Below are 71688 nucleotides of genomic sequence, written 5' to 3'. Positions count from 1 at the left end.
GAAATTCGTTGCACGTACGTTGGATCATGCAAAACACGTGTACAGCAAATGATATTTAGAGCTCGACATTTCGCGAGGAATAAGTGCCGGCGTCAAAAATTATTTCGCGGGCACAAATTTTTGCGATCGGAAGTGGTGTGCTATGCATTAATAACCATGGGGTGAATTCATTGCGGCACCAATTTTTAGCAATTCTTTTCTGATTACGAATCGCGAAAATGAAATCGTTTGGAGACGACTGGGCGGTGGAAGCTACGGGCTTGCTCGATCAATCAATCGCTGCTTTTTGTCGCGTCCAGCTCTCCGCATGCAATGGCGTCGGCGATGGAGGGGCACCGCACCGCGCGCTTCCAGACATTCTAGTTTACCAGTAAACAACACGGCAGAGGGAGGCCTTTGGGGAGGCAATCCTCCCCCATCCGCTTTGACCCCCACCCCCGCACCCGTCGTCTCCCAAAGAGTTCCGCCACTACTGATGAACCTTGAGCGAGTACAGTCTCTGCATCGGGGAAAAAAAAAAACAGCCTCGCATAACACCATTCGCGCACAATTAATAATACTGGTAAAAGCAAGCGATCTACAGACAATAACAAGCTTTCTGAACGCAGGAAATAAGGTAGCCCTAACGAACAAAGAAATAAACTTACTTCGATTCCCGTGCCATGATCTTGGCTGTTGAGCCGATTTGACGAAGTTCCACTTCTCACAGTCGCTTCCGTCTTTTTCGGACACGTTTGAAACTAAGGTAAACTCTACGCATCACGACTAATCGGGAAATTTAACTGTTATCCGGTCGTGAACGCAGGCATCCAAACGCACTCGGCCGATACGGCCGGCAAACCGTGCGAAACATAGGCTGTTGATTCGATGAGATTGTTTTCGTATCTTCAAAACGTTTCAAATAAAAGGATAAGCAAACCGCATTATAAAACTTATAAAAGAAACAGCAATAATAAATTATTGCAGACGTCATTATTGCCATAATATTATGAATAAGTCGTGAACACGTAGCAAAATATTAAATATGAAACTAAGTGTACAACGGTTCGAAACGAATTCAGCAGACATGTATCCTTCCCAAAAACTCACTTGGACAACCTTGCGACTTTAGCATAGTGTGCTAACGCGCCATCGTGCTAAGCGTGCGGACGTTGGTTCGAATCCCGGAAACACTCTTTGCTTATGTTTTTGTTTTTTGTATTAGTTTTTATTATTTTAAATATTTTTTTTACCTTTTGTATTAATTTTTATTACTTTAAATATTTTTTTTTTCTCGCCTACTTGTGTTAGTTTTTATTATTTCTAATATTTTTTTTTTCTCGCCATTTTGCATTAGTTTTTATTATTTGAAATATTTTTTTCTCACCTTCTTGTATTAGCTTTTATATTTTTAAATATTTTTTTCTCACCTTTCTGTATTAGATTTTATTATTTTAAATATTTTCTATGTTTTTGCAGTCGTCGGCACCGTTCTTAATGGGTAATAATCACGGAGAAGGTGAAAACAAAAAGTGCGAGCCTAAGTTTGAATTGTTGCAAAGCACAAACCGTGGCCCTCTTGTTTTGCCATGATAATTCATAACCGTAGGCAAACAGTACAAGTCCTTTCAAAGAAGAAAGAAATGTAATAATAATGAGCATATTGCGAGCAAAATGGGAAAATGTGTAAGTGGTAAAACTGCCACAGTAATGCAGCTGAAGTTTGTCTGAAAGCGGCCATCTTCACCCACTGTCGAATCATAAATACTGTCGTTTTAAGGCAGTAATATAGCTGAGCTCATAGCGCGCTACGTATTAAGCACATCTCTTAATATTCTGACTTCCGGAAAGTAGTTTTAATTTGTTCTCGTAGATCAGTGCTATCCCCCGCGTGCCGCCAGGTTTTATTTATACAGGTTGCGCTCCGCAGTTTTACTTTTTTTATTAGGCCTAGACACGTTTTTATTCCTGAGATTCAAGTGCAGCACGGATAATTAAACTAGCTTTCAGAAATGGCATCGTTCAACGTTGTAACAATTATTTTTCATAGCGTCAAGGGGTCACATTCACAAACCCGGCAGTGTGAACATCCACAATGCAGTGGTGTTTCTCGCTTTTTTGCGTTAAAAAAAAAAAAAAAAAAGTTTTTATATTCGCGTTCCTCTGGAACGGTATGTCGTATAACATAAGTTATCAAAGCGACAGATATCGTTTGGCTATGGGAACATTCGAAATATTTCTGTTAGATAATCGTAACTACCACAGAAAGCAGTTGATTCCTGTCTGAAATAGCATATTTTCGCACTCAATTTCGTAGCGTCATAAGCAATAAACACATCTCTTACTTTTCTAGTCTCTGGAAAGTAATGTTTATTATTGTTTTTGTAACTCAAAGCGCGTGCTCAATCATGCCACTTTTTTTTTTCTTCATTTTTAGGCTCCGCTATACCGTGTTTATTTTTTATCAGGGCCAAACACCTGCGTATACCACCGGACCTTAAGTATAGTACATCAAATTAAACTAGCTTCCTGAAAAAAGTAATGTTCGGCGTTGTAAAATTTATTTTTCGTGGCGTAGGCGGTCATATTCTCAAATCCTCTGCAGCTAATTTTCTTCACCGTATTGTTTTTTCTTGCGTTTTCGCGATAAAACACGTCAGCCTTGCCATGCTGGGATAAAATACCCTAGCGTCGGCAGTCATTTAGGAAGGATTGATCAACGCAAACATTTCCACTCGCTATCCATGAATTGCCACAGTTTGTCAGAATCTCAATGACTTGACTTCATAGTGAAAAAGGCGAAAAAAATAAAACGATGCCGGTCATTAAACGGATCTTCCATGACGGGGCTCGCCAGCTTGAACACCAAAGCGCCGATGCCGGCCAGTCACTGAACTTTTATGTAAATACTGGCCATCAAAGGATATATTAGCTTTCACTTCACAAAATAATTTTAATTTTTGTGATTGTTTTCTGTTCAGATAAATTCTGGACCACGGTTAATATGAAGCATACACCTAACGCCAATGTCAAACCTGTCACATTGTTTTTTCTTTCTGTGTTGTCTCAAAATCGTCACTATAGCGACGTTTCAGACTAAATGAATACCAGGTTTTCTTTTCCGCCAGCTCTGCATGACAGTCAATTTACCTCGTTTCTTCATACTGGCTACTGCATGTCAGGAACATTGGTGGTTTTGACATAGCCAAATTGGATGGACATCTGAGAGTTCTAACTTATTAGTTATTACACTGAAGGCGACACGTACTGACACTTGTAGCGATGTAGGAGTGTGATAGATTTAGAAACAGACTTTTTTTAATTTAAGCACGACTATTGATTCCAACCAAGTATCCTTAATCCTAAAGTTAGATTGAACGGAAATTGTATTACCAGATGCACCACTCGCTGAAAGTAACTCTGTCAAATTGCCACAATATTTCAAGATCCGTCCTCCAAACCATACCTGAGAAATTTTTTTTTTCGGCTGCTATTGGTTAAAACCAGTTACCGGTAAATACTTTACGGTTACGCTTACGGTTACGTTTCTTGTTTTTTTTTAAATTTCAAATAACAATTTTTTTCCTGTTACGGTTACTGAAAATTTTCGTTCCTAAATGGTTTTCGGTTTCGGTTACGGTTTATATCCCTGCTTTGCGTACCTATATTGATAAAAACCCCTGAAATTGCCTGCATGTGCACCATAATATAATGTTCAGCATGCAGGCATAAACAAGGAGACCGCAGGAAAGCTGTCAAAGATACTGAAATGACACTTTCCGATTGTGTGTACATCTAGCTGTGGCATCGAATTAGTTCTTGTTTTTGTTTGTTTTATGTGGAGAAAATTATATAAAAAAGGTTATTTGACAGTTATCAATCAATTATTTAAAAATAATTAAAAAATAACAAAACGTAGTTTAAGCATAATAATGAACAAGTATTGCAGAGTGCATAAAAATGCTAGAAGGAATCAGATGGCGATGACTTACACAAAAATCGCCGTGATGTCGCCTTTTTGGCGCCGCATATCAGCTGGCTGTCTTCTGCGGTCTGAGCTTTGATCGACGCAGCAGCCCGTACGTACGGTATCGGGATGGATTGTTTGCAACTTGATATTTCAACCATACGCTTGAAAGTCTTCGGCATCAGGCGGCTGATCCGATTTTCTTTGGAACAAGATATGGCAAAGTATGGTTTGTGCAAAGCGGATATTTTCAGTCTAGACTTTGTCCAATTTGTTTTTTAACCGAATTTGACAAGGAATGGTTTGTTCGAACCGCATATTTGTGTCTGGAATTCCTTCAATTGTACTTTAAACCGGACTCCAAAAATCACGGTTTGTTCGAACCAATTAGGAAAATCACGGTTTGTGTGAACCGGAATTTGACTGTCTGGAATTCCTCCAATTTGACTTTGAAGCGGATTGGGAAAATCACGGTTTGTGCGAACTGGAATCTGTCTGTCCGGAATTCCTCCAATTTGACTTTGAACCGGATTAGGAAATTCACGGTTAGAGCGAACCGGAATTTGCCTGTCCGGAATTCCTCCAATTGGACTTTGAACCGGATTAGGAAAATCACGGTATGAGCGAACCGGAATTCGCCTCTCCGGAATTCCTCCAATTTGACTTTGAACCGGATTTGGAAATTCACGGTTAGAGCGAACCGGAATTCGCCTGTCCGGAATTCCTCCAATTGGACTTTGAACCGGATTAGGAAAATCAAGGTATGAGCGAACCGGAATTCGCCTCTCCGGTGTGACTCCGGTTTGATCTTAGTCCGGATTTCACTTTCCGGACTGATTTCAAACCGTTATTTTTGCTAGGGATTATTTAAAAAATAACTAAAAAAATACCAAAACGTTGTTTAAGCATAATAATGAATAAGTATTGCAGAGTGCATAAAAATTCTAGATGAAATCAGATGGCAATGACTTGCACAAAAATCGCCGTGATGTCGCCTTTTTGGCACCGCATATCAGCTGGCTGTCTTCTGCGGTCTGAGCTTTGATCGACGCAGCAGCCCGTACGTACGGTATCGGGATGGATTAATTGCAACTTGATATTTCAACCATACGCTTGAAAGTCTTCGGCATCAGGCGGCTGATCCGATTTTCTTTGGAACAAGATATGGCAAAGTATGGTTTGTGCAAAGCAGATATTTTCAGTCTAGACTTTGTCCAATTTGTTTTTTAACCGAATTTGACAAAAAATGGTTTGTTCGAACCGCATATTGTGTGTCTGGAATTCCTTCAATTGTACTATGAACCGGACTCCAAAAATCACGGTTTGTTCGAACCAATTAGGAAAATCACGGTTTGTGTGAACCGGAATTTGACTGTCTGGAATTCCTTCAATTTGACTTTGAAGCGGATTGGGAAAATCACGGTTTGTGCGAACTGGAATCTGTCTGTCCGGAATTCCTCCAATTTGACTTTGAACCGGATTAGGAAATTCACGGTTAGAGCGAACCGGAATTTGCGTGTCCGGAATTCCTCCACTTTGACTTTGAACCGGATTAGGAAAATCACGGTATGAGCGAACCGGAATTCACCTCTCCGGAATTCCTCCAATTTGACTTTGAACCGGATATGAAAATTCACGGTTTGTGCGAACCGGAAGCCGCCTCTCCGGTGTGACTCCGGTTTGATCTTAGTCCGGATTTCACTTTCCGGACTGATTTCAAACCGTTATTTTTGCTAGGAGTGCTTACTGAGGCCTCTTCCCGACTGTTGAGAGTTGCTTTCAGTAAATGTTTGATGCAATTTACCAAGTGAAGCAGCATCAGTTAAAAATAAAGGCGAAAATTGAAGAGGAGCGGATACAACTCAGTTAAGTATTTATCTTTAAACTTGCCCCAGTGCATGCAATATATGTTAGATCATAAGTGTTAAGCTGTACAAAAAATACATACTTCAAATGTTGGCCTGTACATTCGAAAATTCTCTTTGAACTCAAGGTCCGTGTACAGGGGGACAACGTTGCAGACATAATCACGAATGCCTTGACTTGGTGGATCTGCTGGTTCTGGAACCCGAAGTTGTGGGTGTAATATACATAGGCATGATGTTAGTAATGGGGGATAGTGTTTTTAATATAATCAGGGCATGTCATAAACGCCAAGTGCTCAGGTCGCCAGAGCACAGCTGATCGACCGCAACCAAGCGACAATACGTCTCATCTTTATAGACCGTTCCATTAGGGTCATAGCAGAGGGGGTAAAAAATAAAAAAAATGCACTGCCCCTCTCACACCATATGTCGCCCGTTCCGCCCAGTGGGCTGTAGCTAACGTCCGGCCGGCGTGCAAGCTCCGTTTAAACTCGCGTCATTTTGGAACTTTCAAGCGCAGATGCGCAGATTTTGGTATGCCACTTATCGTGTAATATTATGCTAGATAAAAAGACTCACTGGGTCCAATAGCGCTGTTACCTGCGTGCAAATAAAAAAAAATAGGGAAAACTGTGTCAGATTGGCCGGTCTCTTTGACGAAAAGTAAATCCGGTTTGCTGTACCTTTTTTACTATACAAAAGTTCGTACTGGCGTAGGCCTTTAGCGACCATCAGTGGAAGTCTGAAATAATAAATAAAACGTATCAATGAAAAACTGTGAGTGCGCAGGCGAGCTGGTGGATGTTGATCATAATGTAGAAAACCCGAGACTGTGGTAAAAGCAAGGGAACGGAGTCGAAGAAGAAAGACAGGGGAATAGAACTTCTCAAAGCAAGGAAACGGAAACGTTCTTTCCGCCTGTCTTTCTTCTTCGACTCCGTTTCATTGCTTTTACCACAGTCTCGGGTTTTCTACATTATGAAATAAAACGTGCTCTCCTGGTGCAATACAAGCAGTAGTTGAGGGTAGTACTGCCGGATGACTCAACTGCTATTTAAGTAACGGAAAAAATATATGCTAGTTGATCATTTAGCAAAATAGAACAACAGAGAGCTATAGGCTGATTTTGGAGTAGCCACAACTATTCTAAGGACGCGAACCACTTCACAACGGCAGCCACGAGCGAGAGTTCGATGTTCGGTAGAGCCCGCCGATACAGCCCAAAGATGGAGAACGGCAACCTCCCGGTTTGTCGTCTGCTAGCGGAGTCGGCGGCGTGCCCTCTCTCTCGTTTTACCCCGCCGAACCCGCTGAACTTCCCGGATGTGTGGAGAGGGCGCTGCGGTCGAACAAAATGGTGCCGCCCAGAGAGCGCTAAATGGAATGGTCTATTAGCAGCGGTGCGTACTGGCCTCTGTTTACGTGTCATCTGCCTTCCTGTGGCTTCGCGACTTTACATCAATAAATATCGCCACTAAACCAACACGAACGCACGATCAGTAGTCTCTTGTGTACTCAAAATTGCCGTAGAAATTTTTAAATGCTTTAAAATTGCCCTACTATGACAATTGACTGTGCAACTGACATCACGAGATAGCTTCCTTCGGCGCTATTAGCAAGACGCCGCTAGACAACAGCCGACAAGCCGAAGGTAATCTCACGTCAGAGGGGAAAAGTTTGAAGGCGCGGTACACGATAAAAATCTAAAAGTCGAGTAATGATCGCTTACCAAAAGCGATTCGCGCGCCTTTCGCAAGTCTGCTGTCTGCGCGTATCATTCCACAGCGTAGCGGACGACAACAGCAAGCGCCGGAAATACGCGGGAAGAGGAAAGCTGCGGGGCGCTCCCTGAACGCTGCGGCCGTTTAGTAGTCACACTCCGAGTACGAAACTCGGAGCGTCGGAGTATAAGCGCATTCACACTGAGCAAAAAACGCGCGTTGCGGTCGACGTTGACGCCGACGTCGTAAAGTACGAAGCAGTCACCCAGGGCCACCCGACGGCGGCGTCTTCTCGGGGAATCTCACGTTTGTCGAGAAACACGGAATTTTTTTATTCGTCTGCTTCGCAAGATTGTCGTTGCATTGCCTTCGCGATTGCAGATGCGGTGGGAGACAACCGTCTTCACTGAATGGATAACGGTGATGATTATATGTACGTTTATACTCCGGTTATATGCAGCATTGGCGAAAGGCACGGACTCGAACGGGCAGCTTCAGAAGGTGCTCTTTTGCCGCGTTTTTGTGCCAACAAAGTACGGTGCTACGCTGGCGCGTCCCAGAGCCTTCGCGTCCGTACCTTTAGCACTGCACGCAGCTTGTGCGAGAGTGTTTTCGATAGAGAACTGTTGTATTACGTAGTGATGGGTGTACACAGAACTACACAACACACCACGAACTTCGGTGGCAGCTTTCGCGGCAGCTTCGCGCAAAGATGAAGAGTAGCTTCCCGGCGTCGTACAGGCACATAAAATACGGCTCACTGTCAGATGTTCCAATCGGCTTGCTTCTTTTCACGCTGAAATGCTTCCAGCCACGTTTGGCGAGTGCCCGAATCCCCCGAGCCCTCTGCATTTCGCCTTTATTGTGAGTCGAAAACAAAAACAGCGAAAACATTTCTTAACCGGAAAAGGGCGACACGTCACGTCCGGACGCTCGCTGATTGGCTCAAGCGCGCGCGTCGAGGGAGAAATTGGGTTCCGAGGCGTCGTCTCCCTGCGTCGTCCTCCTCGGCACGCGACTTTTTCAATACAAAAATAAGCGAAAAATTACCCCCACGACGCGGGTCTTTCTGCTGTGTGAATGCGCCGTAAAGGAGTGTCGACTTAACGCGCCCATTGTCGACGTCGGGAGCATGCACACACCACGTGGGATACAAAAAGCCACGTGGCCTTCCGCACGGACCGCGCAACCGCGCCGCACACGCGTCGTCTGCATCGCATCAGCTGCGCAGGAGGGCCCCCACTTCATTTCCGTTAAAACCGAAACACACAAAGAGGTAAGTTTTCGCCAAAGTATATTTTGTACGCAACTGTACTAAATGCAAGCTGGGGCCTGTAGCTGCCGTCATGTCTTATGCGGGGAGGCCAGTGCAATCACAAGCTTGTCAACGCTATGTTCTCGTGCACGCTGCACGCGCTTGCACGCCGGGAGAGCTGTTTTTCTAACCTGAACGGGCCTGAGGAAGGACTGTTGCAACGTAGTCAGCCTGTGTTGTGCTTCTGTTTTTTGTTCTAATAACTTGTGTGGTGCGACCGCTCGTTGTTCTGAATTTCGATTACGTAGTTCTAATAGCCTCCGTGTAAATGAACCCATGCAACTCCGATAGAAACGACTGCGTTGTTGCGTATGACTGCGACTGCCACTCTGTCAGGATACATCGAGTGTACGCATAGTGCATCCTGTGGACATTGCGCCACGAGAGAGATACCTCTCGAAAGCTTGCGATCGCGCAGTGAAAATGTGTTCATGGTTGCATGAGGAATCGCTCAACACGTACCTACGCCAAAGCGATGTGCTGGAGTAATATTTGATTGCATATATGTTGCCGACGTAAAATCGCGCTTGATGGGGTCATCGCTGTGCTTGCCTACGGGGTAGTCCAGATGTCGGGCGAGACGTAAATGAATTGCCAAAAATCGGATGCGCACGGTACGACACTGCAATTTATCACGCAGATTCATCTAAGTGACGGATGTAATTCCTCAGTCAAAAGTAACAAAGGGCAATACAAAAATTCCTATAAAGCGTCGTCGCGGGCCACTCGGACGTTTGATTTAGCAAAAAAAGTGCAAAGTCGTAGCGCGAAAGGTTAAGAAACCAAATTTTGCGGTCGATTTAGAGAGCCTGGCCTCTCCTTGAATTACCCTGTAGACGATATGGGGGGTGCAGCTATCTATATGTTACCTTAAGATCAGTTTTTTTTCCTATGCAAAATGTCAATTTGAAAACCATTCCACCATAACGCGGCATTTTCTCCTCATCAAGTTTCTACTTTTTGGCAATAAAAACTTTATTTAAATAGAGAAATAAATATCTAGCCGCATTCCTCATTAAATTTTAGTTCCGAAACATCCACAGCGAAGAATATACGTTCAGTGATTCATTGAAATGATATAGATTTTCTAAAACGAAAGCAGCTTCAAAAAAGTGAAACTGCGAAAAACCTGTTTAAGTTTCCACACCCCTACATTTGATTTTACTGGTGGTGGTGGCAACTATACTCTGTTTCATACTTACCGTGCTACGCTGTCAAAGCTACTGGCGCGAGCGCGTGGCCTTATCTATAGGTTTTGTTTGCGCGAGAACGCGTGCAAATGATCAACGAGATCAAGCACCACCCTCACGCTAGTAGCTTTGACAGCGTTGCACGGAAAGTATGAAACAGAGTATAAAAGGCACTAAGTGCATAGCGGTGCCTTCCGCTTTCACCCAATCTCCTGCACGGTTTTGCTGAGTGAGTCCGAGCTGACAATGCTTTTTTCCAGTGTCATTTTGTTGTCACCATGTGGACATTGATTGTGAAAGGGGTGAGGAATTCGGTATGCTTGCAATACACAAACCAACATCAGCAAGAGTGGGCGGGCCGAGCATCATCGAAATACAAAGCAGACAAACCCACGTGACTTTCCATAAACCAATGCTTGTTTTAGTCAGCTTCCCCGCTAAATTTAGCGGGGAAACATCCCATAATGCAACGTGCGCGGTTATGCCAACGGCGACGCTCAAGAGAACTGCACTATAAAAACAGCAACTTTATTTTGATTCAGTCAAGTTTAAATATTGACACTTGGTTCGCTCGACATACCGTTGCTCTACGCAACTAGCGGGAGCATTTGCCATCGTGGTGAGCACAGATTGAGCTGGCGGCCACAAGACCAGAAATCCCCAGGGCATGCGATATACAAAAAGTCCCTAATGAAATTAGACATTCTAGCTCCTTCATGCAACGCTGTGGCCGAGGCGGTACACGAGAATTCCCCTACTAAAAAGCTCACTTTTTTCATTAAAACGGCTTCACGCACAAAGACGCCCAGAATCATGTGGTGATAGAAGAACCAAGGCCAAAGTCCCTGCCACTGTCCTCGCTCCTCTGGTTCTTTGTTCATCCGCGAGAGCCGGGCTGAAGTTGAGAATGCGAAAAACGTGAAAAGGCGCAATTTCTTTATTTTTTTTGTATTAAACTTTGAACGACCGGACTTTGAGGAAGCTTTTAGGAATGGTAGGGAATTTTTGTGTTGTGATGTCAATACTTCCTACACGAACGTTTTAGGGAAAAAAATTATTTTCTAACCTGCACGGGCTCCTAACCAGGCACAAGCAGCCAGTGGGAGCTAGACAGTCATAGAATCGGCCAGAAAGGTTTGCTTCAATGCAATGTTTATTATTAGTTTTTTCCCCGACAGAGGGTTGCAAATTGCATTTGAGGTATTTTTGTTTTCAAATCAAAGTATGGGATAGCCGAGGGCAAATCGACTCATGCTCGCTAACGTAACTTTTTTTAAACATTCTCAAAAGAAACTGGGTTCCTGTCTGTATAGGGCTTATTATGTACAGCGCCTAGCATGACAAAGCACTAGTCATGCGCAGTGCGCCCGGTGCTATCTGATAAATACCGCCAACGTCCATTAAACTATGTTCTTGTTTCTCTGCACACGATCCTGTCGACTGCCTCTTTCTCATCAATGTTACATGGTGTCAGAAGTGGCCGGTGCGGGCCCAAGCGTAGTCGGACGACGCAGCGGCGACGATGGATCTGCTCAAAACGCCGGAGCCCTTGCAACTGTCGGGCAACCTGTTCGAAAACTGGAAGCACTTCAAGGAGGAGGTCGAGCTGTTCCTGAAGGCTACGACATCGAAAGAACGTCAAAGAAGTGAAGCTGCAAAAACTATGGTTTATTGTTGCAGCAGACTTCGAGCAGTATGCTCGAAGTCTGCACGTTGTGAGGATTAGAGACACTGCATGGTTGCAGAAAGCCAAGGGGATTGACACGGCCGCTCCCAGGTCTTACCGTGTGTTGACAGAAGATCACCGAATACTGAGACGTAACCAGCAGCACCTGCTACATGCCAGAGAGCACTATGCGGAAGCGAGTGACGACGATGACTGGAGTACGCCCGGTCCAGACGAGAGTGGCACCGAGCTTCCAGTCCAGACAGAGTCGACCCCGAGCAACGGGGCGACGTTGCAGGTCCAGGAAACTCCAATCGGCGGTGGAGCACCTACGGCCAACAGAAACCTGGCCACTGTTACAGACAGCCCTTAGCACCGCCATGCCAACAGCAACTTTCAGACGATGGCGGGTCAGGGTCACAAGCCAGGAAGTCGACTCGCACGGTGAAGCCTCCAGAGCGTCTCCATTATGACAGTAACTTCAATCAAGTGGCATGAACTTGTACTTTGTACTTTGTCTTTTGTTACCCGTGAAGAGATGTATCGGGCTTATCATGTACAACGCCTCGCATGACAAGGCACTAGTCATGTGCAGTGCGCCCGGCGCTATCTGATAAATACCTCCGACGTCCATAAAACTACGTTCTTGTTGCTCTGCACAGGATCCTGTCGACTGCCTCTGTATCATCACTGATACACTGTGGAGTTATCTGAAGCATGACTAAGACTCGGAAAGGTTGAGCAGATGACAGAGATTGGCATGTTGTTTTTGCAATTTTCTGAAGAGTTACTCACACCGGCAAATTCTGTCTTAATATTCCTGGAAAACAAAGTTCCTTTACAAGACACTTCACACAAGCTTCAAAGAGTTTTGCCTGGTGCCAAGCAATGGCTGCCGGTGCTGTCATCGTCTGGCTCCCAATACGCGATCCAGCCTACGAGTGACCATAACACACGTTACTAATTCAAGGCATTGTATTGAAATGCTTGTTTTTGGAAAACTGGGAAAGATGTACAATAGATGCATGCCCGAAGGCTGGAGCGTCCATAACAAATCTCATTGGTGTTTCCGACCCACAAACACCAATTTATTTGCGAGACCGAGCAGGCGAAAAGTCCTGCTCATTAGTCCCCTGCAGATCCCTATACTAAATAGGAGGCAAAGGGGTTTCTGCATTATTTGCTTGGGACTTCAAATGACAGTTTTTTTTTCTGGTTACTTTTTTTTACCCAGTTTTGTTCCGTCCTTTTTTGCGCTTCTCAGGTACCCCTCGGACACAGTCTCCCGGAGACTTCGTAAATCTGCAGGACTTTCACGCATCTGCCCTTCCGCAGTTGCGGAACTTCATGCCAGATTCGTTCAACTGTTTGCCAGTCAATAAACCTACCATGGCAACTAGGTGTTACATCTCCTCTCCTCCACTACCCCTCCCCCCATAAACATTTTAACCTAAAACACGCCAGATTCAAAGATTACATTTTCACTGTGGTTGAAGCATTCGGGTTGATCACAAAACCGAGTCACCGGTTCGTTTAGTTCGGGTCACCGGAGTATACGTTGCCTTGAGGCATTTTGCATTTGCCGTAGATGAGTTTACGGCACAATGGTAGTTTAGCCGCATGCCAGGGTACATAAATCGTCGCACGAATTGCGAGCTAAAAACATACCTTTTTTGTAAGCCTCGTGAGAGGCCGGCAGGGGAGTAAGTAAAGCACAGACATGCACTTTTCTGAACCAATCGCATTCATTCAAAACACACCAATGCAGACCAACGAAATCTGGTTCAGGACATTTATTGAACAGGACAGATACTGGCTTAAAAATAATACTTTGTTCGACGCTTATGTACAGGGCTTAAAATGGAGTCAGTTTGTTAAAAAAAAGGATGTGACAATTAGATAAATATACCTCCCTTTCATACACCTTAAAAATGTCTCTTTGGATGATGCATGCGAATCATATCTGCACTGTACATGAGTATGTCAGAGACCGACCATGGGAATTAAAAACTGAATGGGAGGGGCAAGTAAAGGCTGCGAGATGCGAACTGCAGACAAGGCCACCAGGATCAATCTCAAGCGAGCCAAAGAACATGCGCCATGCTGCCCTAAGATGTTGCAGGTCTCCCGGTTAGAAAAACTGCAACGCGTTGCACAAGTCTTAACCCTCTCGTTATTGGGCCTGGCAGCCAAGTCAACAGTTTCGCCTATAGTGCGTCAAAGGAAGAGACAAAACACAGAAATATTGGCCCCCCGCCCCCCTTGCCCCACATAAAAAATGGGTTTCATTAAAATGCTTGCAACAGCAGTGGCAACATTCATTCTTTTCACAATGGCACAAGACATGAAATTGCACAGTTCGACCATCGGTGTACGTTAATGTCCCACATGCAATTAAAAAACTTCTTCAGGTTGAGCGGCAGTGGCGGTGACACGGAGCCGTCCGCTAGAAAGGCAGCGTGCACGCAGGCTTCAGATTTGCGACGCTGTGAAACCTGGTGTGGAGGAAAAACAAAAGGCGGTTTGTGAGCGACTAGAACCCTAGCAGCACACTTTGTTCTGCAATTCCTTAGGACATCCAAGGGACGTTCACTGAACTAGGCGCCGAAGTCACAAACCTCACCCCAATTGAGGTGCACCTCCACTTCCTCGAGGAAGGCGCGAGGGCCGGCGCCGGCCAATCGGGAGGACGAATAGGCGACCTAGGCTGCTTATTCGCCCTTGAGATTGGCCAGCGCCGGCCCTCTCGCTTTCCTCGAGGAAGTGAAGGGGCACCTAGATTGGAGCAAGGTTCGTGCATTCGGCGGTAAGCGTGCTAGTACTCGGGAAGGCAGGCAGCACCAAAACGGTGTAGGCCTGAGCAAGGCTCCATATTTTTAAGGCAGAATCTGTTTATACTCCGTTTTAGAACAGCTCCAACTCTCGACTGTTCCTCGTAGTTTGAAGTTATATAAAGTGTATAGACCCATTATTAAAACAAAAATGAAAGATTACTCTCGGATGGGTATAGAACAAGGAACAAACCATTCCCAGCCAGATACAACACCGACTGAGTTACACAGAGCGGGTGAACAGGCCGGCTGAATGCGCTGGCACGCTGGCGCCATCGATGAGGCAGCTCCAGAACCGCAATTCACTAGAGCGAAGGTTGTGGTATTTGCAACGTCAAATGGATGTTACCACCAATGGGAGATGGTCGTTCGTGACACCTCCAAAAGTTTTTCGAGCCAGAAAAGAAAAAATGATGCACTAATAAAAATAATGAAAATGTATGGAGACGGCAGGCATTCCGCGTCTACTCAAAGGACGGCACTGGCGTGTTCACGTGTCGCAACAGATCCCGAGAGCTGTCACTCGGCCATAAGCAGTGCAAGCCAACCTTAACAGCTTGTTTATAAAGCCATATTTACACCAGCTCAGCTACGCTGACAAAGACCAGACAAAGAATGTGTCCAGCTAGCATACACAAACTGTGCAGTTGTTCTAGCCCAGGAGAAGTCGTGAAGTCGAGAACATGAACGCGGGCAAACCGCTAAGCTGTACGGACCACCTGCGGACTACATTCAGCGAATCTTGAAGTCCAAACGGGCGCCTCATCGTTTGAACTGTCGTCTGCTCTTTCAAACGTTCATTGCTTGTTGTCGTCTGCTGCATAAACAGGCCCTGCCTGACCGAACACTCAAATGACATGCACATGCATTTTTTAAGCAGGAATGGCAATGTGCAACCAGAAGCTGCAATTTACCAAAAAGAAAGAAGAGGCACCTGCATTCCTGGTCACTGCCAAGCCATCCACACAATCAGGCACCTTGGAAGCTAGAGTAGACTCATTAATTCAAGCTCCAGGAAGCCCCGAATTCCTCTCGAATTATCAGAAATTCATTTAAATACGATGAAAGATAACATTACGATTTGGTGTACGAATGGCTAGACATACAATGCAAATATTTTACGATTTTCTTCACATGGGCCTATAATCATAAGCAGGTATGCCATGCATAAAACATTGCTGAAACATGCAACACAAGTTATTTCACTACTCAAAAATGTTTATCGTGGACTGTTTAGACAGCACGTGACACCTTAAAACAAAATTAAGTTTGTTCATCCAGCAAAAAAAGGTGTCTGTTGTGGACTGTCAGGCAGGGGACGCACGAGCGATAAAAACAGGCGCTGCGCTGCACTGCAATTTACATGGCAACTTGCGTGGACGCCGCACCTACGGCATGCCGCCTGTCACAGCGTCCGTGCAAGTTGCTATTGAAACTGCTGCACTTTCATTGCTCATGTGTCCCCTGCTTTAGCCCCATTGAGCGTGCTTCTTACCGAGCACCAGAGCATTGCGGAAAAGCAACACCCGCGGATACAAGCCTCGCAGGTGTTGCTTCTCCGCATGGCACCGATGCTTGGAAAAAAGCACACTCAACGGGGGCAGCCAGACAAAAAAAAAATACTGAATTGAACGAAAATGCTGTTAGAATTAAACGGCTTATGAAATTTGATTAAAAAATTACATTAAACACAATGGGACAACCCAATTTTTTAAGTTTCGTTCAGATTAACCAGAAGTATGGCATATCCGAGGTTGAACTGCTGCGAGCGTACTGTATGTCACTGCACTCTCTCCAAGTGTCCACACTAATGGCGAATTCGGGTGGTCAATCGCCGGCAAGACCGAGCCAGTGGTACCGGCAACCACAAACGTGCCGGCGTTACATCACGTGACCCTCAGCAACCGAACATGGAACGCTAGACGGTGGCAGTTTACTTCGCCGCTGGACCGCAAGACACCGCTAGCGAGGCTGCTGCTGCCGCGTCACCCGTGTCCCAATGGCATGGACTGGCTCGAGTATTGGCTGGTCAAGTGACTTCACATCACAGACAGGGACAAGAAGTTGACGTGAACACTGGCGCAACTCGGGGCCAGTATTTACGTCAACTTTTTGTGCCCGTCTATTTTTTGGCGCTTGTCTACGATCACGAACCAACTAACTCAAATTGCCACATAGACTTCGGATCAGTATTGTTCTTTTGCTCAGTTTTTCTCGCTGACCCCTCCCATTTTGGAGGTGATGACACCGGACACAGTCTGACGCCCGCTCGCCTGGCCGTTCGGAGCTCAGTCTTTTCCGCCTGAGCTCCAAAAATTTTTCCGTCTGAGCGCCGGAAATTTTTCGGTGCTCGCCGGAGAACCACCACACGAATGGTGCGCGCCAGCCAGAAACTGACGACGCGAGCACCATACCTGCCAACCTATGGACTTCAAATTCGTAAAACTCCCGCAGTCGCGGAGGGGGGAGGAGTCTTAAGAGGCAGGCACTTATCGCTGGTGTTTATGCGAAGCGATGTGCAGCTTAATGTCAGCCTTGCCACCGTGCGAAACGCTTACATCACACGTGCACGCGTGACAGAATGCAAACTTCTCTCCCTTCTTGGACGGCACAAAGCACGGGAATTCCAACACGTAGGATTTCAGGAACACCTGAAAGTACCTCTTTCGAGGTTTGGAGTTCGCTATTGCGCTGCAAAGCCGCCGCGACTAGGGAAATGCTATGAATATACGTGCAACAATGACACCGCTCTGCTTGCCACACTGGCCAAAACAGCGAGGCACAACACGTCAAACCAACGTGCGCCGCCAAACATATGAACAAAGGCTTTCGGCTTTGGATTGGTTTTGGATCCGTGGCCACTGGATAGACAAATAGTAAAAACCACGACGCTGCCGTGGATGGTACCTATCGCCCTCTTGTGGCGGTGCAATATACCACCAGCAGAAATTTTACAAAAAAAAAATTAAAAAAATTATTAAAGTTTTGTAAAATTTGAAGCAAGATTTGTAAAATTGTAAAATTAGTCTCAATTCATAAATTTCTCAAAAAATTCGGAAGAATTGGCAGGTAGGAAACACTATTGCCAGTTTTCTGGCAAAATAAATTGCCGACAATTGACCACACGAATTTGACATAAATAAAAGTATGGCAATGCATGGCACTATCACCATACAGCTGCTGCGAAAAGCCAAAGGAACGATAGAGTTATTGAAGAATGTGGCATTTGGTTATCTCGCATCAGGGGGGCTAGCAGAGTGCAGCGGTTTTAAGTTTGCTTGAACACTGAGTAATATGCCTCTTCACTGCCACAAATACCATAAAAGGGTTCCCCTAAATAAAATTTTAAAAAACTTTCAGCCTTTCCACTCTGGTGAAGAAGGAAGACCAGCAAAGCTGTACTATGGTGGGACGACCTCGAGACCTCTTGGACGTCCTCAAGGACAACTTCTCAGACGACCTCATGGGCGACCTCAAGGATGACACCTAGAGAAATTTAGCCTTTCCACTCTGGCGAAAACCAGAGTGGAAAGGCAGGAAAGGTTGCCGCCATTGCTCATAGATGACGGTAGCTGGGGAAGCTAGTCCTTAACAGCACCCTGTAAAACTACAAGGGACTTGGGAGTTCCCAAACGAAGTAGAACCGCATCGTTTTGAACGCAATGATACTGCCAATGATTATACTGCATGACAGCAACAATGCAATCTCCGATGTGCTCACCAATGTCTTCCCATTTTTGCAAAGGATGTTTGACACCATGCCCGAAGTACCGTCAATCATGGCTGCTTTCTCGAAACAAGCCGCCAGACAAGGCCAAGATATCAAGTTTTAAATCGATGTTCCCCACATGGTCATTTTTGTCACAGGAGTCTTGACAATGAAATTCGAGGGCTCACAAGGGAGCACAGAACAAAAAGGCATGCAGTGTAGTCAACTCACTTGGAGGACTTGAACTTCTCCTGGATGGCCTGCTCTGCTTTTGTGCCAGCATTGCAGAAGCTGCTGTACAGGCTGTGGACGCACTCCTTGAAGTCCTCCACGTTATAGCCAAAGTAAAGGACCAGGTCCGAGGACTGCACGGAATCAGGAGGAAAGTCATACGGATTGCGGAAGTTAAAGGGGCACCCCAGTGTTTTCTTCATAGTCACCGATTTGCCTCAAAATTGACTCAACTGTGAGCTTGTGTTAACCGTAGGCATCTTATTCTTCCATCCCCTCTGCCGCCCCCGCTCCGTTCCTTCCTTCCAAATTGCTCCCCGCAACCCGAGTTCTCTAGAGCCAACGAGCCCTCGCCGTTCAAACCCACCGTCCATTCTTCTCGCCCTCACTTCTACCCATCGCCCAAATGTAAACACCAGCCAAGTCGACTCTGCTCGCAAGCCCCGGCAGCAGACTTCTTCGCCGCAGCTGTAACCTTACCCCTTACTTCATAAACTAGCCTCGCCCTCGCCCGCTGCCATCGCCTCAAGGTACTCCAAGCCCACGTTCTTCTCTTCCCATGTGCTTCCCGCTCGTTCCACGGACTCAGACAAACCTTTCTTTTCCGTATTAAACAGTTATCTTAATCTTTAAACTTGTTCTTTCTTCCTGGGGCATATTACCGCCCCCACACAACAAACACTCCCGAATTAACCAAATTGTTTGGCCAAAATATTTCCGCCAATTTATTAAATTTACAATGTTTGTCCTCCGTTTTCTTTTTGAGACTGAAAGTTTCTACTGGCAACAATGAAAAAGAGACGACAGCGGCAGGTAGGGGTTCATTTTTGGAATGTAGAATAGGTTCCCACTGATTGCAAGCAGTTTCATGGCATCAGATAAATATTCTGGAAGCTCGATCAACCACCCATGCTGCAGCATGAAACAAATGCTTGGCATACTGTACTGCATTTACACGATCGTAGGTCGAGTCGTAGAAACAAAGCATTCCACAGCCGACAAAAATGAATCAACTGCGACATCAAGAACACTTTTGCTCGAGTTCAGTCGGTTGAACGAGTAGCATTGCTCCATTTCGTACGCTTATTTTAAAATTTTTCCTCTTTATTTTAATTGCACGGAAAAGTAATATTTATTTCCATTCGCAAACCAGCCTTAATGTTTCGCAGTGAGCGGACACGCCTGAATCACAAGGGTTACGGCACTTAACGCAAGAGCCTCTTCGGAACGACCCTGGAACAGCCTCACTCCCCTGCTCTTCGCAAAATGCACGGTCGCACATCGTTTGATCGAAAGTCGAGGTCATGCAAGCTTGCTGGGGTGCGAAATAAATTTTTTGCTATCGACACTTGTGATCCAGGCAGCTTCGGTTTTCGGTGTTCATTTACGGCCCATACTTCATCCGAAAGGGACCGAAAACAGCGCTGCTGGACGCAAGTTCGACCCGTTAAAGCGGGCGGTGCTCCAGCAGCGCCTGCAACGGCAGAGGGGTTTAATCGGGACGACAAACTAAGAAGCTTCCGAGGGCCAAAGTCTGGACAGGTCCGGATACTTTCCGGAATTAGAGGTCAAGCTTGCAATGTACGTCGCAGAAGTGCGCGATCGATCGTTGCCCGTGACGGGCGACGCGATCACAGAGGAAGCGCGGAAGATGCCGTCATTTGCTAAGAGCGAGAGTTTGTAGGACGACATCGACGAATCATAGTGTTTAGTAGCGGAAAAAGAGTGAGAAGGACAGGGAGCAGCTTCAGTTGTTCCGCCTCCAGCTTTGATAGCTCTCCGGCATCTCGTGTAACTCGCACCTGTGTGAGCGGCCAAAGCACGGGAGAATGCATCGAATGCATGCTGGAGGTCGAGGTTTGCCATAGAATGTGCCTCTAAAGTATCATCTTTCTTTTTTGCTGCTGTGGAATTTTTTCAGGGGGACGGGGGGTCACATACAATTGTGTGAATACGGTATTTAGACTACCTGCTCGTCTGTAATGTGACACTGAAAAGTACAGGTATACTCGAATGTTGTGTTTGACATCACATTCATTTGCCCATTTCAAAATAACTATTTTGACTTTTGCGATACAAAAAAGTATAATAGAGACGGTAAAGGCCGGCGATTAAAAAAACCGAGTTAGTTGGGGTGGCTGAAAAAAATGTTGTGGGAGTACGCCTTTAAGCACAACAGACTTCAATGGCTTTTAGGCCGAAACTCCGTGACGTTCGCCGCACAACGATGGCTCATGAAGGTCTGCATAAAACGTCACAAGTGCGCCGCTTGCCCGCTGCGCACTCAAGTGGGCAAGGAACCGCCCACCTAAACCAGAGTGTCAATAACACAACATGCAAAACAAACACTCGCATCGAACGTCACAACTAGGACATTAAAATAAGCAGTCTTGCTCTCAGTACAATGAAGAACTAACTACTGTGCGAGGGCGGCAGAGTATCTATGCTCACTGAGGTTCTCATTTTAACATGACCTACAAGAGCCCAAACACCCATAGAATAATTTTAATGCGAAAGCATTAACTGTCCCATGGAGCAAACCGCAGTCATCAGCATTGAAGCCACGCCAAACGGCACCTTCCCCCGTCCAAATGTCGTCTGTAGCAGAAATCTGATGGCCCATTGGCTGGCGCATGTCATAGTTTTTAAGGAACGAGGCTCCCATTGGCTCTCGTCCGGCGTAGTTCCAAGGGACGCCACCAGAGAAGCCCTCTCCATGGTGGCGCAGTGTACGCAGCGGCCCGGCGAGGTGCGGACCTGGACGCAGAGCCCACTCGGGCAAACTCAAGAAAGGGTGCACGGCCAAGCTAAGCGCGGCCACTTCACGAGAGCGCGTGCTCGGCCGACGGCAAGCAAAACCTGGCCGTCCACGCGATGACGCCGCAGAAGAACTGAGGGAACGGAAGGTCGACATTCATGCTTTCCCATTCACAACTCATAAGTGCGTAGGTGTCCTCGAAATATATTGGCTGGAAATTCGTTTTCTCTCCGGTCAAACTGCAGTAATCCTTAGCTATAATGAAGTCAAGGGGACAGCAAAAAGAATTTCATATTAAAAAAATGGTGCCAACACCTTGAAGGCGGATGGTAAGACTACGGTACACTCTGACCGTACATTTATTCAAACCAACCTTGGTTATGAACATCTTGCGGCCGATTTATAGAGTAAAAGAATAACTAAATGGAGTTTGCAGATGGTTTCATCCTGGCACGAGTTCTCCTTGAATTGCTCCAGGCATTGCAAGAACACTGTCACCGCCACCGGACTCCGCTTTGTTTCGAAGTGGCCATAAGGTTTTTCGCAACTTTGCAGTGGTCGGCGTTTCCCGAGTGCCTCTCCAACGTCACTTCTTGTTTGCCCCGGCCGCACGCAAAGTCTACGATCGCAGCATCTGTTGCAGGACCTACAACGGGAACGTTCGCATCGACAAGCACGAACCAATTAAAGTTACCCTCAAGAGCTTTGCAAACGTTTTTTAGGGATGCCGCGAACCCCCCAAAGTTCCAGTTCTAAAGGTTTCGAAATGTTCAAACCTTTCTTAGATCCGAATTTGAAAAGTTTGCAACATTACAACTCTGCTAAGGTTCAATGTTTCGAATCATTCGAAAATGTTAAGCTTTCCGACACTTAAGAGTCAAAAGACATCAAATATTTTTATAGATAGTTGGAAAAATTTGGATGTTGAACATTGAATTAAACACCGAAAGGTTCAAAGTAGAATTTTAAATTCCAAGCCTGAATTTAATAAAAATTCAGGCTTCGAAACTGCGGAAATCAAATCCCACAGTTTCAAAGTTTTTAAGTCATATAATACAAAACGCGAAATGTGCTACACATTTTACTGAAAACGTTACCGATTTTTCTTACGCCGTGAACATACTCCTCTCTTCTTCGTGCTGTGCTACTGACGCTACTACCTCAATTACTCGTTATTTGTCGTAACTTACGAAACACGCGTTGAACTGGTTGATAGTCTCCCGACACCATATTAAACCGCCTGGCAAAAAATAAAAGTAATTTTGCGGAAATGCCATTGTCTCTTGAAAGGCCGACGTACAACCTCGGTTTGCTGCAGGGAAGACAATCTTCTTAGCTTTCCCTTCTCCTAAGCTGCGAGAAGAGCCAAGTTGGGCCGAGTTAAAAACTGGAGAGCATATAGGAAAGGAGGTCAGCAAAAGTAGAAAGCGCGAAGTCAGCCTTTAAGAGGTGGGGGAGTGTTAGCACCGCTACTTCTGTAGCTACATCCTTATTGCTGTTCACCACGGGGAATTAGAACGCTAAGCGATTGATAAGTCAGACTTACCCATGGGTGTCGGTTGAGTGTGTGGTTTGCCAGGCACAAGGAGGCACCGGCAACGATGCTGGGCAGATACTGAAGGTACGGGTCGTCCTCCAGCAACGTGAGCTCGCACAGATACTAAAAGAAATGCCACGCTATATTCGAGCGGCCACTGGTTTAAAACCACTCTGAAGACTTCTCATAATTATGAGACCTGATGGGAAGGACATTTTCTCATGCACCTTAGGCCAGCGTTGTGGAACAAGCACTCCCCTCCTGGTCCAGATTCCAGGGAATTAGTTTATCCCTTTCAACTTCTAGGAGTGAAGACAGAGCCCATTCCCACTCCTAAAATGGCTGAACTGCTACACTCCTATTCCTAAATCTGTAAAATGGCTTTTCGCAGATCCATTGCATTGCAGGCAAAATCGGCATAAAGTCGACGCCATAAAATGAGTAGCAGACAACTGCATAGACCGGCGAAATGCGTCCGCAAAGCACTGATGTGAAGAGCGCGCTATGCAAAGCACAACCTCTTGCGGTCCCTTAGCATCTGTCGGGCAGCTGTGGAACTCTTGCGATTTCCGGACATTTCCCGTTTTTTATTCGCATAATTCTTTTGCTATGCAGAGCGCAAGTTTGTTTATTTCTTTGGAAGGGTTTCAATAATGTCAGAACGACAATCTCTTATTGGCTAATGGAAAAAAATAATGAGTAGACCTCAGGCATTCAGCATAGAAGTTTACCCACTATTTTTTCAATCCAAGCCAATAAGAGCCCAGCGTCGTTCGGATGTCACAGCAAATCCTGTGCAAAAAGCTGAGTTTCTCTCCGCACTGGCTTGAAAACATTACCGTAAAGTTTCGAGAGATCGCCCATCCCGTTTTTCTGGCTAAATATCTGCAACAAAAATTTCGAAACATCGCCCACCCGCCGAGTCCCGTCGGACGTCACGCAATGTCCGACGGGAATCGCGTCAATTGTGCCATTTGCTGTACCGGCACGTGTGACAAGCGAGTTTACAGCGGGTTCCAGCGTTTTTGTCCGTGATCTGCGCATGCGATATCGGCTCCTGTAACACGCGAGTTGTTCCCACGTGTATGTTGCACTGTGAAATGCGAACCTCTGCGTCCGCAATCTGTGGTACCCATTCCCGTGACAAAGTTTTTAGCGGATTCCTGCCTCTTTGTCCTTGATGTGCCTGCGCGATATAGATTCCCGTGACAGGCTTGTAGCCGATTCCCGCGTGTATCGCATTGCGACACTCGAATTTGTGGTGTTCGCGATCTGCCTGATCAGTTCCCGCATCACGTGGTTTGTAGCCGGTTTCTGATAAAGTTTTGCTGTGGCGTCCCAAAAGATAGCCCACCCCTGTTTTTCACCATTTATCTCTTCATTTTGGGTGAGCGTTCTTTCGGAACTTTACGGTAATGTCATAAACGAGCCTTTTAATAAATTAAACATCGCAAATACTGCAAAACTTTCGCTGTAGCGAAATGCGGTTCCAAAGTTATCTAATACATGGTGCCAGTATTTTCTTTTGTCTTAAAGGGGCACTCAATTGCTTTTCGTAGACGAGCTTGTTTTTAATGGCCTATTGTTCGTTGGGCATTGGTCAATAAAAAAGACCAGTTCTAGATGGCAAGATGTCGTAGTAAACTAACGGCAAAAAATACACGACTATTTCCTCTTCAGGGAGTGGAGAGGGACGGGCATCCTCCGGTCTCCACTCCCTCCATAAATTGGACTAATGAAAAGAGGTAGCTGCGTGGAGATCACAAATATCTGTAATATTGCTTTTTAGGAGCATCAAGCATTATATTTCGACAATAATTAAATCTTTGGGTGCCCGATCGGGGTGACGTGGTTTATGGGCCACATTGGCAAAACGAGTTGCGAGGAGGTGACATAAGCGTCGATCGTCTGCAAACGTCTCCGCCTTTCCTCCTCGCCACCTGCAAACACAGCGTGCCTGCGACTCATGATCGCAGGAGGTGTCCACCATTAAATTGTAAACGCTCCCCATGGTTTAAGACGGATCCTCTCCTCAGTCTAGGCTCTAGTGAAAATGCCATCCGACGGCGCAGTCTGCTTTCAGGCACAGAGAGAGGTATGTGTCACAATCTTCGGGTAGATTTTTAATACGGAAATCTGCCACCTACGAGCGTAATTTCGGGTCTTTTTAGGACGACTTGAGCCTGCAGATTGAGTCGTCGTCATAAAGAGACAATTTTAGAACCCATTCAGTTCCCCTTATGGATATCGCGCGAGGTCGTATTGCATCAAGTCGCAAGCGGACGCAAGAGTGCGCACCGGCCTTTGAGGGCAAAGGTGGCACCTAATCGAAGAAACCTTCTCACGTGAGCCAGATGCCTGACGGTGTCCGGAGCCTTGCCAACTTCCGCGAAGCGCAGCAGGAAGTAGTAGATGGTGGGGGCCGCCATGTCGAACGAGAGCACCTTGAGCACCAGCTGTTCCATCCGGAGCACCTGCTGCTTCGTGTACGTGTCGTCCGTGATGAAGACAAACTCCGACACCTCCGGCGGGTAGATCTCCTCAAACTTCCTGCAGCGCCCACGTCAGATGCACCAATTGGTCTACAGACAAATGGTGCATTTACTAAGGGTAAGAGAGAAACGAGAGCAGTCTTCTGGCCGTACGAGCTAGGCTTGCCAAAACTGCTCGTTCTGAAGAGCGTTCGTAAGCCACCGCTTGGCGACGCCCAAACACAACAAATGGTGTCAACTCTGCTAAGGGTTTGTCGAATGCAGCTCATCTAGGAGGAGGCACCGAATAAGTCACAAATGGCTTAAAGGCTCCTCCACACGACTGACGCCACTTGCGTCTCGTTAAGACTGCTTGCGTCGAGCTGTTGCTATGGTGACCCCTACGCTGAGCCAATGGGGAGCAGCCGTGCTGCTCAACGCAATGCAGTCGATGCAAATGCGTGGACAAGCTTTAACGCTTCGAGTGCCACGCCCGAATAGAGCAGGGGGCGCTTCCATATGGTGTCTGTGTTTGCTGCCTGCCCCACCCAATCGGGAAGTCTTTTTGGTTTTTTTAAACGTGTAGCGGCATGCTAGGGCAAGCGATGAAAACAATGTTTGATTGTGTAGTGTCAATTTTTGTGGGCGCATAATTTCTTTTGTTTAGGCAACTTCCGTTTCGGTATCGTCCTCTTGATTTGTTACAGAATGGTAGATCTGTAGGTCAACCTCGCACTTCAAGGAGGACGCCGAGATCTAGAAATTGCCGACAAACTATATTCGACGACTGCTAGATTGCATCTTAACGAGTTCATTTATGATAGTGATCAAGGGTTCCTCTGACACTCGAGGACATCACCTATTACCGTTTGTGATAAGAACAGATATGGAGTAAAAGGAAGTCTTAGATAAGGCTCTAGAAAGAGTAGGTTTCATGTACAATGGGTAATAAAAATTATTCAAAAGTGAATCATAGCGCCACACTCCACTGGAATAAATCCTCTCTCCCTTTTACACTTGGTAGTTTGTTTAGCCTGTAAATATAATTTATTTAAAATACAAGCAAGAGACAGCATATCCACTAACACGTCTACCAAGAGAAATCTGTCCCGTAAGTTTAATGAACCTACCAAACTCGAGACATATCCTAAACTGCAAAGACAACCACACAAAATTATTACAAAAGCCTACACTTGAGCTTTAAAGGTGGCACTGCCCTTAGTGGCATAGGAATCGGAGTGGATCAGTTTGCTGCTCTTTCGATCTACAGCTGCACGGGGACTACCGTGCCTACTGTATTTATACGAATGCATATACAATAAACGATCAATTTTATCGCGGGCTCAATATTTCGCGATTTAGGTAAAGCTGAAGTTTTGGAATATTTTGCGGGTTTAAATTTTCGCGATGCGGTGGAATGATCTCAATATAGATTCCAATGCGTTTACATATTATCGGAATTGCTCGCGGGAGGCATTTTTCGCAAATTGTAAGCGATTCGCAAAAATCAGGTCCTCGCAAAAATTAAGTTGTTTACAGGGGTGGCCAGGCTTACCCAGGCTAGCAGCCGCAAACAAAACCACGAAACTTCCAAGAGCCGTGGGGGCGGGGGGGGGGGGGGGGGGCACACCTTTTGTTGAGAGCAATAAACGAAACTCGAACTACTTTCAATCTATCCGACTTAAAAGCAGATAAGACAACGAAACCGCAATCTGTCTTTTGATTTAAAACTCGTTCCATTTGCTTGGGGAAGTGTGTGTGTGTGTGTGTGTGTGTGTGCGTGTGAAGGGGGGGGGGGGGGAGTGTAGGAGAGGGAGCCGCGAGCCGCACTCTATCATGCGAAGAGCCGCATGCTGCTCAGGAGCCGCAGCTTGAACACCCTTGGTATAGACCCTTGTTTTTTTCTCCCTTTTTCTCTGCTTTTTTTTCGAAGAGATTAATTTGCAATTAGACAAAGCTCAACCTGTAATAAATCGGGGCATAATTTGCATGCCCATCGCGTTAGGCCAGGCGCTGCCCCGCAACAGCGGCTGCTCGTAGCACTCTGGTGCAAAGCGGTGAAGCTCGACGTGCGCACACTGATGAAAGGCAGTGAAGGCTGACGCAAGCGGCGCAAGTGCCACAGTACGGAGGCATGTGGCACACACGATAACTGAGTCCTCTTATCAGGAGTACGAGTAGCTGCAATCAACTATCTTAATATTTTGCAAAAGGTTTCTCGGGACTCGTTCTCCGACATCTACTGGAAATTTAGACGTCGGCGATTAACCAGCCGATGCATCAAGCGGCCAGAGCGGTCGATGTCCAGCATCAACGGCTCTGCCCAGTTGAATTGCCGCTTCAAAGCGCGACATCGTGGCGTTCATCATCTATACGATGTGTAGAGACGCTTTGAAACTCGTATTTGTAAAATTTCTTTTCCTCTACTTCCCCAAATATTAATAATACATTAATTTTTTTCTGATTTAGGCCTATCTAGGCACCATGTGAGGCACAATTCCTAGCAAAAACGGCATTCTGGCACAAGAAGTACCAGGATTCATAATGCAATTTGGCGCAGCACTTCCATCACCAATGCTTGGGGCACATAAATTGGGCTTGTGCCATAAAAGCTGCCCTAACCATAAAAAAAGAAAGAACAAGCATCAGTGTTGGGTGTAATCGAGATCGGAGCACGAGCGTGACGTCACCACCTTCGCTCTCACGCACGAAGTGTGCACTCACGCGGCGATGTAGAGGGCGGCTGTGCCGACGAGCTGCAGCTTGTTGCGGATCACCGACATGGCGGAGAGGAAGCGGTCCACGTAGGTGACGCCGAGGAAGAGAGTCTCCGGGTGCAGGCGATACTCCTCGGCCACCTCCACCAGCCAGTCGACGAGGATGGCGCGCATCGAGGACGTGATGTCCGGCTGCTTGCTCATGTAAGTCGGCTTCGGGGTCAGCTTCTCCTTCGCGCACCCGGGGAGAGAAAAAGAAAGCCGTGAGAGACGCACACGAAAAGGCGTGATTGAAGTCCTCTACCCTTTGCAGTTCTCGTACAGTGCCGACTAGCAGCCGACCGTGGCAGCTCCCACTCGCTGGCCCGGGGTGACATTCTTAAAATTTTTTCTACAATTTACGAGGCATTTAAAATGACGGCTCAGAGTTCCGACAATTTCAAGAACTTGTGGGAAGCCTGCACGATGGACAGCTTCATACAAGTGCTCAAACGGGTCGTTGACGGTTAACCAAGGTTTCGTCTGAAGTTGCGGAGCAGCTTAAGCGGTTCCGCGACTGAGCGAGACGATGTTGCCCGAGCCTCTCGACGCCGAATCTAAGGTTCGCGGAGTCCCAATTCGAGTGGTAGCTATGGTCACCTGCTCTTGTGATTTGCGAAACAATCGGGGAATGCGGTGTCAGTAGTCTGGGTTCCCAAACTGCCTTTCTGGGGAGATAGGGGGTCCCTCAAAGACTCTCCAAACTCCCGAGTTTCCTCGAACGTCCGCACCTTTAAGTGAAGCGTTTCCTCGGTTTAAGTGCCACTTTAGCAGATCTAAGCCTTCTGTCAATGCTTAACTTCAAGCTATAAACTTCCTGCACATCTTGTGAGCAACGGGGGCTCCTTAAAGGGATACTTCAACGAAATTTGAAATATTCCCGTCGTGTTCAAAAACAGGTTGAATATGATCCACAATATCCGTAAATGACAAGCGCACGTTTGTATTTTGAGCCTGGTGGCTGTATTTTTCGTTATAAACGGCCCACTCTGGCAAGCGCTCGGAGAAGGGCCAGCGGAGACCACGTGATATCCGACGCAATCGTTCCAGCCACCGAAGCGGCTGCTTTTGTACGAATTTTGAGTGACGGGTTAATCTTCTGTAATCTTGTAGGGGGACAATAGGGACTTCTGCGACACACAAAAGGCATTCTCGGGAAGAGGGAAGTTCCTCGTTCCCCTTTTCTCTCGTCGTGGCCGGAGGCGAGACAACCTCCGTCACTAGCTGTCAAGGTTCTATAGACGGGCGTTACAAGCGAGGCGTTAGCGACATCCACCAGGTGCTCTTTGCTAATCTTTTAATTCGTTTTAAAATTCCTTTTCGTGACTTTTTAACAAGATATTGGTATGTTTGATGTGATGCTGCTCCTTTGAACACATATAGACCAAAAAATGAGCGCCGAAATTTCGTTGTAGTATCCCTTTAACCTCCTCACTGGGGCATCTAAAAAATCCTGTTACCTTATCAGTCTGACATTTTTTGCAGAATAAATGTCCAGTTTTAAATAAACCTCTGGGCAAGCCCACAGGTGCAAGCGGAAGCGGACAAGGTAGTCTTGGTGCCAGAGTTTCGAGAGGCAAGAATTCTGGTTCCAGCAAGACTAGTTTTCAAGCGGATTCGCGAGCAATATGTGCTGCACCAGACGCTCATTGTTTGCAGTCACTCAGAGAAAGGGAAGCACAAATTCCCCGAACGATGCCGATCGAGGTGGAGAATCCTCGGGTTTTACGGAATCGCTGAGTTCTCCCGACAACTGACGGCTTCCACTGTTCCCATGTTGGTAGATGACCAGTTTACTGCATCAATCTCCAGATTGGGGTTTCCTCGAGTCTGGAACGTTCCCCGGAGCGGTTCGCTGGTGAATGCGGGTATTTCTCCCGGCGAGAGATTATCTGGCGACGTGACTGGCTCAGAGGACGGAAAGTACCTGTACTCCATGCCACTAGTTGCGTGCAGTGCAGGCAAAGGCAACGCCAGGCAAAGAGGACGGGCGAGCACTAGGAAGGCGAGGGGAGAAAGGCAGAGCGCTACGAACCTTGGAGAAGAAAGGAGGTTTCTCTCCTCGTCCCCAGCCTTCCTAGTGCTTGCCCCTTCTCACCTGGCGCTGCCTTTCCCTAAACCGCATGCAACTAGTAACACAGGCAATAGCTTTCCAGCCGATATCGCTCGTCAGACCCTTGCCAATTTTTTTTTGCTCTCACACCAGGACTATCGTTCCCAGAGATAACTTCACATGCCACTCCTAAAGCAGACAAATGCTATTAGTTTCGCATTTCAGGTGTGTTCATCTTCTCGCCCGTGAAAAAGCGTATTTGAATAATCTAAGTGAGGACAGAATTGTGGCAAAAAAGGGCTTGTGCTACGTCTTACTTTCTGTCCATGTCCCGTGGCACTTCTGTCAAAAGGAATGACGTACCAACTAGCCCGTCTCTCACTATTGATACTATTTATGGCAGCCATTTGCCAATCTCAGTCACCTATGCTGCGCTGCAGAGTCGACGCTGGCGCATCGTCCACAGTGCTCGCACACCGTAAAAGCCATTTGCTCGAGCGCTGTATTGTCTAAGGAAAAGAAAGACGAAACAGAAATAAGATAATAAAGGAAGAAGAAGACGAAAGTCGTACAACTGAATCGGCGTTCCTTCATCTTACATTCAACTACACCTCATTTGCGTTTAAACGCGTTTACACGGTCTCCTTTCCACGAGAGCGCGTGAAAACGAGATGCAGGACAAAGCGGCGCACTCTCGCAGCAGTGCCGAGCTGCAGCACAACACAAGAGACGCTAGCCTGGACAACATATTAGAAAACAGTAGACGTCGAGTTTTTTTTGTAGGTACCTCGTCCCCACGAAGCCAGTCATGCGACAGTAAAACCACCGGAAGAGAAACCTACATTCACTAGCAAACCGACCCCGCTGGAGAAAGCGGCCCATTCAGCGGCTCTACCACGCCGGCGAAGCCGTTCCAAAACGAAGCAGCGGCCCCGTCCCGCAAGACCGCAGGCACACTGCCCGTTAAACGTACAAAAGGTATGGTGCGTGCATGGAGCACGTTTTCTTCATACAACTGTATGCTTCGAACACGTCCTTTTGCAAGACGTATCAGCAGCGGCGTGACAGAAAGGAGCCCACCCACCTCCTGCTGCCTGAGGTGGGTGTAGATGTCCTGGGCGTACTCCGAGCTGGCCTCCAGGTCCCGGATCTCCATGTAGGACATGGGCTCCAGGGTGTGCAGGGACGTGTCCAGGACCATGGGGGAGTCTGGGCCCCAAGGTCCGTGGTCGGCAGGGTTCCCCGGTTTGGGAGAGAGGGGAAGACGGCGGGGGGTCCGCTCGACGGTGCAACCAAAGTGCCGCTCCCAACGCGTTTTGACGGGAGCGCCCAACCTCCCTTTCCGCCCACGCATTACACCATCTCCAGAGCGGCGACGAAACGAGTCGCGGCAGCCGTCGAATAAAGGTCGATTCGGGCATTTGAATTTCAGTGTGACCAACTACGCCGGGACTCCTTGAGTGAGCCGCGCGTGTTCCAGTCTGCCTCTCCGGCGCTTGTCAATACGTAAAAGCTGCACACGCGAGGTAACAAGGCTGTTTTTACTTTAAAGGTGCATTGATAACTCAATGTACAGGATCGTAGCACCAGAGAAATGAAAAAAAGTATGCTCGTGCGACGTCCATTTGCCTACTAAAAATGTGATTGAAGTTAGTGCCATGCCCCTTTCTGAGTGGAAAACTCTGGAGCACAGAATCCAGCGGAGGCGTGACTACAGGCACACCGCCTGGCTGACACTCACTCATCGTCACGCGGCTGCCTCCGCTGGATTCTGTGCTCCAGAGTTTTCCACTCAGGAAGGGGCATGGCGCTAACTTCAATCACATTTTTAGTAGGAAAATGGACGCCGTACGAGCACACTTTAATTTCTCTGGTGCTAAGATCCTGTACATTGAGTTGTCACCGAGAACAGACGATTTCGGGAACGTCTTTAGGGCACCTTTAGGTCCGGAAGCTACCTATGCCATGAGCAAATGGGGCTAACCACAGCGCAATAAGTGCATATATGCGGTGGTCCTTATATTACGGGGAAGGACCAGTAACTCGCGTTTTCGAAGGTCTCTGATCGGTCCCATCGGCTGCGTGTGAACTTAGTGAAACGGTGTGTAGGAGTTGTGGGAAAAGCCGCAAAGCCGACGGACGGTCCGCAGGTATGCGACGCGACAGCAGACTCACCCGCGGCCTCGCACTCCATTCCACAGTCTGGAGAGTCTGAGCGGACATCGCCGGACGCCCCCCGATCATCGGAATGCGGAGCCTTCTCGCTGTCCTCATCGGGAGCAACGGCGGGGACAGCCGCCCTGACGTCGACTTGCGACCCCCGTGCGCCAGATGACTCTGCGTAGATCTCGAAGCTCGGCGGAGCACGGCACAAACTGGATCCTCTGCAGCTCAGTCTGGCCGACCGCCGGGCGTTGGATTGCTGCGTTCGAACGTTGTTGCCACCGTTGATTCAATCGATCGACAAAGCGACCGAAGAAGGGCACCGTATACCCCGGACTGGAGTCTCTTTAGAGCCACGCAGAGAGTCAGGCGTCCTTTGTTAATCCGGAACGCATTTTAAAAGAGGCAGAGTCGGGATTGGTGCAGCCGTTACGCAACGGTGTAGCCACACGGCGCCACTGCCGGCTAACTTTCCTGGGCTACCGTCCCGCCGCCTTTGGTGGGGGCGCCGCGGGGGATAGCCTAGGCATGCGACTTTTCGGTGTCTCGCAATACGGAATGCAGTCGAGTAGTTGAGTCGTAAACAATGGAAAGCTGCAGTTGTCCCGACTCCAGCGCGACTGCCTTACCTTCGACAACTCGTACACCTGCAGCACGCGTGCACAGCCACGCAGAAGGCATGAAGCACGTGGTCGAGGACTGGCAATTGAAAGACACGCCGTTTTCAATCTGCCAGCGACTGCAGCGACGTTGGGGATTGAGTGGCGGTGCGATGTGGCACCACGACTCGACTTCTCGACGTTGTGCTGCCCAGATTCGCATATGTATTACTAAGGCATTCTGTGTACGGGATGTCTGGGCGGCAGAAAAGAGAAGCTCCTTAATTATTGCAAGGAGCAGAGACCTGGGGTGCAATGTTGCGCTTTTTAGACTCCCAGGAGACTAGGGAAAAGGAAGTAACGTCAACGATACAGCAAACGCAGATTGGATTTTGACAGAAGAAAACAAAATCAACATCCAATCTGCATTTGCTGCGTTGTTGACGTCACTTGCTTCTCCCGTCGTCTCCTGGGAGTCCAAAAAGCGCAACATAGCACCCCAGAGAGAAGCGGGTTGGCTGCCAAGGAGGTTATAAGTAGTAGGAGGGGGCGCGTTGCAATATTGGTGAAGCCTAGTCATAAAAAGTTTAAACGATGTTGTGGCCAATGTGATCGTAGATCCCTCTGGCAATTGATGCGCGTGGCATATCACGTGTGAGATGGATGCTTGATTGTAGAAGGATCCCTTGCAGGCTTGTGCGTGCTCCGTCCAGTAACTTTTATCAAATCGAAGGCTAGACGAAGGCTAGCTACGGTCACGTGGTCATGTTGGGCTGATAAGTGAGGAGAGTAAGGAGGAAAGTGAGAAAGAGGCGTCAAGGGAGCATGGCTTGTGGAGGCTACGCGGTCATGCCCTCTCCTACACTTCTATCCTTGTTGGCTGCTCTTAGGGAGCAGCCATCCGGTTTAGACACTCAGCATGGGCATCACGAGAGCGACCATGTATCAAGCGCAGCGAAACACGTGCATCTCAACACCATCGGTGGCTTCAAAATGCCCGCATTGCGCCATTGGAGTAGGCAAACTTTGTCAGAGAACAAAGACCCAACCTCCCACGGACTGTAGACCACTCAACACTAGCCCTAGCGAACCTTTTCATTAATTTAACACTCAAATGCCCACATGCACCTTATGAACAGTCAGAAATCGCAGGTTGTTTAGAGTGTGGAAACATTTTGCATAACCCCCCTTTCCCCACCGGATTTAAAGGTGCACTAGAGACGTTTTTGAGATTGTCTGTTCTTGGTGATAACTCCTTCTACGAGAACTTAGCATCCCAGAAATCGAAAAATTATGCTCGTGCAAAGTTCATTTCCCTAATAGAATTGTTCTCGAAGTTCGTGCCACTCGTCATTCTGAGCAGAACAATCTGGAGCACATAATTCAGCAGAGGCGCCAGCGAATCGCAAGCAAAGGCGCCACCAGCACCTGCGCTGAATTTTGTGCTCCAGATTATGCCGCTCAGAAAGGGGCGTGGCACAAGCTTCGATTACATTTCCAGCAGAGAAATAGACGTCGCACAAGCATAGTTTCCCAATTTCTGGGATACTAAGTTCCCGTAGACGTAGTTATCACCAAGAACCGACAATCTCAGAAACACCTTTAGTGCTTCTTGAGGATGGTGGACAATGACAGCCTCTAAGATTTGTTATCTAAAGAAATCTAAAGCTACATTTCTCCAGCTGAATCCGACGCCATGGTATACAGTACTTTTGCCAAATTCAGTGGCTCTAAACTGCACCAGCTACATTTGCTAATTAGTCTTTTTATACTGTTTGTGTTGGGCACATGAGAACTCTAACAAAGCAAAAGTGGCCTCATTTTGACATTGAGGAAACTACTCTATTTCTAGTTGATGTAATCATACTCACATGCAGTCTTCTGTAGCATAAGGTTAACAAGGTCACATAGCAATAGAAAGAAAGGGGGGGGGGGAACTAGGGGCAAGAAACTTGTCTTCAAGGTCTCAGTTTCTTTCCAAGGAAGAAACTCGGTTCCTCCCTTTAAACGAGAGCGCAACGTCGCATATGTACTATCGTGGACACTGTTAGCTATAACACGGCAGCGGCGGCCGCCCCGTACCCCCAGCGCCCCATAGCAGGCGCCGTCCAAAACTCCGCGCATGCGCCGTGTGGCGTACTCGCTCTTCCCGCCTGCGAGCACACCCTCGCTTTGTCGTCTGCTAGGCACAGAGCAGACGACGCCACAGCGCTCGCCAATTTTCGCTGAACATGGTACAGCGAACCACCGCGTATGAGGTTCCCACGGTTGATTCCCTGACTCCGCTGGCTAAGGATAATCATCGTATACTGAATGTAACATCACGGCAGATTAAATTTTTTTATGAGACAAACTTGCAGTTATCATCCGTTTCACTTTAGATCTAAGTGCTGCGGACGCTACGAGACGATATGACCCACCAAGCAGCGACAAAAGCACTTTTTGCACTTTATTGGGTCCCCCGGGGAGGCACTCCGTGACGTTGCACCTTTGCTGCTATTTGATTGGTTCTGTCGTTTTGATGCGTACGCTGCGGTCGGACTTAAGGTGAAATGGAGTATGACAGTATTTCTGTATCACATCTGCTGCGCTCATACTGGTTTGCGAACGCATATCGGTAAAAATGCTGTTTCTGAGAAAGCAAAAAACAGGGGTTATGCCCTAATGACTCTGCAATCTGCCCCAATAGAAATCGCCGGTTGAAAATGAGTTTGAGACCAGTTCGCTATACCGAGGGTACCAGACGAGCAGCACTGTAGCATCGCCTGCTCTGCGCCTAGCAGACGGTAAAGCGAGGGTGTGCTCACAAAAGGGAAGAGCGAGTCCGCCGTACGGCGCATGCGCGGAGTTTCGGACGGCGCCTGCTATGGGGCGCTGGGGGTACGGGACGGCCGCCGCTCCCGTGTTATAGCTAACAGTGTCCACGATAGTACCAGAATTCAAAAAGAGGCCAGGTGAACTGCAAGGTTCTTTACCTCACAAACTGGGCAATGTCGATAGATAAACAAACTGTTTGAGAAGCTGCGTGAGCATTTGTATGTATGTCTTAAATCAGAAAAAAAAAAGACTAAGAAACTTTAAGAAACGGTCGACATAGAAAACCACCCATTCCAATGTTACTGTCACATATATCAGCGAAAATCACTATGACCGGAAAGCTCACGATTGTTCAAAATTTGCATTGCCAATAAACATTTAAAAAAGGGAACAGGCATGATTTTACGCAAACGAGCATGGAAGTGTTAGCACAATGGAAAGGCAGTTCGCACCAAACACTACCGGCTTGTAAATGATGCATGTACAGTGCTAATCACACTTGTCTATAACGCGCGAGCGTGCGGCTTTCTCCGGGAGCGCTAGACTAGTGGCATTCGCGGAAACTAAGCTAGTCACGTGGTGCAACATGGAACGGCCCGCTCGAGGGGTGTCCTGCCCACTCTATCAGTTGGCGGCGAACGCGGAAGGATGCTCGCACGCTTTTTACAAACATCATTGCTCGAACAATAAATAAACAAGCATGAAGGCATATCAACGATGTCGTCATGAAAAAAACAATATCATAAAGCAATTTACTCTTATCGGTTATCAAGCGATAGAGTGGGCAGGATACCCCTCGAGCGGGCCGTTCCGTGTTGCGCCACGTGACTAGCTTAGCTTCCGCGAATGCCACCAGTCTAGCGCTCCCCGGAGAAAGCTGCATGCTCGCGCGTTATAGAGAAGTGTGATTAGCACTGTACTTCCCAATTGCCATAGCGTATATAATATAAATTTTCACAATAAAATACTGAGATTCTGGCGTCGAGCACTAACGTTCGGAAAAGTCGATTCAGGCTGGATATGTAAGCACACTTGCTGCGTCGACCTAGCAGGTTCACCCCTGCAGCAATCAGGACTACCCGATGTATCTTTATCCAGTACACAATATCATAATTAAAAAATTTACTCGGTAAAAAAAAAAATTCTACGAAATCGTCTTTTTGAAAACGCACGTAAGGCACACAACCAAACTAGCGAAACGAGGACGCTTAATAAATGTCGCGAAGATAATCCGGAGTTACCGTGAAAAACACAAGCAGGATTACAGCAAACCGAAGCTTTCACGACAAAGATACCAGGTCCAAGACGCCCCCGAAATCTTGCGAACACAGAGAAGCGACGAACAAAACGTTAGGTTTACAAATGGTTCAAGACAACATAATGAACAGGCACATTCATGCACGGGAAGGTCTATGAACAAGGACAACAAAAAACTTAAAAGAAAAGAGCAAGGTTCTTCGGAAACAAAAAAAAAGTGAAAGCCGTTTACAACTTCCTGTAACGCCGAATTGGAGCGCAGCTCTTGAGGAGGAGGAGTGGAGGGTATATTCCTCCTCCTCCCTCGTGATCATGCCTGCTAGTCCTCCTCGCCTCCCGCTCCCACTCCCTCTCCTCTACCACCTCCTCGTCCTTCAAGCTCCTCCCCCCCCTCGCCTCCGGCTCCTCGTCTCTCCTCCCCCCTCCTCCACCTTCGCACTGCTTTCCTCCTTGCCGCTCAAGCCGGACAATGAGGGGAGGAGGAGGAGAAGGAGGGGGAGGAGGGGGAGGAGGAAGAGGGGGAGGAGGAGGAGGGGAGGGGAGAAGGGGGAGGAGGAGGAGGGGAGGAGGAGGGGGAGAAGGAGAGGGAGGAGGAGGAGAGGGAGGGGCGCGGTTACGCCGACGCCGACGCCGACGCCGACGGCGACGGCGACGCCGACGCCAACGGCGACGCCGACGCCAACGGCGACGCCGCTCAGGCTGGAAACGGGCCCCTAAGAGCTGCGCTCTAAAAAAGGGGGTGTCAACGACTGGAACAAAGCGACAAGGCATGAAAAGACGCACCTGTCGAACCAAATTCCGCTTCGTGGGCCCGGCCTGCTTGCCACCGCCGGCCACCGAATTGGACTGCAAACTGGTCAGCGCCGGCCTCTTGGTCAAAGCCTGATTCTGCATCTTGCAGTCAGGGTTCTCGGACCTCTTGGAAGGGGCAGCCCCGAAGGGTCTGGAGTTTTCGTCGCCGGCGTCGACAACGGACGCAACGTGAGCTTGACGCCTCGCCATGTTTAAAAAGAAAAAACGGTCGGCTCGCTACTTGCGCTCACGGGCAGAAAGAAAGACGGGTCAGTGTGAAAATCTCGCGTCTCTCGGTGTGGGTCCGACTCACGGCTGCATGGGGGCTCCTTTCGGTGACCTTCGTGGCTGACCCGAGCTAGTGTGCGGTCTTTGTATTGATGTCCGAATGTGGATTTGTTTCCGACGCCCGAGCCAACCGCGCTGTCGGAACCCAACTGACCGGAATGCAGCGATGCAGCTTAGTCAGAAAGCGTTCAATTCCCCGTGACGGGTTGGTTCCGCACAAACGGACCAATGAAATGCGCCCGTTCGTGTTACGTGAGGCCACGCATGAAGCCCATACGTCGCTTATTTTTATGTTTTTTGATCTCGCAAGTTCGCGCGACCGCGCTCGACTTCGCGATCGCGGCGCCACCAGCGCCACTTCGAACCTTTATTTGGAAACACAAAACCTGGTCCGAAAATAATAGATATTTGGTGTGCGCTGTGCTGCAAGATTTAAAAATGAATCTTTTTTTTTTAATTAATAATTTCTTTGCGGCGTCCCAATGAGCTTGAAGCAAGTCATAAATAACGATTTAATGTCTAGTTTATTATGAATAAAGCTATACGCACTCCGGAGTGCATTTCGGTCGAAGTGGCTATACCCACTCGGCTAAACTCGTATAAAACGAAGGGCCACAACATGTTATTTAGGCGATGGCGTAGTATAGGCACAGAGTAATCTACACAAGGTAAAGAGCGGACACTGCCGTAGGCCCCAGCGTCCCGTATAACAACTAGCGCGCCAAACGGTCGATGAGAAAAGCTTACTCTTGATTCCGGTTCCGGTGGTTTCAGTTTCGGTTTCACTTCCGGCGCTTTTTTTGCCGAGCTTGCTGTCGCGCGGTTTCTCTTACTTGATGGCACAAATGCTTCTGATTAGAGGCTTCACACCACGAAAGAGCAAAAATTATTGTCTTTACTGTTGTGAAATATTAAGATATCTATTCTTGTCATACTGCTTTCGTTTGTTTACGTGTTTACGAAGTATTTTCAGGCAACAAAAAAAAGTGCTTCAGAATGATTTATTTCGAGGTCAATCATAAACAGACTTGAACAATTCAGAATCGCGAAGCATTCTTCATGAGGGCACACACATTTATATGAAGAAGAAACGTTACAAGAGTCCCACATTTACCAACACTTCAAACCAGAACTTTCCAGTGATGCTAAACGGCTTGATTGAATTAATCATTGGTTGTCACAATGCTGAGCAGTTTCAGTAATGTGAACATGTGGCCATTGCTGTCATTAACAAGTATTGTAAGCGACTTTATTTTTGCGAGCTCGACATTTAGCGATGTGCCAGTTTCGGGAATATTTCGCGGGCACAAACTTTCACCACCGTGAGTGACATTGCGAGTATTCATGTCCATAGGGCAACTTATTCACGTTACCAATTTCTTGTGAACTTGATCAAATCGCGATATTTGCTAAAATTAGGTTCACGCGAAGATTAGGTCGTTTACGCTATTAGAGCACAGCCTAGACTGCACACAATTCAAAGAAGCAGATTCAATGTCAATATACAGTACACTATTTGGAGTAGCCTAACACTTCTCGTAGGCTAACAGAAAAGGACCTCGTACAGACCGAGGGAATATTCAACATTCCCATCCATATTCAACACAATGAGTGTACAGCAGAAAATATAGCAATGCTAGTACAGGGCCTGTGGGAAATTACAGCAAGAACAGGCAGCTAAGGTCAAACCACCTAACAGTGTTAGGTAATAAAAATATACAAAAAATCGGTTATCAAAGTAATCACACAAAATTTGGTCAATATACAAGGCGCATTGATTCAAACATTAACATATCGGGCATGTTCGGCATGTACTCCATGCATGCACCCATCAAAGATCACTTTGCTACAAAACGTCCTCATCCCGTATATAAAAAAACTATGTCCTGCATTATAAAGTTGTAAAAAGGCCAGAAATATAATCGGCATGCAAACTGCACAACCCAATTAAAAATCGTTCTTTCATAGACGCCTGAAACACCATACCATACTAAGCTTTGAACTTGTCGAGTTGAGCGCCAGCAACAGAAGAATGAAAGCAAACGTTTTCCAAGCTTCGATTAATAAAGCGCACATGTCAGCACAACCGCACCCTGCAAAACATCTTCAAAAACCTCTGCTGACACTACTCGGAGCATAAATGCAAAAAACCAATACGCGAAAGATGGTGATACAAAACATCACAGACTTGCGCAAATGTGCTACGCTCTCTCTAACACACATAAAGTGAGATTCCAGGCTCTGAATGTAAGTGAAAGTAGCCTCCGAAGGCACAGTTCAGTTGCCGAACATCTTTCCAGGAATATGAAAGGCTTTAAACATGGTAAAATACTGGTGGGGCCAGTTCAAGTTGTCAGACCCTTCCCTCAGTGACCCAGAACAGAGACAACCCTGTGAACTTTTTTCCAGGAACAGCTTGATTAGAAATCCTGCAACATAATAAGTGGTAGAGTCGTCTATGATGTTAGAGTCTTTAGTTGATGCAAGTTCCGAAATATCGTCGAATGGAGGGAAGTCGTCCACGGGGGCACATTCCACGGCATCAGCGATTGAGGTTGTCTCTAGTGAAAACGGGGACATCTCCTGAAGGAGGTTAGTGTTGTCATCTTCAACATTTCCCTTTTCCGAGAGTTTTAGGAGCTTCCTAATCCCAATGTGCTTCAGTCCACAAGTAAACTGATACACATTAGGATTGGTGTTGCAGCCGTGTTGTTGCCTCATCTGCCCGAAAATATTTTCGAGGGCATCTTGCTGCAGTCGCGGTGTCAAAAGAAAGCTGAAGAGAGCATGAGGACGGCCCTTATAGTAACCTGCCACCCAGTGACTGTTTGTGGCTGCCGTCTACCCTCAAACTTCCAGACTGCCACCCATGTAAGTTGGTTGCAAAGAAAATTAACGATTTCAGTGTCGCCCTTTCTAATCGCATAGCGTAACTTTTGTTCAGAATTTTTGGTCTCGAGCTGTTAAGACGGTCAAAAAGTTTGTCCATGCGGTCACAAAAGTATGCCGTGGACATGGCCGCCTCAGGGTGCATACACAAGAGCTAAAAGTGCAACGCATACTGATGAACTAAGAACCTGAGTCGCACGTTTCACCTTCATGTTGCTGAAAGGTTTCTGGTAAATATGCCGGTCTGTCAGTTTCGGGGCTAATCGTAGTCGCATCTCGTGCGTGGAGTGGTAAAGTTGCACAATGTTGTTCGAGTCTACATTTTCACTCCCGATGTGAAGCTTCTGGGCTTGCAGGTTGTTACGGATGGTCTTTATCAGGTGCGGGACATCAAAAATAAAATAGACACTTTCATTTCTTACTTTGAAGAATGGCTGCTCAACAGACACTAAAAGTTGATGCGCCAAACTTACGTTGGAGGCACCCTGGTCACAGACCACTGCTTTGATAGTAATGCCAATGTCCTTCAGCTGCTCAATCAATGACATAGGCAGGTTACGAGTTACAGAGGATGGTGTTGACGTATGCCCAATAGTGTATGCTACAGGTTGCACCCACCTCCTAGAAACTCCAGAGAGGAGGAAAACCTGGGCTTTGTCAGCAATACTGGAAGTTCGCTCAACACCATCATCTGGAAATCCGAGGACAACATCCTGCGCCACATCGTATGACAAGTTCTTTTTCAATATCATCTTGTCAAACACTCAGGTACAAATGCGGTCGCGTTCATTCAATGACTTTGTTTTTGACGCAATCTATGACATGATGCCTGAAATGATACCTGGCGTCATTTTGACATTGGCGAGCCAACTTCGTAGTGAACGCCGAGATGGTAGCGTGAGCACTGAAGACATAAATCGGTATGCCCGCGGTCCATGAAAATTCAGATGGAGCGCAAATTTCTTCAGCCACAGTGGAAATCGCTTCCCCTTGCCCTTCGACCTATTCTTTACATGCGATGATATGAGGTGAAATATTTCTTCAGAAACATGACGCCGAATTATTTCCAGACATTGAGAAGCTGTCTCAGGCGTCTTCAGCTGTTGTTTCCGCAGTCAGTCTGTTGTCTTTCTGTAGCTGGAAATTCTCGCCTGGAGTCGCTTGATAACGTCCTCGGGCCTTTTCGTGAGCTTGCGGCAAACAGGTGCAGGATGGTTTGGACCAGCTATAAAAATGGCAACAAGTCAGTGAGATTGAAAACAGTTGCAGTAAGTGTGATACGATTTAACCAGTAAAAGCACCACTAACCAGTAGCATACCAGGCAAGGTGTGGAGTGAAGCCTGAATTTTCTTCTTGCGCTTTACCATTTAAGCACTGTCAAAGCCAGTGAAACTTCTGACCACCAATTACGTTATTCTTTTACTGGTCATGTAAAATGTTCTGTACTAAATATCTTCACTAAAATCCTTGATAACCTTGCAAGTTCGAAAGGCTGAAATAGCATGAAAAACGCAAACAGCCATGAAGAATTCTCTTGAAACGTCCGCTTGATATGTGTGTTCCAGTTTCCCACACCTCCCCAGTCATTAGTAATACAAATGGATAGATCGGTATGCCACACACACGAAGCAAATACTATAGCTTATAAAGAGACCTAGAGTTCTTTAAACTGATCCTTCTGGGACAGATTGCATTATCTACTGGCTATACAGGTTCACACAAATAAGTTTTAAAAAGTGGCGAAAGCAAAACGGGACACTTACAGTGTTGACCTGGACCACAGTGGCTGGCGAAAAGACCAGAAGAGCTGGTTGCCTGACTTGGGTTTGGAAGAGTGCGCATACTAGGCACAGGTTGGTGCCTTAAAATAACTATACTACCGAGTGCTGCAGAGTGCATTACTGCGGAGCTGCATGGGAGCGGTGAATTCTGCAGTCTGTCGGGCTCTGCCTGGTCTGGAAAGGTTTCATTATTAGACACAGAGGTTTATTTCGCAGCGTCTGTTGGACCTCTGAGCATGCGAATAACGGGGAAAACAAACGGACACGATACAGTTCGCTTTTTTCTCTTGCCCTTGTCTGCGCACGCTGTGTTTTGCTCGCGACTAAGCAATAACAAAGAAATGAGAAAACGTCTTACCTTCTGAAGAAACCTGTTAGGCGCAGACGATATCCACGTTGTGCTCACATTCTGCTCGCTGTGCTCACATGTGCTCAACACAAAACGCGTTTACAGGTGTCATGCACCATGCGGTCACGCCGTCCACGCAAGCACGCGTCCGTCCGTCCGTCCCGCTCCAGCCACTCCAGCCGCTTTCTCAGAGCAACTGCAGGAACCGGAACTGGCCCGTACATCACGTGATCTTCTTAACGTAGTAAACAAAAACTATTTCACCCTTTATGATACTTCAAACTATTTTAAATATAATAAAATTAAAACTTGAGTATTTATTTATAACAAACCTCACGAAATATTTTCATTCTTTGGCACACTGGCACCACTTAGCGGTCGGTGAGAAAACTAAACGCTCGGCCGCGAAACGGCTCGAGTGGCCACTCTTTCCCTTGTGTAGATTACTCTATGGTATAGGAGTTAAGGATTCCGGTTTATACGCAAGTGGACGCGGGTTCGATCCGCGGTGGGCCTACTTCTTTTTTTTTTTTTTTTTCTCAAAACATTTTGTTTTGTCGAGGCATTGGCGATATTTACATTTCTTTTTTGCGATGGTTTTGTCGACGAAACTTCGCAGAACTAAATGGCATGGGTCTCCCTTTTCGGAGGTGCGATCGGGGACAGCGGGGCTTGGGTTGACGGCTGGACTCCGTGAAGCGGCGTGTACTGTTTAAGTTTTGTAATTAGCAGCCGATACTGTCGCCGCCAACCGGCGCGAACGCAGGCGGCTGTGTTAACGAGCCCCCCAGTGATACACGCGCCGTTCGAAAAGGGTGGCCCGAGCGGCATGAGCTCTGCGCGGAGTGCGTATACCTATTTCGTCCAAAATGCACTCCGGAGTGCGTATAGTTTTACTCGTTTATTATTGCCGAAAAATACCTCGGAAGAATAAGAGTACGGAACCCGTACAAGTTCACAAAATGGGTAGCTATTTGTTTGACGCCCTTATCGAATATATTGTTGGTCCCTAAATATGGGCAAATGCTTTCATTGCCCATCGTCCGCGACCCAAAATCACACTAGGAAAATCTGCGCAGCGTTTGGTTCTCAACGTTGACAATTAGTGGGTAAAACAACACTACACAACGAAGCAACAACAATCGACTTTCAGATTCCCTATCGCCAAATCACTTTTTCATAAAGAACTTCCAGTACACGATGCCACCCAAGATGATAATTTCCATGATGATGACCAAGATCAGAATGAGTTTGTTGGTGATCACGCATCTGTACATGGTGCGCAGTATCTTGCGACTCGTCGTCAAGTTCTGATCGGTCTCTTCGAGCCGCTCTTTTGTCCGGACTAGAGACTCGCGCTAGGTGCGCAGCTCTTCGGCCACGGCAACCCCGACTTGATCGGTCTCGGCAGCGACTTGAAACGTTCGCGCGAGGGTATCGGTGGTCCTGCCCAAGGTTTCGTTCATCTGAAGCAGCCGACTGCGATGAGGATCGTTCAGAAAGTCACCGATGACGGTTGAAGGGCTCGGGAGTTCCTGCCTCGCGCCGCTGGCGTTGATGCTGATCGCCAGTGTGACAACCGCCTTGTTGACGTCGCCTAGTACAGCCCGGTACTTGCGGGTCTTGGCGTTCAACTGGATACGGTACAAGTTGGGCGCCGAGTGGGCTTCGTCCTGGATATCTTGGAGGACGTCGTTGGCCTGGTCCAGTTTACGCTGTACTTCGCGTAGTTGGTCTTTTTGCTTTCGCCGCTTTGAACGCGATTGCGGGTCCCGTCCAACTTGCGCTTGATGTCGTCGAGGAGGGTCCTGAGGTCCTCTTCGAGGTCTTCGAACTTCTCGGACGACATGCCGTGATGCATCGCTGAGAAGTCCAGCGGAAAGCCGGGGGCGTTCACGGACGTGGAGAATCGCGAAAAACGGCTCCAAGACACAAACGTAACACAAAACACTCCCCGCCGTAAAAGATCGCAGAAACCAGCGACAAGAGCAGTGATATGGACGCGCTTGAAAACACAAGTCCTTCCGTCTCATTTTAACAGTGACGTCATTTAGTATCGAATGTTACGGGTTGCGCTGGTTAATTTATTTCTAATATAAATGATATAAACCGACCGAAAGGAGAAAACATTGCAATGATAAGCTGATGTGAACAATGATTTTCTGTTTTATACCGTTAATGCATTATTACTAGATCGCAATTTATATTTATATCCTCTTAATTTACGCTTTTATAATTTTCAGCCATGCCGAGCGTTCTGGCATTTGTTTAATCTTTAATTAAATAAAAGAACGCACTCAAACAAATCACGTGACACAAACATTTATAGATGTACAAAACAATCTTAGTTTTAATTAGACGGCTTCTCGCGCCATCTGCCAATATTATTATTATATTTAAACACGTTTTTTAGTGTCGTCACCTGGTGAGAGAAGTAAGAAGCTATTATAAAGGAACAGGGGAAAGCGAAACAGAGAATGGCAGAGATCCTCACAACAGCTGAACGAACCCTAAGCGCTTTTGTTATGGCTCGTGCGGTGCCATGACTCGCTTGAAGTCGCATTAGGTCGTACCCCGCTTACTTCTCGCGCACAGACGGAAACAGGAGAGCGACGAGTGCGTGCCCGAGACCCTGAAGCCGGATGGCGGCGTCGCCAGAGTCAAACATGGCAGACTTCGACGCGATCTACAAAGAGGACGACGTAGACCTGAGGGCCAACGAAGACACGTTGGTGAGCCTCGTACCCCAACCGATGGCCATAGGAGGCGCCGGAAACATGACAGTGTGAGTACCGGTCTATCTCGTCCGCACGAGCTAGCGCCTACTCCATGTGCCTCAACGTCAGGCGCTGCAAGAGTTCTTCACTCCCCACCGTGCATGCGTGCGCTCGCGCGAGCACTTCGATGGTTCATTTTTAAACCATACTTCGGTGCTTGCTTACAAAAGAAGGAAAATACCTCCGCGGTATGACCGACTGCGTCTCTGAATGTCCAGGTCACTTTAAAAATAAATAGCGACACAAACAACGTTGGGTTTTTATCCCCTCCAAACGCCCGGAGGCAGGCGGCGAGAGCTGCCAGCGACGCGCTTTTTGTTTGCTTGTGCATTTTTCGTGGTAGTTACGGCAAACAAAGGGAACGATTTCGCCCGTTGTGTTTGGTTGGCGTGCCGCAACTTTTTCCAGATGGTAACGGCTTGCGTGTGTCTGGAAATGGAGGGGAGGTCTTTTTCCAGCATCGATTCAGCCTCACCCACGTGTTTCTTGTGGTGTCGCGCCGTCCCTCTTCACGTCTCGCACACGTCACGACCATTAAACAGCTCGTCGATCCGGAATTTTGTTTTCATTATCGATCGGCTGATCTACGAAGTCCGATCCCGAAAGGAAAACACGGCTTTTTAGCTCTCATAAGTAAAGTACGCTTCGCAGAAGGCTGAAACTCCGTGAGATTCTGACGCTTGCGGTAAAGATAAAATGCGAAAGTTTGAGCGCATAATGCTGCCATACTACAGAAAAAAAAATGTTATGGGTTGACGTTTACCTGAGCCAAATATTCACCAAATTAAAATTTGAGACTGTCGGTGCTTGCAGCAATATGTCAGTGAAGAATCTTGTCAGCATGAAAGAAGACAGTATTGTCTTTCTAAATGGCCAGGGGGGCTATGTTCGACAAATGTTTCGTTTCTCTTAAAAAGAAAGGGAAGTGACTGAACTGGCATCATGGCGTCTGATTGGTTAGAGGCTCTAATGACGAAAGAGGGAACTTTAGTTCTTTGAGCCTCTAACCAATCAGACGCCATGTTGTCAGCTCTGCCACTTCCGTTTCTCTTTAGGAGAAACGAAATATTTGTCGCACATAGCCCCCCAGTTTCTTTCACTGAAATAAAGGCTAGGGGTACCTACAATCTCAAATTACTCCTCGATGAATATTAGGCTCAAATAGACGTCGGCTCAATGAGAACTCTTTTTTGTGCGTGTGTCTTTTAATCCAGGTAACTTCGTGCGCTTACACTTTCACATTTTATCACCACCGCTAGCATCGGATTCTCACTACGGTTCAGCTTTCTGCGATGCATAATTTTTTTGTAAAAGCCGTCTTTGCTTTTCTCGATTCGACCATGATTTCCCCCTTTACCGTTCACTTCTCCATACTGGTATAAAATCTCCTGCCTGCGAGTGTGTGTGCGATTTGGGTGTGTATGACAGTGTTGTCCTCACCTAGCATATTGTATCACCACATATGAACACAGTTGTTGCAGTCTGACAAGATGAGAATGATGGCTCCCTACTTTCGATACCGCTTCGGCGTCTTGTAAGCCTGCAATGCGCAGCCCCAGCACTGTGCATGCTGGAGCAGGGACATTTGAAACAGACGGCCTGTCGTTCTTCTCCCCATAGTTTGGACTGTTGCCTTTTTGTGGCTCTCTCATGAGCCAATAAAGATTTTTATTAATACTTCTCTTTTAGATGCTATGCATTGGTTCATTTCATCTAAGTTCCTTTAGTCGACTGTTCCTGAGTGGCGTGACATGGAGGCACAACCCGGAATTGTCAGGGACATTGTCAAAAAACGAGCCCAGTAATGAAAAATAAGCCGGAAACGCCATCGAGTGCCCTGAGCAAAGACTTGCGGACTTGGTGGAAGAAAAATGGGCAATATATTCTGCTTAGAGCAGAGCGCAGGATCTGCTCACCCTATGTAGAGTGTGCTACCCGATGCAAATGGAACACCCGACAAATCCAGTCCAAGCATTAGATTGGATTAAGGGCGCGACACTAGACTAGACCCAGCTAGGGCTACTAGAGTTACTAACAAATGGGGAAAGCCGCACACCCCAACCCAAGCTTTACAACGAAAGTATTCGAAAGTGTGCATCTGGTGGCCATGCTGCCATTTGGTTATTGACGTGTGTAGTTGAGCGTTGTGTTCTCATCGTGTCTCCGAAAGTGGCCTCTTTACTGACGATGCTGGCAGCAAGAAAGTGATCGTTTAATCCGGACTGAACGAACCCGAATATTTCCTAATATGCAAGTTGGATTAAGCCCGTGCAAAATGATTCTCACACTGTTCAGTGCTCAATGCCTTGTGTTGTAATGGCCTTACATATTTAAGCACCTCTACAGTGGTTAGGAAATTTCACCTCAAATTGTCAGGGGTTATCAAAATAGTAATTTGCTAGACACCCTGATCCACAAAATAAGCTTCTTCATTGACTCCACTCCCGGAGTAACAGGATGCCGTGGTACGGGACAAAGCAAAACACACTCCAGCAGTGACCAGAACTACAGCAACTCAATTTGTGTGTTCAAAGTTGTATCTTCTGTTTAAAAAAAAAATAGACACCATTGAGCTGACAACCTCCAAGTGTCCCTATGTCTCGTTTCCAGTGTTGATCCTTCCCCCGTATCGCTGTGCTTTTCAAACCGTTGATGCGAACCACGGTATCTTTTAAATGCGAAGCCGTGCCTCGCTCAATTATTTATATGATTTACAATATATTTGTATACCCAAGCGGGAAGGGGTGTACACACGTCCTTTGACTGGTCTCTTGTCATGTTACAACCATCACATCTTCATTATCTTCAACGTGTTATACGGTACACGCGTGGGACCGTTCTTATTGTCCAGTAGACATCTTTGAAGAGGAGGCAGTTTGTTTAGAAATGTGGCTTTCTTTTGCTTGCAGGTTTGGCCTGAGCAATAAATTCGACACGGAATTCCCGCCAACGCTATCTGCTAAGGTAAATACCCTCTTCGAAATCTGCTCCCAATCACTGACAACCCTTACTCGCGGTGGTTATCTTGAGAGACGCTCTTGTAGGGATATGCTAGTCTTAAGAAGCAAAGGTTGAGATTTAAGCACAAATCTGGCTGTGATTTGGTGTCGCACATTGCGGGGTCACGAAATTTTACTGGCTCAATTGTCGTAAAATTTCTTTTTCTCGATAACATACTTTGGTTTATTTATGGCCAAACCAACTTGATTATAGGCTGTGATACATGTTACTGGCTTGCAGAAGCTCCTGTGTGCAAACAATCATTCTGTATTGTCTATGAATGCAACCTTGAGAGAGGCTTGCACAACAGTTTTTTTCATAACTTTAGTTTTAATTATTAATAACTGACTACTATCACTGAGAAATAATCGTTCCTGTCTAGAATAACACTCTTTAACAAACCCAGTGAGCCTGTTCAGTGCGTTTGGCGCTAGTCTTTTACCGGCGTCCCCGCTAACCCTATCTGAGTGGACCGTCGATCTCGATAGGTGCAGGCTGCGTAGATGCAACTTCAGACACAGCTGGAAGCTCAACTCTCGCCTTTTCCCGATGTTTTGTTTTGCATTTAATGCTGTATGTACTTTCCCAAAGACATTGAAGAAGCATTCTGCCGCATTTAAAACAAAAAGGAAACTGGTTACTATTTTTGTTGGGTACGTGCGCGACTAAACAAATGTGGCTGGAATGTTTGTTTTGTTTTACGACGAGTTTTGCTGGCGCCGCCTGCTCGGCAGTGTCAGTCAACAAAGCTGTCAAAAATCATTGACAACACAAGGTGGCCGAAAGGCACGCATATTTCACGCCGCGCACAAATGATGTGATACCAATCTACACGGCACGACTCTTACATCAAACTTAGCAAGCGTCAACATTCAAACAATATATTGCGCATACCACACGGTACACCATTATTCGAAAAGGATTTATCTGAGAAAGATATCAAATAACGCGGCACAGCAGTGTCCACGACAGTCACGCCTCTACAATCAGCCGTAATCCAAGAGGACCTGGTTTTAGGGAGAGCTTCTTTTTTTTTTCACAATACCAGCACCAAGCAGAGAGGCAACTGTGCTCTCCAGTCTCCAAGAAAACCTCTACGCAGATTATCTCTGGGACTTGAAAGAACAGTTTTCCTTGTTAGCAGAATTGTGTCGTGCGCCGTTCGATGTTCTTTCCTTGCTTTATTTCTTGTGAATGTCGAGCAGAACCGCTGAAATGGTGTGCACTTACCAGCCTCATTTCTCTTGGGGGAAGACAACAGTGAAAGGGCATGCGGCATGCTCAAGGAAAATAAAGCAGAAACTTCCAAGAGAGGCTGGAAATCTTTCTATGCAAAAAAGCAACACATAGCTGGGGGATTGCACTGAGGAGGTTTCAACAATCCAGGAGAGTGGCAGAAAAACTATTAGGGCATGCGAGAGTCGCACCAGACGCTTTCATCATCAGCAGCATGGTGGCGGACTAGGAGCGTTTTTTCGGAAAGGTTGTGTTTGGTTTGCCCTGGCTGCATGCCCGACCCGGAGGAATAACACATAGTCAGTTCCGGTTGCTGTCCCGACCGGTATCCGCCTCCAGAAAAGTCGAGTGTCATGCTTTCGCCTGTAATGAAATCTCGGCCCACGATCACGGGTGCCACGAGTCCTGGCAGATAAAGAAATCGCTGACGCCGCTTCTTTCCACTAAACAGAGTCCGCAGCCTCACGGTTCCTGCAGCTGTGATCGCTGTGGCAGCAGCTAGCTGCAAACGGGTTTTTGCGTTCCTGGAGGCTTGTCATATCGTCGTACAAGCAGTACGATGATATGACTACCGAGTGCACAGCGTTGAAAGAAGAAAACAAGACGCTGAAAGCTGAGAATGCTGCACTGTCCTCGCAGTGTGATTCGCTGAAAAAACTACTGTCTGACATGGAGCAGCGTTTAACTGATCTTGAGCAATACTCCCGGAACAAAACATTGACATTAAGGGACCTCCAGCAGAGCAGAACGAGCATCTTCCTGACATGCTAGATAAAATAGGTGAGATAATTAATGAGCCTATCACTCAAGAAGATGTTGACATCTGCCACCGTGTTCCGACGAGGAACTTGACGTGCCCGACAGTGGTTGTCCAATTTCAAGGTCGCACAAAACGTGATGCTGTGCTTGCGAAAGTCAGAAAGACAAAGGTCACCACTAGGCATCTGGGGCACACAGAAAACGTCCCCATCTACATAAACGAAAACTTGTGCCCTACGCTCAGAAAACTACTGGGAATGGCAGTGGCAAGAAGAAAGGAAAAGCTATGGAAATTTGTGTGGGCAAAGAACGGCCGCATCTTTGCTAGGAAGGACGAGACTTCGCAGGTGGTTCGGGTGGCTTGCGTGGGTGACTTAGATAAAATAATCTGAGACCCGAACTGTACCAAATGTAACCTCAGCGCAAAATTGTCATGCAATCTTCCCTTTTGACGCCCGCTGACGTGAGCGTTTGTTTGCCAGAAACAAGAAGCACACATCTTTTTTCCACCTAAACTCTCAATCCCTACGAAATGAACACGATGACATAGCAGCCTTCCTTAGCATGCTAGATTTCACTTTCGACATCATTATAACTGAAACGTGGTACCAAAATGATAGCAAAGTAATTGAACTGCCGCAACATAACACTTTCCTTCAAAATCGCCAAGATAAAAGAGGAGCAGGGGTTATGATAGCTATCAAAAAGTCTTTTGAATGTTCTGCTGTGCCCGCTTTTTCAAAAGTTGATAGTGATTACGAAATATTATCCTTGAATTGTGGTCAAAATGTGTTCTCTGTTGTCTATCGTCCTCCCAACGGAAACGTCTCTTGGCTTTTATCTTTTCTCGATAAATATTTATTTTGGATTAACGAAAACAAGCTTAAGTTAATCCTTGGAGGCGACCTAAACGTCGACTTTTTATCCCCGTCTCTAGCAGAGCGTGAAGTAAATAGAATACTAAAATGCAATGGCTTTGCAAACGTCATAAAAGAAGCAACACGCATACAGAGGACATCAACGTTAATTGATGCATTCATTACAAACATGCATATCTCATCCCTTCTGCCAGGAGTAATATCTACTCAAATAAGCGATCATTTGCCGACTTTTATTTTCGCTGACTGTCACGCCGATTTATGACGACACAAACCTTGCTATGAAACATATCAAAGCATAAACGATAGTACGCTTCAACTTTTTAGAACCAGTCTCAAAGATATTAACTGGGATCATGTTTATCAGGAAACCGATCCAGAGAACGCGTATAATGCTTTTATTACTACATTTACATCATTATATCTTCAGTGTTTCCCATTTAAACATACAAAATACCAAGAAAAGCGCGCAAGCCATGGATTAATAAAGAATGTTTAAACATGATTCAACGAAAAAACTTCCTTTACAATCGCTTTATTCACAGTAGACGCTTAGATGACCTTGCAAAATTTAAAACTTACAGAAATAAAGTCACGTCTTATCTCCGTCAGGCCAAAAAAAGATTACATGCACAGATTATTTAACACAGACATATTGAAAAGAAGCGATCTCGTCTGGAAACAAATAAACCAGATTTTGAATGTCAGAAAAGCCACAAATCATACTATTGAAATTACATCAAATAATGAAAAACATTAGCCGACTGCTTTAATGACTATTATGTGTCCTTAATTAAGAGCGACCATGATCCAAATTGTATGACGTACTTGGGCCCGCGTAATTAACACAGTGCTTATTTGTTTCCAACGGACGCAAATAAAATTATAAGTTCCTTACTGACTCTCCGCAACAGTAAATCACGTGATCCGCATAATCTACAAATTTATCCCATAAAACATGTAATAGATCTAGTCAGTCCTGTCTTGGAACATATATTTAACAGTTGCCTCCCGCAAGGAGTATTTCCTAAGAGCATGCAAATGGCCAAGGTAACTCTAATTCATAAGGAGGAGATAAAAATGATATATCTAACTATCGTCCAATATCAATTCTTCCAATTTTTTTAAAATGCCTAGAGAAGATAATTTACAAGCGAATTTGCGGTTTTTGTGATAAATTTGGCCTATTAACACCCTGCCAACACGGTTTTCGAAAGCGTCGCTCAACAGAGACCGCCCTTCTCACTCAAAAAGAGCTAATTTTGGAATCTTTTGAAAACAGAGAAATTACACTTGGTGTGTTTATAGATTTCTCAAAAGCGTTTGACTCCATAAATCATAAAACACTCCTTTTAAAACTTGATTCCTACGGTTTTCGTGGTACATTTTTAAAAATAATCAAATCATATCTAGATTTTTGCTGTCAGCAAGCTGTAATAAATAACGAATTATCAGACCTCAAACCCATTTTTGCCGGTGTTCCTCAAGGTAGCATATTAGGACCTTTACTCTTTTATCTTTACATCAACGACATTGTTCTTATTGATTCTAACCCAAAGTTCGTTATTTGCGCCGACGACACCAGTTTATTTTTTAGAGGCGCACAAGTGTCGGACCTCGAAGAACAAGCTTCCCATTGTTTGCGCTTGCTTCAAAACTGGACCAATTCAAATTCGTTAACCATAAACACAAGCAAATCTCATGCCGTGCTTTTCAGACCCCGAAATAAATATCCTTATGTTCCCACTCTTGACCTTAAGCTTGGCTCAGAATCCATTCAAATTCTTTCAGTGGTAAAAAACCTAGGAGTGTTATTTGAAGAGCATCTCACATGGAATCAGCATATTGATATGACTGCCGAAAAAATCTCCAAAATTGTAGGTGTACTGTCTAAATTACGTTATTTTATGCCTCAATGTATTAAGAAACTTTTGTACAACTCGTTATTTTCTTTGTAATTTCTTATTGTTTTTTGGTTTGGGGCAGAACAACTTTCTCCAACATCAACAAACTGCATGTAATCCAGAAACGAGCCATTAGAATCATTGCAAACATACCATATGATACCCATACTAGGTCTGTTTTTGAAACACACAAAATTCTCCCAAGACCTCAATTATATAACGATATTTTACTAAAACGGTACAATATGAGCATCAGACAACATAACATGGCAATTTTAAATTTATCACATCTACAACGTAAGGTACACATACACGATATACGTTCCACTTGTCACTGGATTATTCCACAGACACGCACAAATTACGGTCATCAGATGCTTCGTTTTAACTTACCTTCTTTATTAAATAATCTAAATGTTGATTAGCATTTGCAAGTCACAGTATGTTCTCTTTTTTTTGTTGCTATACCGCTCTTACAGTGTTTTGTTCGCAAAATTGAGACGCACCTCCAATGTGATTATCTATTTTTGTTATGACGTGCCCCTGTTGCAATGCTACGTTTTTTGTAGGGGGCGCAGACCCTCAGTCAAGCCTTTTATAGACTTTTTGTCTGCGCCCCCAACATCTGTGCGATGTTGAATAAAGATTTGATTGATTGATTGATTGATCGTCTCCTATGCTTTGCAGAGAAATCACCTATAAGCGATATGGCGGCCCCAGAATCCTAAAGCATGGCAATGGGAACATGAAGCAGTGAAATCGTCATGCGCGGTTCCATGATGTTGGGCTCCGGCTAGATTCGACGTACCGATGGAATATGTGCCGCGGCCTCAACGCTCCCAGGGACTTTGATGACCGTCAGCGAGTCGCTGGCTGGACTGAAGCACCACCAGTGCTCGTTGGTTTTCTGTTAGTATTCTTCCTCGTCCCGTACACGTCCAATTAAATGTAGTTTCTTCTTGTTGAAACCGTTTTGCTCCGTGTTATTTCTCCGGGTCGGGCATGCAGCAAGGAAAACCGACCACTAGGTGTACACTCTATTGCAGGTTACGAAAAGCGAGACAAGCTCTGCCTGCAAAGCCCTACATTCTTTCGATTTTAGCATATCAAACACTGAAGAGGAGCCAGGTGAACTCACCTCCTCTTTGGCATTCACTCTGCTAAAGTAGAAAGATTCGAGGGCTTTTTGTGCAAAGCTTGTCTTCCTTTTCTTAACCTGCAACAGAGTATAAACTCAAGGACACCTTGCTGAGGCTATGCGGTCAAAGTTGTCGGCCCATGGGCGCTCGAACATCAGAGCCGTGCACGAGAGCTCTTCACTTCTGAAATGCCACAGGAAGTAGTCCTCGAGTATAGAGGTTTGCATTCGTGAAGTGTGTAACGAGTTTTAGGAATGTGCATTAAAAAAATGCTGGGCAGTATACGAGGCAAGCAAGTGGCTCTGACTGAGCAGGCGAAACAAATGGGCACTATAAGCAGATGCCATTGCCGGACAGACTTTTCATCCACCGTAGTCGATTGGAAATGGCGCCATCCTCGTTTACACGTAGGGCGAAAGTTGTTTCTCGTGCGAGGTGGCGTGCTGTGCTAGCTGTAATTTAAACAGCTGCAAAATTACCGCAGGTGGCTCCAGAAGAATGCAAAGCTACCATTGTGCGCATCAACAGCGTCCTGCGCAAGACTCTACCCGTGAACGTCAAGTGGCTTTTCTGCGGCTGCCTGTGTTGTTGCTGTACCCTCGGATGCTCACTCTGGCCCGTCGTCTGCTTGAGCAAACGGGTGAGTCGTTCGTCTTCTCGAACACTGAAGTCCCTTCCCAACGTTTATCTTTTCCCGAAGTTCTCTTTGGGAGCATCTAGCCCAAGCGCTAGGAGGAAGTACAGTGGAATCTCTATAATTTGAACCCAAAGGGGACCAAAACTTTCTCTGAATAATGCAAAGTTTGAACTACCGGGAGTTTCCTCCCTTATAACTTATAGGACGGGACCTGCATGTTAGTTTGAATTATCCATGAGTTTGAATTAAAAGAGTTTGAATTAACGAGATTAAACTGCAGTAATAAACCCGCTTCAAGTAAGAAGCACACTCTGGGAGGTTGCCCGTGAACTTCAAACGAAGTGCAGTCCAACATAGCATCCGCCCGTCATAACTTGCTGGCATTGTATCGGTTTTTATTGATATTTATGCTGCATACTGCAATTGCCTAAAAGAGAATCGTTGAAAAAGGCTAAATATGCGCAAAGCCGGGTTCTGACCACGTTGGTCGTGCAAGACGTTGCCCTTCGAAAAGAACGACAGCGGGAAGCAAGGCAACGAAAGATGGTGTATGTACAGGGTGGGGGCAGTAAGGACCGACACATTTGGCACGCTTTGCAAAATTCGAATTCCAAGCATGCATGCGAGAAATTGGGCACGGAAACATAGTTTAGCAAGAAGTTTTACGTCTTGCTTTCAGAGCCCAACTCGGAGGATGTGAAATGTTAGAAATAAAGCGAAACCAGGGGCCGTGTATTTCTTTTGTCCTATAAAAGCCTGTTCGTCGTCTGCACACTGGTTTACGAGTTCGCTCTCGCTTGGCTCGCTGTACGCAAAAACACCAAGAGCCAAAGTAGAGGCTGGAGATGTGCCAGATAATCGCGATAATTAATACTTTTAACAATATATGATGAATAATGACCACCTGTGGGAAAGCTCAAAAACCAGTGTGCAGACAACAAACATCCGGTATAGGCCATAGGAAATGCACAGCCGTCGTTTGTGCTTTAATTTTATTATATTACCATCTCTGACTTTAGCTTTGAAAAAAATAGACATATATCTTGAGAGACTATGTTCGCGTCCCAGTTGCGGGTATGCAAGAATGTGAAATTTTGCAATGCATGCCGATGTGTTGATCCTTTTGGCTGCACCCTGCAGGAGCAGAGGCATACTGGAAAGATTTGTTCGGCGCAGTTTCACAGGAGCCCAAAAAATAAAAATAAATTGAGGCTGAACCCTTTTCATTGGGCAACAGGTTGTGCCACCTACAGAGAGCAGATTTTTCTATTTTTGGTGCCACTTATCCAAATTGGGAAGCAATGGTCCTTGAAGATAACGATGCTTCTATCGCTTCTCATAAGGAATGTTCTCAACAGGTCTGAGAGAAAAGGCTCTAGTGCAGGATTCAGTTCTTTGTTTTTCATCGCTTTTCCTTTGTACAGTCAATTTGGCACAACGTAGGAACACTAAGACAGCACAGACGTGTCACCATCTTTGAGTCTCGCAAGACAGCCCTCAAAGTTCTGCACGACTTCACCAGGAAAAATAACGTCTATTGTGCTTCGATCCCCGCCATGTCGAATCTCGGGAGATACAGTGAAATACAACTCGAACAAATTTCAAGGCACCTCAAAGAAAAGTTTACATCGGTGAAAGTTCACTCTATTAAATGCTTTATGCACAGTGTGGCTTTGCTGGGGAATTTGAGTTTGTTCATATGAATAGTTTTTTTCCATTCATGTTTCTTCAAGTGGTTTTTCACTGAACGCTTTGTTTCTCCATGAGTGCAAGCAACGTAGAAGCTGCTATAGACCGGAGGTCAGATTTATAAAACAATCTTACGAACGCTGGATCCAAAGATATCCAAAAAAAGCTACAACGGTAGCAATTTCGCCATCCATGCAGCTGCCAAGGGCTAGTTCAGCACACTAGGCCTAGCAAGGCGCTCCTACGCTGTGTTGCTCGGACTGTCCCTGGCCAAGACCGTCTGCTGAATAGAATGTGCCCGCGCGACCCTTGTCGACCCTTCCCGTATAACTAGTTTAATTTCTGACCTCGATTTTCAGCTCAGAAGTCAGTCTCTTCCCCTTGTCATTGCCTTGTTTTCAGAGGCAGCGGCGGCAAATGCTCTTGTTGAAAAAGGAAACTTTCGTTGATTCTACAGAATGTAGAGAGATGGCCCGCAAAAATCACTTTCTCAGTGTATCGCCTCATGTTAACCACTTGTGCAAACTTGATCACTACACCTGCAAAAGCTCTTCATTTTTCTTTTCTTTTTTTTTTTTTTCAAAAATATGTTGTTTGGTGGAATGCCCTTCCCGATTCCGTTGTCAGCAAAACTAAACCCAAATATTTTTGGACTCCTATTTCTTTTATTTAAAAATGTTGTAATTTCTGTTCTATCATTTCTTGTTTAAAATAGAGGTGGCTGTGTGATTTGCTTTAGTTATTTATGCTTTTTTTTGGCCTTTGATTCTTTTGGTTGTTTTAGTTAGTTTTTCCTCGTAATGTGTGTGCCTTTTCTCTTATGTAATCCACTTAAAGAAACCTTTAAAGGGCCACAGAAAAAAAAAAATGTTTTTTTGAACAGTTCGGTTGGGACACGCGTCTCATAAAATGAATTTTACGTGAAAAAAAAAACATTTTTGGAGCAGTATTGACGGCTTGAGATTTATTTAAAAATCTGCGCGGAAAGCCCATCACGTCACGGAACGGTCATACACTCTCGCCACCTCAACGCGATGACCAAGCCGATCCACTTCTCCTCCATGCACCCGAAATGCCGAGAGAAAACAAGTGGAAAGGAGGTGACACCGTCAATATTGCTCTAAAAACGTATTTTGGTTTTGCGTAAAGTTAGTTTTTTGACACGCGTGTTTCAACCAGACTGTTTAAAAACATTTATATTATTTTCAGTGGATCTTTAAGGTATTTCAGTAAATAAATAAATAAATAAAAGATTGGTCCCGAAGCGCTGACCGAGATGCAGTCCAACAGCGCTGTTCCAGCGACTCGATCAAACACGCGCATGTCTCCTCCCAGTGTATTAAATAGGTATTTACATGGCTCTTGCCGACATTTTTGTAGTTCACATGTATGTTGTTGGACGACTGCTCGCTCCTACAGCCCCGAGGCCGCGAAAAAACGCTGCAGCAATTTTTTTCCCTGTGCGCCGCTTTTGCAGACGACCAGTGCAAGCCGTCTTCTTATAGCAACGATGGTAGTTGTGTTGACTTCGTAGTGATTGAGTTTACAGTGTCGACCGAGGCGGTTATCCCGGCATTCTCTCTCGACATTAGGGCCCATGTAAATCATAGCGTCGTCATTTCACTGCGCAGAAACAACCTCCAGACAAGCCTTGGCGGAATGTCCACCTGCGCTTGTTGTAATTCAGAATCCACGTGCTCCGAAGCGGGTTGAGCCCTGATTAGTTGTTTGTGTTGCCGAAGGGGCTATCGCCATATCAACAGCCACGCTCTCGCTGGCATCGGGAGCTTGCAGGGCACCAAAAGACTAGAACTTGAGTTCGTAAGTATTAGCTTTCGCACTTCTTACGATGTGTGCAACTTGCGAACATAGCTAAGTTGCGTAGCCTGAGAATGTCTTCTTGAATCTGGCCTCTGTAGCTTTAAAGTTTCGACTAGTGCCCGTGGCAAGAAAAATCAAGTATCCTTCGGTCGTGTTTTCCAGATTGTTTAAAACAAATCTGAAACAACTACATGCTTATCATTTTGGAAAAACTCTGAAGCCCCGTGCTGTACATTTTTTTTTGTTTTTGTTAGCACACTAGAACAGGTGCTGACAGACGCTTGGTGTAAGACCACAACTTGTACACAACTGGATGCTGCAACGCCGCATTTATGATTGCATCTTGCAAACACTAAAGCGCCAATGTACACTTTTGACCGTGTATCGACGGCTACAGACCTTCAAAGACTGTGTCGGAACGGGATAGAAAACTGGAATCTATCTTATTTGCAGACGCGGCATTCGATAGACAAAGTCCTGGACTGGGGGAATAGTCACCTTTACCACACTGTAGGTGTGCCTTCAACGCCATGCGGTCCTGTTTTTGTGCCCATTGCATTTCTTCAGACAACCGTTAGAGGGCTGTCTCATTCTAAAATTGGGCTGAAGTCAAACACGAAATTACACTATTCTACTTCATTTCAACTTTAAAAAACGTTGCACCTAGTACCCTATCTGGTGAGAACAGGCATGTCTCAAAATGTGTCTGTCGCAAAAAACATTTTTTTTTACGAATATTTATGCTACAATACAAACTTTTTTGGTTTGCGGACGAAACCGAAACTTTACCCCTGTGGGATGATGATGATGGGGTTCGTACCCAACTAGTGTCCGCTCCAAGTTTGCTGGACCTCCGAGTTGCCTCAGAGCGAACACTGTAGCTCATTTCAACTCAAGAAGGTGGGGCGAGGAGAAGGAAGGCGGGAGAGGAGCAAGCAGACTGTATGCTCGAGTGAAGAGGGGGAAACTTCCTCCTTTCTTTTGCGTTTCGTCTGCCTTCTCCTCCCCAGCCCTCGTTTCCCTCGGTTTACTTTTTTTGTTATAATAATAGTTTATTTACGATATGCATGTATACTATATGGTGAAAGCTGGGGAAGAAAGCTTACAAAGAGCTTGACTGGTCCCCAGCCCCCTCAGAGGAACACAGCGGTGTCAAAAATTATACAAAGCAAAGAAATCCACCAATGCAAAACTGGAATAAGAAAACAAAGGAAGAACAGCAAACACTGGGCCAAAAATGCCAACTAGATATCAGCCACACGCAACAATGAAGAAAATGGACATGCCAAATACAAAAAGTTAACGCGACATTCTTTCAAAGAAAATATTCACGGATCTCACGTGGGGTTAAAGATACTATATCAATATTGGAAAGCGAGAAAGTGTTGAGCAACGGAGGCAGGGTTCTTCTAATCGTCTGAAGGCCGTAGTCAGTACGCGATGTGTCTATCTATTATCCAAGGGTCAGGGTGACGAAGGGTATGCGTTTGCGGTTTTTTTTCTGAGGGAAGCCAAGTCAAATAAGTATCTTTTACTCTTGGTATATTCTTCTTTATATTTCATGGCAAGTCTATATTCGTAATTTTCATGTATTTTCATTATCCCCAGATTAGCAAAAACTTTCTTGAGTTGGAATGGACAATAAATAGTTTGATACAAACCTGGCCTAGAGTACAGTTTCGGTTTTGCCCGGAAATCGAAAAATTTGTTCTGCATCATCAATACAACAGGGTGATTCAAGGAGACGCCAGGCTCTTTAAATCAGCCAGAAAATTCAGTTTCTTAACCTATCACGCTACGACTTTGTGCAGCGTTGCCCACAGATGGTGCATTTTTTTGTAAAATTTGCAAAGAGCGAACTTACCTGAGGAAAAAGTAAAGAAAGAAAAAGGCTTAGCTCCCATGGAAATCCAGCGAAGCCACCGGTCTTCAAACAACATGGCGCCGTTTCGCACGGGAAACAAGAGGTGGCGCAAGCGGTCGCGACGCCAACTGCCGCCAACATTCGAGCATACGACGCTGAGAGCCGGCGACTTTCAATCAATCAATCAGTTTATTTTTTCTTTCAAGGGGTACACACTCCTCGAAATGGTACCTTGGTGCAAAAGGCGATCGTGTCGCCTGACTGGGCACCAAGACAAGAAACTGCAGTTCTTTGTTGTTACCGCGCCTGTTTTTGTTTCTGCGACGGTCGCCGACAGCGGAACGCGTGCCACTTTTGAGTCGTAAAGATTGTCTGCTAAAAACGCCGGCTCTGGGCGCCGTATGCTCGTCCGTTGCGCCATCTCTTGGATCCCGTGCGAAACGGCGCCGTGTTGTTTGAAGACCGGTGGCTTCGCTGCATTTCCATAGGAGCTAAGCCTTTTTCTTTCGTTACTTTTTTCTCAGGTAATTTCGGTCTTCGCAAATTTTACAAAAAAAAAATGCATCATCTGTGGGCAACGCTGCACAAAGTCGCAGCGTGATAGGTTAAGAAACCGAATTTTGTGGCTGATTTAAAGAGCATGGCGTCTCCTTAAATCACCCTGTACAAAACAAAAACAAAAACATTTTTTATATGCATTTATTTTGAGACGTCCTGTCCTTCCAAAAAAGATAGAAGTTTTTTTCATAGGTTTAGTGTTTTTTTAAGAGACGATACTACTCAGGAAAGCAAACTTTTTAACCGTTAGTCTTTTTCGTATAAAATTTGCAGGGCATATTGATAGTTGGTAAAGAGGATGACATGAAAAATTTTAAAAGTATAAGTATATCCTTTAAAAAGTTACATATATGCACATAAAATGAACATGCACCCCCCCAGAAAAACTCTTTTAGAAAAGGTAATGATAATGGCCAGTTCTTTTCAACAAGCATGCAGTATAACATCTCTGTCACACGGCTATGTAAAGAAATGACAGACCACCATTTCTATTAAAAAGTAGAAATGTGAAAATTAAAAAATTATTTGCCAGCATTAGTTTTAAGCTACTGCAGCTTTTTTAATAATAAAGGACCATGAGAATCCAGAAAGTAATCTCATAGCCAAGTACGTTCCTTACAAAAGTTTCAGTACAGAAACTTCAAAAATTCGATCCACACATCATTTTATTATCAAATGGTAGCTCTCCTGAAACAAGATTTGATGCTGAAAAGTGAAATTGAGATAATTGTGTTTGAAAGTTCAGAAACCCACACTTCAGGTGGCACCTGTATGTCGGAAGTAATTTATTGCAGAAAAAAATACTTCAGTTACGGGAGTGAAACTTTCTGGCAGCATCTATGAGGATACTTGAAAGCTGCTACAAGGTAGTTGGGACCAATCAAGCAGCTTCAAAACCACAAGATGAACCAGTCTGTTTGCAATTGGTTCAGCGATGATAGAACGCATACATAAACAAGATAAGCACCATGATGGTGCGCGTCTGACACTGCCTGATAGATCTCATCAGCCCAAAGTGTCGGATGTGTCTGCACTTGAGGTGAAACAATGAATTGCTTGATCATGCCGACAAGGACTGGGGGGGGGGGGGGGGGCACAAAATGCTACGAGCTGCGACAAAACGACGCCGTCATGATATCACCATGTCACGGCGTCAGGTGACGTCACAGTCCTTTGTGACACTTTTTCATGACTGCTCTTCACGACGGTTTTCTCCTAAGAGTTCGACTGCAAAAATGGGTTCTGTAATTAAACGAACATCAAATTCCTGTTCAGCAAACAAAGACAATTGGTAGGAGAATCTGTGTAGTACAGTGAAATCCACTCCTAACGATACCATATATCTCGATGTACTGCTTATAACGGTCAGTTTCTAGAGTTTCAAGACTAGAAACGCCCAGCTTTTAGTCCAGATATAACGATAATATGTTATGACGAATGAATTTTTTTTTATTATCGTTATAAGTGGATTGCACTGTTGTCAACCCAGTCACACTTTCTTCGTGCTGGCTTTACTCGATAATGGGTAGACTTTTAACAGAAAGGCTCGCCCATCTTCGACGTGCCTGCTTTGCACATCAAGCACATACAGTTAGTCACTCTAATTTAGAGGGAGGGCAGCAAATGTGATCTATACCAAGGTTCTGACCATGTGAACATCACGCTCAACATTCCGGCGGTTTCGCTTCTTTTTCTAAATCAGATCTTTGCCTCGTTGGTTTTGTACAAAGAATTAGCCTCCAAGTTCTTGTTGAGAAAGTAAGTGTGCAGGTTTAGTTCATAAAAATGCCGACCTATAACTAGAGACACCACAGTGTGAACATTTTTTTGTCATTGTGGTTTGTTCCACCTTTTAATATTCAAAAGGGAGGGGGGGTGTCCACTACACTGCATCTGTTACGTAACGACAGCAGGAACATCATCTGCTGACTGCTCCGATTTTCAGAAACGTAGAGAAATTTGTGCAAGCGCTTGCTCCTTTGAAGCAAGTAAGTGCCGCAGACGGTCTTGCATCCACACTATACACCTTCGACAAGTGCACAACCTGATAGCAAGTTGTAGAGTCGTAATATCATATGATGATATGATGTATTGTCAGTATGTCATGTCATCATCATATCAAGGCGATTCATGCTACAGTACAATCTCTTCATACTAAAATCCGAGGCATCGCACAAGCCTCTCCGTCTTGACGGAAATTCCACACATCGAATGACTAGAATACCACTTTGAAGAAACGGTGAAGTTTCAGTAGCATATCTATAAAGAACCGCCCATGAAAGTTCCACCAAAAGAGCTTCTGCCCTATTTATCTCGCATAGGCGTGAGCCCCCCCCCCCCCCCCCCCCCCCCCCTATGGGGACACAGGACTGTTGCTCAAACTCTTGCAGATTATTCAACGGTTAACGAGCGTGTTGCTTTGTTTCAGGTCGGTCTACATTGGAAGCTTGGAAAGCAGCGGTGCGATTCCAACAGCACGATTGAATACGCAAGTACCCTCCGATCGAAAATGGGCTCCAGTTATCGAAACTACTCTGCGTCAGCTTGTTCGTGCTACGGCTGCGAGGCTAGCACAACTTCTGCAGTGCTCAAAGAAAAAGGTTATAAATGAGAAAGTGAAGACGTCGAGAAACTTCTTCCGTTCTCTCAGACTTTTGTTGCACAGGTTGGTAGTAAAGTTGACTAGATCACTGAATGTCGCTATTGCCCGGTGCCAAATGTGGCGATGGTCAAGAAAACGGCAGCCGTTGTTGCCGTTTTCTAGACCAAATGTTTCCCTAATTAACTTGCATCTACTTCCAAGAGTGGCTTTTGATATGACACAAAGCAAGCAATGTTAAAATAGTCAAAGTGCAGGCGTGCTGGTGTAAGTTGAACATGGTTGTAAACCTGAGACTGGGGCAGAAAAGAGAACACAACAGAAGGTAGTAAAAGAGGAGGAAACGTCTCAATTTGAGACGTTGCCTCCTCTTTTACTACCTTATGTTGTGTTCTCTTTTCTGCCCCAGTCTCAGGTTTACAACCATGTTCAAGCAATGTTAGTTTGAATTAAATCATCATTTTATACTTCTCGTCTAATGGCAATTACATCAATCTTATTATTACGAATGAAATGGTCTGAAGCTTACACATTCTTACTTTGTTAGCCATTACACATTCTTACTGTGTTAGCTATTGGTCAGTGTCGGCTATTGGCTTTCTTAATAAGCCAAACTGTAGCCGACAGCCATTGCTGACATTTTCGGGATGAAATGTTTCTGCAATCAATGTACACAACTTGCGAAGAGTGGTTTTTCTTGCAACGCAAAATTAACAAGGTAATTTTGCTTATGCTCACAGTTTGACTTGTTGTCTAACCATTTTTTTTACAAACAAAATAGTTAAGTTTTCAAATTATGAGGGTCCCTTACCACTGGTTCTGAAACCAGATGCTGCTCGTCGAATTCATCCCCAAGTTGGCCATCCATCGGCCCGACTAAAGGCCGACAAGCCAGTCTCCCTTCCTCAAGCGTTGCCGCGGTGCTCGGGCCAATGAGGCGGCAAGAGGGCTCTCGAGGACGACAAGAGCGTAGCGAATCTCTGTCACGGCGGAACGAAGACAGCCCCGCCCTGAGCATTTGCTGCGTCTCTTTGGAGACCATCTTACAGACAAGAAAACGGCGCAAGGCAAGAGTTCTTAGCCGACACCACAAAACTACTGTACCAAGTGCAAACAAAAGAGATCTGATGGGTCGTTTAAAAGAAACGTGCGAGCAGAGATAGGTCGCAAAAAAAAAACAGCAGAGAATTGCACAGGTGAGTTTCATTTACCGTGTTTAAACGTACGTAGGACGCGCTTAGACTTAACAAACTGGAGTTTGCTGGAAGAAGAGTCCCAGACATGTTGCTTGTTCGATGCTATTAATCCTTTTCAGATGTCAGCAGTTGCAAGCTGTCTGAGCGTAAACTCGGAAGCAGTAGGAATAAAGTTTTTATTGGGCGCTCCGATCTAAAATACGCAAATGTTGTTGACAAGGGTGCTCGTAAAATGAGCGTCAGCAACTCCGTAACGACTGCACCTGGCATTTGAGACTGCTTCCTCGTCGTCTGCCGACAAAGTTTAGAACTTTATGGCGTGCCATTGATCAGGATCGTCGGATTGGATTGTGTTGGCTAAGCCCTTTTAAACGGGCAATCAGTTTCAGAAACGTTTGGAAAGGGTCCACACATCAAAACTTGACATTGTGTGCCTCGGAGCTTTGCAAATCGGCGCCAATTTTCGCTTTTCACAAATACGAGCCAACTGTAAGAGAAGGATGCCACGAAGAGTGTGTTTGGAAACCTCCAGTATTGTATATTTTCCTTGTTCTTATGGCGCATCAGAAGTCCCTAGCCAGGAAATTGTTTCTTCCCCCTTTTTCTTTTCTTGCAGAGAGGAAAGCAATGCAATATGAATGGTGAACTTTGAGGGCCAAGGATGACAGTCGTTTCGTGATAGAGGGTGGGCATGTAATTCCTTACCTACGGGGAAATGGTTATTTCAATTCAATTCAATGTTTATTTGATGAGTTGAAGAGTTTGGTCCCATATCCTGGTACCGGCTACTTCAGATCAAGTAATGTATAGTATAAATGATGTATAACATCCAAATATAAAATGATAACACCATGAATAATACTCTCAGTTGCCGTACACGCACAAAAAAAATACACGGTGAGAGAAGCGATTACGCAATAAATACATATGTACATATGTACAATAGATTACTGTAACATAGTAATCAACTTACTGGAAAAAAACGCGGTTATCTTTTAAGGGCGCGTTGTGCGTGTTTTCACCTTCGTATGATACCTAATATCTGTAAACTATCTTTGTGTTAGTAAAAAAATCACGTAGTAAAGTTGATGCCCTCTTCTCGCTTTTTAAGTCCGGCCAAGGTCCTAAAACTTTGGCCAAAGAAAAAGAGCGATTGTCGAATATGCTTAGTCCCACTCGTTATCGAGTTCGCCACTGGTCGTATCTGCGACACTTCATTATTATGTGCTCGACGTCTTCCACGGGGTGGCCACACCTGCAGCTCGGTGTTTCCACCTGTTGAATTCGGTAAAAAAACTTGCCGGTGTACGCAACATTTAGTCGTAGGTGATGAATTAGTGTTTCAATAGGTCTGCTCAAGTAATTATGGACTGAGCACCGAAGGTCTGGATCAATTAGAAGGAGTAGGCTCTGTTCCGAGATGCTCTTGAGCCACGTGTCAGGGGACGTCATGTTTCTCAGACAACGAATGTACCGCTTGGCATCGCTTTTTGTAAAAGGTGTGAGCTGGACGTTGTTTCTTGTATATGCATCCGTAGCCAGTTCGTCAGCTTGGGTGTTTCCTAAAATACCGCTATGTCCAGGAACCCATTGAAGATGTACCGTATGTCCAACCCTTATTGCTTCCCCAAGTTCTTCACAAATTCGGTACACAAGAGCCATATTTTCGTTGCGAGTGTTCAGGGTATTAATGGATTGTAGTGCTGGCTTGGAGTCCGTAGATATAACCCAGGAATTCGCTGTCGAGCTATTTTTGATGTATATTGCAGCCGCGAGTAAAGCATGCAATTCTGCGGTAGTTGAAGAAGTATGATGTGACAACCGAAAGGATGACAAATGGTTGAACTGGGGTACCACAAATGCTGATGTTGATCCTTCATCCTTGGTTTATCCGTCGGTATACACGTGGATGTTTTCGTCGTATTTTTGCTGTAGATGTGCAATGGTCAATGTCCTTGCAACGTGTGTATTTACCGATGCTTTTGTTTCCATGCCTGGAATGCTCATGTGGACGTCTAGTAATGGTAGCTTCCATGGTGGCTTATGAATGTCCTGAACCCAGTGTGTTTGTTCAGGGATTAATAGGGGCACAAAATTTAATGTTCGAAGAAAGTTCGTCCCTTTGCGAGAAAGAATTTTATTAAAAAGGGGCCGCCCAGAAAGTCTAAAAAAGTACGGCATACTTCCTGGATGCTTAGGATAGTTACTGCTGGTTCTTTGGCTGTAGCGAATACAAGCGCACTGGATGTTGCTCGCGGAAGACCTAAGCATACTCTTAGACTTCTTGCAAGTATATAAGTAAGGCGAGCTTCTGATGTGTTGGAAACCCCTGTAACACAGGTATAGAATAGGCAATTGCCTGTCGCACTAGCGCTGCGTGGAATGAGAGCATTGAATCAATTGAGGCTCCCCATTTTGCACCCGCTATGCATCGAAAAACATTAATTACACTATTAATTCTCCCCTCCGGCATATCTATATGTTTGGACCAAGTCAGGGATTGATCCAGTAGGACGCCAAGAAATTTGTATGATTGAACTCGCTGAATTGAGTCTCCATTTACATTAAGTTTGAAACCAGGAAGCTTTTTTCTGGTAAATGGTATAAATGCAGATTTCGTGGCAGATAGCTCCATTCCTCGTTCTCTTAAAAACTTGTTTGTCGTGTCTAAGGCTACCTGTAACTGATTCTTTAAAATATCTGGGGACGAGCCAGAGATCCAAATACAAATATCGTCAGCATATATAAATATTCGTAAAGGTGGCTGGAGTTTCTGCGGCAACTGCGCCATTACGACATTGAAAAGAGTAGGGCTCAACACGCTACCTTGGGGTACTCCATGGTGGAGTTCATGATGCTTGCTGTCTCCATCATTTGTACACACTACGATCTTCCTGCATCGAAGAAACTCTTGTATCCAGCGAAGCATGCGTCCATGTACACCAAGAAGCACAAGTCCTTCAAAAACATGAGCGTGACTAACCGTATCAAATGCTCGGCGAATATCTAGGAACACTGCCACTGTAATGTTTCCGTTATCTCGTTCGTACTCTACACAGGTGGTGAGGTCTAAGATACCATCCATTGTGCATCTACGTGGACGAAATCCTGTAATTTCTTCGGGAAACGCTTTACTAGTTTCCAACCACCACTGCAAGCGGTTATGTAAGATCTTCTCGAGCAGCTTTCCGACGCAACTGGTTAAACTTACAGGGCGGAAGGAATCCAGGCTCAGTGGTGATTTTCCAGGTTTTGAAATCGGAACTATTTTAGCTAGCTTCCACGATTCCGGTATTGTCTCTGTTTTCCAAACTTGATTGTATATTTCTAGAAGAGTGCTGGTGGCATCGGGGCCGAGATTTGGTAGTGCATCGTAAGTGATCTTATCGAGACCAGGAGCTGTAGACTTGCGGGTGTTGTGAAGCACACAAAAAATTTCACGTATGTTGATTTCATGATCTAGCTCTGCATGCACTAGATGCCTCTTGTTCTCGAGGGTACGAGTAGCCTGCGTCTTGGAAGATTTGTATTGGTAAGTTGTTACCACATCGCTTTGTTGTGCTAACAGAGCGAAAAATTCATCCGCGATTGTTACTTCCGATATGCCCCTCAGAAGCGCTAGCGCGCGGAAGGGTTGTTTTTGCATAACAGGCGTGCGAAGAGAACGAAGTATTTTCCATACTATTGGAATCGGTATGAAGGGGGTCATATTGCCGCTGAACTTCCTCCATCGGCGGACTGAAAGAATTTGCAGCTCTCGACGCATGAGCTTGTGAATATGCTGGGCCTGGTTATAGTCTTCAACATCTCCTGATCTTCTATAGCGGCGCTCTGCTCTTCGTCTTTCTGCACGTAGCTTTTCGTATTGACCATTAACACCAACGTGTCCGTTAGGTACAGGTACAAGACGCGTTGCCCGTTCGCAACTAAGCAAAATCGAGTTCGCAAAATCATCGGGCTCTTTCAAATCGGTATGTCTTAAAGTATTTAAATGTCTGAACATCTGCCAGTTTGTTATCCGTGCTCTATGTTGCTGCCCACGAATATTAAGAAGAGGGTGTTGTACGAGAATGGGAAAATGGTCGCTACCTCGGGTTTTCCTGTCTGTCATCCATGCCATTTGAGGTGAAATGTCTGGAAAACATAGAGTCAGGTCTAAACAGCTGCAGTAGGTAGGGCCACGAACAAAGGTCGGCGATCCGTCGTTGAGGACGCATATGTTATACTTGTCCACACACTCGGCAATGACATTTCCACGTCGATCGCAATGGTCACTCCCCCACATTGTGCGGTGTCCATTGAAGTCTCCACATATAATAAAAGGAGCAGATACGTGACGAAATATTTCAGAAAACCCAAATGAAGTTATTGGAGTTTGCGGTTGATGTACACGCTCACAACTGTAACTGAAGACTTACCACACCGTACTTTGCAGGCGACGAATTCTGGGCTATCTTTCGTAGAAGAGAACAGATGCACTGATACCAGATCTTTCTGTATAGCTAGCATCGCTCGACTTTGACCATTTTGACGAGATGATTTTGACTGCACGTAGTTTGAGCAACGAAAGTCGTCGTCCACGCGAGCTTAGGTTAATGCAAGTATCGGTATGGTGTTCTTTTTAAGAAATTGACGAAAATCACCATAATCCGTTGGCATTCCACTGAAATATTCCTATATGGCTGTACAAATCAGGCATTGGAATACTCTTCATTCATCGATGTTCGTGAAGACTTAAGTAATCTTTCCATAGCGAATAGGGCTGTTACCTCAGGAAGATTGTTGGCTGCGGGCACGGCGCTGAGTATAGCCCTTAAAGCCGTAAAAAACATCGGTTCTAGCAAATGCGAGACGTCGCTCGATTGCCGTGTTTCAAAGTAATCCTCCCGATGATCGCGTCTGCGTATATCACGCTTCTGTGTGTGGGGTGCTGGCACAGGGGAGAGGTTTGATGCTCGGTCTTCTGGAGGCGTTTGACCAGGTATCGTCGAGTTTAAGTGAGATGGAGTCTTGAAGTCGATCTGGGCGTTTAGTTGGCGTTTTATCACGTTAGAATACTGCTGCCTTTGAGGTTGTTGAGATACTTGTGTGTGCTGTGATGATGTAGAGGGACGAGGGGGAAGTTGAGGTGGGCGAGAAGGTGGTAGAGGAGGCAGCGGGGTGCGTGTGACCTCAAGATTCGGGGAAGGATAACGGTTATTTTGTATTGGTCCATTTAGGATTTCATGTTTTCTGGCTGCAGCTGCTGCCTTTTTGTGAGGACAGCCTGAAAACGAAGCGCAGTGATTGCTTCCACAATTTGCACAGTTTGGATTAGTTTTGTTCATGCAGCCCTTGTAGCTGTGTGGTCCAGCGCACACCTTGCATCTCTGTTAGCCACGACAGTGTCTTGCGAGATGCCCATGTCGTTGGCATCGAAAGCACTGTACCGGGGTTCCAAAGTACTCCATGACAGGATGACTGGTGAAGCCCAATAGGACCCGTGCAGGCATTTGGTGATTCTGTGGAAAGTGAAGAAAGACACTTTCTGTTGGTTGTTGCTCCATGCTGCCGTCTTCTTTTCTTGAGTATGCAATTTGTCGTTGGACTGCGATGACACCAGCGTCCTTCAGGTAGTCTAGCAGTTCGTAGTCTGAGTATTGGACAGGAATGCTGTTGACCTTGCCAACATTGCGCGTGTATGACACGGACACGGTCACTGTCACGTCTATTCCGACAAGAGATTTCATCATAAGAAGCCTGTTCGTTGAGTTCAGCGTCGCCGTGTTGACCGTGATTGTTCCATCTTTCCTTATGCGAGGTGCTAGTAATTTCTCTTGTGATACTGTCACGATTTCTTTTGCTATTCTGTTGGGGTTGATATTCCAGAACGAGGTTCCCTGTTCTTTTGGCTTGATAATCAGTGGGATTCCGGCAGGGCGATTTTTCCGCACTGTGACTTGAGTGAAGTCGTCTTCGCCTCCAGGAGTGCCGTCACGAAACGAGTAGTTGGATGTCCTGTCGTCGTCCATTTGTTCCGAGGGAAGATTCACGCACTGTTTCTTCAATGGAACGTCGTCATTGATATCTTTAGCCGTTAGTTGAGGTTCTTGTAGTGGTTGGCGCGCTTCCGCTGCAGAAATGTGGCTCGTAGTCGCGACGATATCCATTCGAGCGTCCGAGTTCAATGTCTGGTGGATCGAGTCATTGGAGCGGGGCAACTCTGTCGCAAGTGGTCGCTTTTTAGGCAGCAGGGTTGTGCCCGGTAATAGCCCTGTAGGGTCCAGTTACTAAAAAGAATGTTGAAGTAGCCAAATTGAGCAGATTAGCATAAGATTTCAGGCTTACAGGAAGAGCGGCAGAAAATGGTGCTGGCTATTCCAATCGGAATAGGGTTTCCTGTGATTTCAGATACAGCTTCAGATAACTGACAACCATTCTTTTAAGCCACAAGATAGGTAAATGTGGTTACTCTAAAGCGTAGCTTATTTAGTGGCACTAGCCACGGTGAGAATCGTCTCTGGCCGGCGCCATTTTGTTGTGGTTGTATTTTTTGTAATAAAGAAAATAAATATTGTGAAAAGGAAGGAAATTGAAACGCGTAGAAAGAAACGTTAGTCTCCCGTAAGCGGAGTCAGCTTTTTCGTCCTACAGGGAGAGGGAGAGG

General features: G+C 45.9%; 2 protein-coding genes and 2 pseudogenes across 2 annotated transcripts; 1 reads left to right on the top strand and 3 right to left on the bottom strand.

Moving 5' to 3' along the window:
* Window positions 1–13478: 13478 nt before the first annotated feature.
* Window positions 13479–38154, bottom strand: LOC115332981 (G2/mitotic-specific cyclin-A-like). Its single transcript, XM_042289911.1, has 8 exons — window positions 37669–38154; window positions 32225–32471; window positions 31134–31258; window positions 27965–28188; window positions 25115–25319; window positions 22779–22892; window positions 18475–18608; window positions 13479–14198 (listed from the first exon to the last, which is right to left on the bottom strand). The coding sequence occupies exons 1-8, from the start codon at window positions 37885–37887 to the stop codon at window positions 14150–14152; spliced, it is 1317 nt and encodes a 438-aa protein (XP_042145845.1). The 5' UTR covers window positions 37888–38154; the 3' UTR covers window positions 13479–14149.
* A 6000-nt stretch (window positions 38155–44154) lies between these two features.
* LOC115332982 lies at window positions 44155–44949 on the bottom strand (annotated as a pseudogene).
* A 553-nt stretch (window positions 44950–45502) lies between these two features.
* Window positions 45503–64726, top strand: LOC115332980 (cysteine-rich hydrophobic domain-containing protein 2-like). The gene is made up of 6 exons (XM_029995483.3): window positions 45503–45770; window positions 48672–48726; window positions 55163–55318; window positions 59279–59335; window positions 63676–63735; window positions 64676–64726. The coding sequence occupies exons 1-6, from the start codon at window positions 45628–45630 to the stop codon at window positions 64724–64726; spliced, it is 522 nt and encodes a 173-aa protein (XP_029851343.3). The 5' UTR covers window positions 45503–45627.
* Window positions 64727–66077: 1351 nt separating this feature from the next.
* Window positions 66078–71191, bottom strand: LOC115332978 (annotated as a pseudogene).
* Between the last annotated feature and the right edge of the window lie 497 nt (window positions 71192–71688).

Source organism: Ixodes scapularis, unplaced genomic scaffold, assembly GCF_016920785.2.
Source record: "Ixodes scapularis isolate PalLabHiFi unplaced genomic scaffold, ASM1692078v2 PGA_scaffold13__105_contigs__length_92229423, whole genome shotgun sequence".
Taxonomy (NCBI): domain Eukaryota; kingdom Metazoa; phylum Arthropoda; class Arachnida; order Ixodida; family Ixodidae; genus Ixodes; species Ixodes scapularis.
The sequence above is the reverse complement of the archived record's forward strand: the minus strand, read 5'-3'. Positions and strand labels throughout refer to the sequence as shown.

Excerpts from the sequence above, each read along its gene's own strand:
- LOC115332980 (XM_029995483.3), top strand. The coding sequence starts at position 45,628 with ATGGCGGCGTCGCCAGAGTCAAACATGGCAGACTTCGACGCGATCTAC. Across the intron at positions 45,771-48,671 it reads GGCGCCGGAAACATGACAGT|GTTTGGCCTGAGCAATAAAT; the intron begins GTGAGTACCGGT and ends TTTTGCTTGCAG. Across the intron at positions 59,336-63,675 it reads ATAGTCACCTTTACCACACT|GTCGGTCTACATTGGAAGCT; the intron begins GTAGGTGTGCCT and ends GCTTTGTTTCAG.
- LOC115332981 (XM_042289911.1), bottom strand. The coding sequence starts at position 37,887 with ATGGCGAGGCGTCAAGCTCACGTTGCGTCCGTTGTCGACGCCGGCGAC. Across the intron at positions 28,189-31,133 it reads CCCACCTCAGGCAGCAGGAG|GAGAAGCTGACCCCGAAGCC; the intron begins GTGGGTGGGCTC and ends GGGTGCGCGAAG. Across the intron at positions 22,893-25,114 it reads CCGTCAGGCATCTGGCTCAC|TATCTGTGCGAGCTCACGTT; the intron begins GTGAGAAGGTTT and ends CATTTCTTTTAG.